The following is a 58,680-nucleotide window of genomic DNA, read 5'->3' as shown; positions in this document are numbered from 1 at the left end:
CGCGTTATTTGTGTAGCCATATCCACGTTTTAGACGAAGCCTCTTACAGCACCAGCGAACACAAGCCTCGCAGACACATATACCATCATTCCCATGACGGCACAGCGCCCCTTAAGAAACTCCCATGGACGGTGGCGCCAGATTTCCCTCTAGGTGTTATAGCTAGAAACTCTATGGTAGATATAAATCCTAAGGATATACTGGCACGGACCCACTCTAAGGTATTGGCCAAAATAGGGGTATGTAAAGTACAAAGCAAGAGAACAAAATTTTATAATAGGTGAGTCAGAATCGAACTATAGAGATTGGAGAACCTGCATGATTTACCATAAAGATAGAACACTTACTGCTGTGGCTGGCAAGAGAATCGTCTTCATTTCACAATTTCATCACGTACCAGCTGCTTGTATAAGACCGTTATCGATAGTTCTACTTCATAAGTATTGCTAGCTAAACCGGTATGTATAGATAGTACTAAGCTTGAAAACAGTTTCAAGTGCAACTAGCTGGCAATGGAACGTACCCTGAAAACAGCATAAACAATGAGACTTGAGGGTATAAAAAAAAGCTCTGTTGTGCAATTATGTCCCAAATTCAGTTTTTCTCGCTGCTCTTATGAAAGATAATCTCAGTAAGTCTGTTTGCTACAAACCCTTATTATTTAGCTCAGAAAGCGTTAGTGGGAAGAAAAAGTGAAAGAAATGCACGACGCCTCATAATTACAGTATTATTTTTTTTCTCCAAACAAAATACGGTTACTTTTAAACTGCAATGTTCAAATTGTTAACTCCCTTGTTATTATTATTATGTTTTTATGCACCTAATTTAACCACCCGATTCATGGCCAATCCCCCACTGTGGGTATGTGCCACAGCCAGTCAGAACAACAACAACAACACGATAACTCCAGCGTGGCCAATCCCCCCTGTAGGCATGAACAATTTTTGTGTTGAGGAAACAACAACAATAACAATACCTTTATTTTGGCCACATAAACTGCACAATTCTTGGTCAATCTCCCAAACGTGGTATCGCTATTGTGGTTGGGACCTAGAATATAAACAATGATTGAGGAGCAGCTTTTGACTTTGAAGAGTCGACAGATGTCAATAATCCGGATTCTTCGATGAAAGAAACCTCACTTGACGAAAGACTCATTCCATGACGCCGGTTGGTAAGAAACAGACAACTTTATTAAACATTTCAGCAGAAAGCGCAACGTTCGTAACAGTTTACGGACACCTTTATACAAAAAACAGTCCACGCCACCACTGTACAGAAAGTTAGGAATGGGAAACAATAATTTTGCGTCAGCAAAGTTTTTCGGGGATATTTGCGTAGAAAACCAGGCGCAAAGAGCATAACCATTTTTCGGCGTGAGGTTGGGCTTGTATAGACGCTTCACTTCTCCTAAACATGCAACGAACAACGTGCTGTTTTTTAGTACCTTTAGGCATGTAGGTGACATGGCCCTAAGATGTTAACTCAGCGTACGTCATGTTTCTACGATGACAGGGCAGGGCACATGGGCAAACTATAAAAAAATGAAGGCACGTCCGATCTAACTCTATCTAAAAAAATGTCGTGCGAGAACCTACAGGTAGCATTGACAAAATATTTTTTCTTTAGATAGAATGCAACACGGACGACAATTATGGTTCCACATTCTGAATTTGAGCAGCAAGTTAACCAAGCTTTAAGTGTCACTGGCTTTAGCTCATACCATGAATTGGTGGCCATTTGAAACCGGCCACCACAAAATATTTTTTGGCATTCTTAATATACCTTTGTATTTCAGATTTAGAAATGTTGAGGCATAGTTTGCATGCAGGATGCATGACAACTTACTCATAGCCTCATGCAACTTTCCTACATGCATCTCTCTTTAAAACAAACTTGCGCTCACTATGTCGCCTTTCTTTAATGACGAGGTAATTTAAGAAAGGTAGGACACATTTTCAGGCACGTTCGTGGTATCCCGTGACAATCGCGAAATATGAGACAACGCAGTTAAACAAAAAAAGTGATTCGATGAAATATGACGTTAGTCTTCTTTCGTGAAGATCAATTGGGGTGAAAGACACGGGGAACACATGGTGGGTCTTGGAAGGTTCCGAGGTTCTGAAATAAGAAAAAAAATATATATTATTTCAGACGCACCAATAGTGCGTGCGATTTAAAAATACATTTGTATCGCGCCTGATGCTGTTTCAAGTGGGTCATATAAACTGAATAGAAACACATAGTTCAAGGCGCAACGGCGATGTCTCCGAAAGAGAAAGCTGGCATCCAACAGGCTCTTTCAAAAAAAGTTCCGGCAGAACCCATCTCAGGATGACTGTCGATGTTCATGAGATTGGTATTCAAGCAGCGTAACGGCAGACCACATTGCCGAAACGCGTCATGTATGCGCCGCGTACTGCAGCTGGGCCCCTCTATCGCGCTTCCCTCCGGACACGCTGCGCCATCTGGTGTCGCGCCCGCGAAGTCCCTCTCTTTTTGTGTCGCCTCCGAGATTGTATACGGTTATCGCGCCAGTGCTCACTAATGCTGAGAGTTATTCCCTCGCCACCCGCGGGCATTCGTGGCGCAGCGCTCAAACATCGGTCTGCTGTGCTTCAACACCATGTGAACAGGGGTTTGATTCCGCCACACGAGGGAGGAATTTTAAAAGATTTTTCTCCAAATTGAAGCGACAGTGTAAAACGGGTAGACAGACGGGCAAAAAGTTTTTAAAGTTGAGGTAAGAATTCTAATCGTACTTAAAGAAGTTTCCACCTTGCGAAATTTCCGCGGGATTTGAATTGTTTGTGAATAATTTTATTTCACCTATGACGAAAGTCACAGGCGATGACACAAGCCAGATGCCACAGAAGCTATTGCGGCTTCTTTATGTCGCCCATGATGAAGTCGGGATGAGTTGGAAACATTGTGTTTACTAACATGGTTGGTGCTCATCTAAGTGCCTTAACTTCAAGAGCTTCCCAACGTGACTGAGCTCACTCGAATTACCTTCGACAGTCAAGAAAGTGCACAGCATATCCCCGCACGACAGACAGCCTTGTCTTGTACGGCAGGCATTTATCAACGACAGCCTTAACACAAGTTGTGTGAACATTAACAATATTACTTGTTTGCTATCACTTGTTTAATGTCGCACTAACTAGCCCAAATGAACGTGTTAACCACTGCTGGTATTGCATAGTGTCGAGTCGAGATTAGTTTGTCAGAGATTCCGCAATATGAACACTTCTTGGCGAAATTAGTGTGCTATAACGGAGCCAGAGCCCTCCTGAGACGTATTGGCCTTAATTTTCAAATATTTCTAGCTCCTGAATCGACCGTCAATGGGTCATCAATGCTGTGAGATCTCAGTTCTTCTGCAGTTGCGCTTGCAATCGCTGTTGAGCTAGTTCGAAGGATCTTGCACGAATACGTACTACGCGTTTTAGACAGCAGTATCGTGTTTTGATTCCTAATTCGTTCGCATGGGCGGTCACTGGCAAGTGCCAGTCATGAAAAAGAAAGTGGGAGATTCTCGTTTGTTTCGCTTCTTATTTTTGGATCGTGTCGCAAGGAATTCCTGCTTAAGAGGCTTCCTATCGTTTTTAGGAACCATGCGAATAAAGCACCAAGTAAGGGATAGAAAAAAAGAGGAAAGTCTGGAGGTATACACAACATTTCTAAGGCACCTGTGAGAGCCAGCAAACGCAACTAAGACATAGGTTAAAGCACACGACAATCAAAAATTAGCGCTGTAACGTTGCTGTGTCAACAAGCCCGAGGGTGAATTCCTTTTCTACATTTTCTTGAGGTAGCACAATGCCAATGCGCGGGAAGTCGGCCTGGACCAGTCTATTAATTCATTTCAAACATCAGAGTTGCGTTATAAGATTTGAGCGGAGTTAAATTCTCATTTAGACATTATGAGGTTGAATCGTGGCTAAATGTTTTTTTATATAATCCAGAAATTTCACAAAGCAATATGCGTTCCTTCTTTAAGTCAGGTTAGGACACTGGGTTATAAAACAAATTCCTCCTGGTAGCTCGTGCAATCAAATAATGTACCAGCTTTATTCATTCCTTCAGCTTGTGCTTTAATTCCTCCTTCCGCGTTACTTTGTAGCATAACCATTTAGAAAAAGAAACCCCCTCTCTAACCACCTGTAAGCTGAATGCTCTTATTTTTTCAACCACGTACTTCCACGCTCATTTCCGAGTGAGACGTCACAGGCATTTATTTGTAACTTACTAACAAAACAAAGTTGCAGGGTTCAGTTGTAAACAACGGGGTGCTTATTCTTGCGTTTCTTTTTTTATGTTTTCTAGCTCGAATACCGACATACGGGTAACACGTCATCTCACTAAGAGAAGTTGCATTATGAATTGTGTAGTGGAATATGCGATCGGGAACTTCAAGAAAACATGCATAAGCATCTAGAAGATGAGAGGCTCAAAAGAACGTTCACGCACCAATACTAATGTGGGACAGCCCAGTTGTAGTAGATATGCGGAGAGGGAAGCACTCAGCCCACCTGTTAAGCGTTCAAGGCGTAGATGGCGAGATGGTGGCTCCCATGCGCCTGAGGGCCAGAAATGCGTTCACCATTTTCTGGAAGAGAAAGAGATAAACAAAGAGTTTGTAGCTTAACGGGAAGTGGCCACTTTACACTTGGCCACATTGCACTTTAGGAGGCGGAAGTTGGAAGGAAAGCTAAAGAGGGTGAGATAGGACACAGTTCAGGCGTGCTGGAAACGTGCACAAACCGAACTGATCAGTACAGCTCCACACACAGTCAATCAGTCTAATCGAGTTCAGGAACGGCGGCATCGCTCTTCTGGCTTTCGACTTCTGTGAAGCGTGAGACTCGTATGGTCTGAAAATACTGCTCTTAGAGAAAGTCCTTCCATCGAGTTGACTGAGGGCGTTGCGAAGGAGGAAGCTTTCATATTCAGAGGAAGGCGCAAGAAATTTAGGCAACCCGGCTTGACGAGACGAACTACTCAGCGTTTAGCCCATTCACTGTATATCATGAGAAGATAAGGTAATGGGATATGACATCAGTCTTAGTTGATGTATTCGTGCTCAAATGGGCGCTGTTGTAGTTACGCTAAAATATGACTAAGGTGGGGCCTCACTGCAGCTACTTTCTGTTAGAAAAGCGCCCCACCTATCCCTGCTTTAATCCACAATTTCGCTCTTGGCATTAACTGTTTTCTGTGGCAGAGGTAAATAAAAAAAAAATCGAACGACATGCATTCATTTACAGTACACTTATACGTTACTTTAAGCACGGGTGTATCGCCACGAGAGTGAAGATCGGACCATTTCCTCGGTCGGTAGCAAGGAAGGGTAGGTTAAAGTTATTTCCGCGCCATATAGACTATTGTTATACATGTGCCTATTGTTCGCTCTTGTAAATAGATGTAAATACACATGTTTGTGCATAGTACGATCTCCTAAATCACACATTAGCACCTGCTGTAAATTAGAGCATGCATGGGTCTCCATTGTCATGCGTGCCTTCCGAAGCTATTTTCATCTTTTTTGTTTCTTTATTAATATGAAACGAAAGGACTTGATGGCACCATTGTTGGCGCCGGCTTCTGCATTTCACAGGCTAGCAAAACAAAAGCGCAAGAAAGCGATATGCACTTATAACCGTGAAATAGCACTAACATATGCGAAGTTTTACCCACAGAAGAAAGTTAAAGAGCGCCAAGGGAGATACACGGTTCCATAAAAGAGTGAAAGTGCACAGAAGAGCATGAAAACACGCGCATACGGTAATACGGTTATAGCTACACAAACAGATACATAAAAGCATATAACAACGTCAGACGTGAGCTACACACATACAACATACTATACAACCTCTGGTATTAAAAGAAGATGTAATAGGGGGGGCGAACCTCGACAGATTTAGTAAGAACCTAATATAATTTTTTTGTTTGTTTTTTGAAGCAGTTTTAAAAATCCGCAAGTGTATTTTTTTCCTGTAGCTCTATCGTTGGCCACGGTCCAAGTATTCCTTTTTTCGGGGTTAGTTGTCTGCGGTCTAACAACATTAAATCGCCTGGCAGTCGTCGCCTGGCGGTATCGTGTCGTGGGCACTCGAAAAGTGTCGTATGTCTTCGTCAGCGTTACCACGATGGCGCTGCGGGCTAGAAACGCGCTGAATCCTGTATAAACTGTGATGCGTAAGTGCTGTGCCAAGCTGCAGACAGTTCAATAAAGTCAGAAAATTTCTACTGTCGCTCAACTTTGGTGAGATGGACCATTGATTGTTAGGATCTGTAAAGGATAACTCGGAGCACTCTGACTTCTGATCAAACCAGGTGCTTGTGTTCAGTCGATAGAATATCCTCCTCAGCAACAGGAGGATTTCACTATGGGCAAAAAGGGGATCTGTGGTATTTTCATTTTCGTGCGCCTGTTTTGCAGCAGTGTGTCCACTAGAGTGTTTCCAGGAATATCAGCGTCCTGGAATACATTGACACGCTGTAATGTAATTTCCTGCACTAGCTTTTGTGTGTTCCTTGATGGTTTCCCATACAAAATGTATACTCAGCGCATTTTGGTCTGTGCTATGTATTGACGTGATGGCGGCTTGGGAAATCCTTGCGAATAACCCAGTTCTGTGCGACCTCTACTGACGCCACGACGCGGAAGGCAGGAATGATTGCAACTAGTTTGGTCACTGCAGAACATGTCACTCAAGATAATCTAAACTTCTATTCGAGCTTAAGAGGAAGCTTTAGCTCGGTTCTTCCTATCTAAATGCATGTAAAAGGAGAATTGGTTTTTCTCGGCAACCACTGCACAAAATTTGACGAGATTTGTTTAATTTAAAAGGAAAACTTAAAATCTAGTGACTGTTAGTTTCGAACTTTTGATTTAGGTCGTCAGTTTTTATTAAAAATTAGCAAAAAACGCACATTTTCAGAAAACGAAACTATCAAGTTTACAACTCCGTAACTCATCAATGAAAAATTATATCGCAATTCTGCGAATTGCATCTAAATAGTACATCTAAGGCGGACAAAACTGGTATGTTACACATGAATTCGAAAAAAAAATAGTAATATCGAAATACAGCTTTTGCATAACCATTTTACACAACGTAACAAATTCACGTAAGATGTAAATTGACATATCCAATTTGTCCGGTTCGAATGATCTAATAGACTCCGTTTACAGAACAGCGATATCTGTTATTGATGCAGAGCTATTAATTTGTAAACTTCGTGCTTCTATATTTTTCCTAACTTTAATATTTCTGAAACTTTTTAACAAAATTCAGGCACTATATTGAAATTCCGCTTCCAACAGCTACTAGAATTTAACTTTCTCTCTCGTATGCAACAAATTTCATTAAAATTGGTTCATGGGTTATCTCAGAAAAGCGTTTCTGCGTTTTACATGTATTTGAATATGCCGTGTCGGAGCTGGGCCCGAGCTAAAGCTTCCTCATAAGGTCCGGTATGATGAATGCAGATGCAGACAAATTATTTTGGCACGATCCTTCCGTATACACGTTAATATCCTTTGGATATAAGGAGTAAATTCAGAATAGTGCAAGTTGTTGCGCAGCTATCTTGAATATTCGCTCTTATGATACCTTCAGGTGATAACTCTATCGTGTGCGTTGACAGCATCCAAGGGGCATAACCGGGATTCGTTCTGGATATTTCAAAACTCCGTAATAAGGATTTATGATCCTGAAGAAACTTATGCATTTCACTTTTGATTCTTTCCTGAAGAAACTTTAGTGGATGCCCTTCAAGTTGTGTTAGGAGACAGTACACGTGGCTACAAGTTTCAACTGTTCGCATAACTGGAAAAGGCGGACGACGAGCGTCAGCGATAAGAAGAGGACTCAAGGTTGCGCGTGCCATGACAAGACACGCTCTAAGTCCTCTTGATAATTAACGCTGACGTCTCTCCTCCGAAGTTCGCGATAGACGATGGAGAATGGGCGTCCAATTAGCTATTTTTCAGCTTTACTAGTGCATTGTGAACTTGTAGTAGTGATGGAGCTGATCCCCCCATGTTGTTCCATCTAGACGGCAAAGCAAGTTTGTAATAGAATTTACTTGCTTTCCAAGCGTACCGACGTGCGAGACCCATGACAATTGGCCATCGAGATTAATATCAATGAGGTTGTGCTGCGTCACAGATATCAGAGTGTTCTTTATCTTTAACTAGGCTAAAAAATTCTTCAGCTGCCGCATCGTAAAAGGCAGTACAGCTGTCCCATAGTAAGAAAGTCGTACGCCCCTTCCTTTTAATAAGTTATCAATTACATTGATGCGTTCCTGTAACGTCGATTGTAGCGTACCTATACATGAACCAGAAAAACTCCTCTTAAGGTTAAGCTAACATTCATCCCTCTTATCAGCTAAGAGATCGGTACGCCGTTAAAATTTCTAAATATTATGATGGTATATTCGTACTTTACCATGTATCTTGCTTTTACGCTAGGCTACTAACTAAAAGGCTTGACGTAGTAGTTCTGCGGAAACCCGCAAGGTGGAGAGAAGTAATGAATAAAGGGAAAATCAGACATCCACCCGTTCGGTGGATGTCTGATTTTCCCTTTATTCATAACTAAAAGGCTATTATTAACGAAACAATGAATCATTACGATTGTGACGCGATCCGTAAAATTTTTCCCTGAGAGCAACAGTCGAGAGTGTGAGCAGCGCAACACTAAAAACCTGCGGATGAATATTTCAGCGGGGCACTGCGCACTGTAATGCACTGCCGTTGAGGACACCGGGGTATTAACCGGCGAATACGAATGTATGGTAAGAACAACTCTGAGGGTCTTGCTTCTGTTGCACAACTTCGGACTTCCAAAATTCTTCGTTACACAGGTCACTTCGTTTTAAAAATTGAGAATCGTTCCGCTCACCACAGAGCAAGCTGAACATGCTCAACAAGAAAAAACCTTTATTTACCAAGAAGCAATGAAAGACAGTGAAATAAATCGCTATTTTTCGAGCACATTTCGCCTGGCTGGAATGTGTGCTTGCAGGCCGACATTATTGCACCGAGCTTCACTGCATTCTCTGGGGCAAAACAAAGGAGCAACGTCACGTACATCAGCAGATCGTGGAATTCAGCTATCACCTTCCCTTGACTTCAAATGTTTTCTTTTGTTTGCAGGATCTTCATGACTGCTGCCTTCGTTGATATTCGCGTCCTTTCTGGCCCAGAAGGCTTTGAAGACGTATTCGGCAGTCAGCTACGATAAAATCGTCACGTCGTCATCAACTGCGACGTATTCGTCAGCCGCCGCACCCTCTGCTGTGTTACAAGCCGCCTATGAGTTGGATGATTCCTGAAGCAGTGCGACAGGACTGCAACACTCGTTAACGTCGGCCCTCTCGCCTAGCGCATCGCTAGTGCTACCTTTACCAGAGGGCGCAGCCGAGTGGCGTCTGCGGAGGGCAGAGTGGCACCGCTACATAAGTGGCGTTCGTTACAAAGCAACAAATCAGCCGCTGTGCCAAATTCCTTCGCTGTACAGACATATTCGTCGTGAAGGCGTTCATTCTAGAGGTGTTCGGCTGTATTCTTTATTTCAGACTCTGTTGTAACGACGCAGCATGCCCCACGGTGCTTCTAAGTCACTTGGGATGGTAATTTCAATATTGGGGAAGTGCCCCCCCCCCTCCGGCCTCCATTTTGCGTTTCTCTTCACGTTTGACAGCATACACGCACACGTATACACATACGCAAACAGATACCTCAAACGGTAGGTTATTCGGTCATTTTCAAGCTACGACATCAAAATGTCATGCTCGCAGCCACCTTAAATCAATGAAAACGTCGCGTTAGTATTGCAACAATGCGCGGATGTGAAAAATGAATCATTTATATATTCTGACATCGCTTAATATACAACTTCCACCGATATCTTGGACCACGCAAAAAAAATTAAACTAAATGTTTAAGTTAGTGTAGTTATTCACCACAAATACAACGTTATAACAGAGAGAAGCCTCCGTGCTAAATTTTACGTTTGAAACACGAGTGGAAGCGTCACGAAGATCTCGCAAGAATAGCCGTTCTTTACGCTGAAAAATTGAAAGAGAAAAGCCACCATTACCGCTCGCCGAAAGTGGTGCACGACATCACGCGCGCGGCTCCTAGGCATGGCCTCTGAGATTGGCCTCCGCTTGCGGAGCGTTGAAAAATCTCGGAGGCGACGTTCTGGCTCATATCCGCTTACCACCAAGTGCACGCGTCGTCTGCTTAGGTGGCGTTCAGAGGGCGATAATAAGAATATTATGCAATTACCAGCCATGCGACCTTGCAGACGTTGCATCAGTCATATACACTGCGAATTTATAATCAATTTAGCCAAAGCGAAATATCGTTACAGTTGGGCTCTAATGCGTAAACACACACCGTTTAATGAAAGATCACATGTAGTTATTTATGTACATCAAAGTACGATTTAGCAAGGCGCATACGCGTTAACGGAAGATCTGCTCTTTCAATTTGCAATCGAGGATGCTGAACTCGTACCTGCCACCTCCTCCTGATGACGAAACGTTTCAGCTTCTTCTTGTCCAGCTGTGTGTCATCTCTCTTCTTATCTTTCTGTTTGAATAAAAACAAGAAAGTGTGTATAAGAAAATTATATAAAGTGCACAACAAGATTAGGAAGAGCTTCAGTGACTGAGGACAACTTTTATACACTTTGCGTTACTGACACTTAAGGCAGCCTCACAAGTATCAATACATTAAAAAGAACTGTTTTTTTAGTTCCCTACTATATATAGGCATAGAACTTGCCTGTTCAGCTCTTTTTAATCGTATGCCGGCTCACCTCACCAAAGTTTCGATATAAAGTGCCGACTGCAAGCTCTTTCTGGACAAGGAAGGCGTAGTTCTTGCGTATCTTATACATTTCTTCGTAGCATCTACGTAGCCTAAGTTCTAGGTGTGCGAAAAAACAAGACTGAAGCCTGAAAGAGCTCAGCAAAGTTGCACATGTCATGCGGTTTCACGTCGTTTCAAACACGCTTCAGCTTGGTAAAGTGCTTATTGTTGTAACGATTAGATGCGTGAAAATCACTTTTTTTCATCCTAAGTAAAAAAAATGAAGAATGCATGATGCAGTGAATTATATTAAGATATTTCTCACTTAATATTTCCAAATTCGTTCAGTACACGTCAGCTTTTTACACCGCAACAAAGAACTGTACCTGATGCGTGCAGCATAACCCCGCTTTGTTCACAACGAGGCACTGGGCTACTGCCACAATATCGAGCCTTTCTTTGTAATACGTCTGTAACTGCGTCGTTGCATTGGCAGTAAGTTACGCTATAGAAATCAGGTCTCGAAATTCACCGGTACGTATTAAGATTACCTTTTCAAAATTGGTATCATTCTATTGACATCGTCAATACTGTGAGTTTCAGTGACAATTAGTGTGTTAAAACATGATGTCTCTCTAGATATGTTAATACGACCAAAGAAATCTTCGGTTGCAAGTAGGGGACCAGGCGGGCACATCTCATTCTCAGATGAATCGAATGAAGTCACTTCTCGAGGTATAGCTTTTGTTGCCCAAGAAACACGCCAGGAGCAAGAAAATATCTTACAAGCAGAGTTTGCAGGTTCTTTAACCGGATATTTCAGAAGAACAGTACATTAATCATATCATTAACAAGTGGCACACACACACACATATAAACACAGGAGAGATCAGAAATAGTAAATTACAAAGGGAATCGGTGACACAGGAATAATGGGCTCAATATATCTATTTTTTACACCACTTGCCGCGTTTGCAACGAACACAAAACATGAGCTTTTCAGCTTTTTCTTATACGTGCACGTGTTCTCTAGAAAGTACAAGTTTTACAGTCACCAGAACCTGTTCCAAACAGGCACTTCCATACTATTGCCCTTGAAAGTTACCCCAACAAACAATAAGCAAAGGGAGTACTCATTATTATATGCAGTGAGAGATAAAGCTTCGCATTCAGAATAACCATTCTTTCAATCATTCGTTCCAAACGCGGTTCGGGGAGGGATGCCTGGAAAATACGAGCTACACGGTCTGGGTGCAGGTTGACGGGCCGCAGGTCTCTGGATGGGGGGACCAACGACAACGGGCGCAGAATGAACCACGGGGTTTTTTGTGGCGGGGCATCATCGGTCAGGTGGTCGTGCATTTGGGGACGGCTGCCGCGGTGCCAAAGCACTGCGGCAAGTGACCAACCTGAAAGTCTGGCGCCTCAATTTCCTCTATAGGCAGAGGAGTTGTAACACCTACCCGAAGCCACGGATGGTTCAAGCCCTGGGAGGCTGTCATACGGTCTCTGCGAAAAGGAAAATGGGCAAAAGTCGTTGAGCAGGGAGCAAATCAGCGATATAATATGAATTAACAAATAGTTAAGCAAGAATAAACAAATAATAAATTAATTACTTATTGATTGATTGATTGATTGATTGATTGATTGATTGATTGATTGATTGATTGATTGATTGATTGATTGATTGATTGATTGATTGATTGATTGATTGATTGATTGATTTAACGTCCAAACTATTTCACTGGTTGTGAAATACGCCGCGGTGGAGGGCTCCGGAACGTTTTGACTGCCTGCAGTTTCTTAACGTGCACCTAAATCGTTGTGGCCACCATCGAAATGCGGCCACAACGGCCGAGACTCGATCCCACGACATCGTGCTCAGCAGCAGAACTCTAAAGCAACTCAGCCACCAAGGCGGGTGAAAGAAATTGAAGTCTCGTCGCAAGATCAAGTAAACATGGCGATCGATATGGCTAAAGTGGTGATGCGCATGTAGACATCAGGCAGAGATTCCGGGTGCGGCTATATATTACCCGCTTTTCATAAATACTAGTTGCCTTGTAACATTTCACTGACGATTCATTAACATATACGTGAACCATCCGATAAAGTACTGTCATTGCCTGCCATGGGTAAAAGCTCAGACAGATCATCATTCTTTGGCGGCGATATGCCACCGCCATCTGTAAGGTCTTTGTCTGCACAAGAAAATATATCATTTAAAGATACTCACTCTTTGTCTTTTAGGAGGAGCTTGGCTATGAAGTCTTTTGCTTCTTCGGAGATCTGGTCAAAGCTCTCATCGTCAAAATCATATTCCGCTCTCGTCACGTTCGCCATAGTCTCAAGTTCACTGTTTCCCATGAAAGGTGAAAGTCCTGAGAGCCTGTAGGAAGGTCAGTGAATATGTTAAATGAAAAAAAAAATGTGTTTTTTTTCATAAAATATGGGAGAAAGAATGTCCAGTAAGGAGAAATTTCCCTAATCTAGCGCCTACTCCAAGCTAACAAAACCATGAACAGCTTTTTCAGCACCATCGAAATGAGGGCGTTATTATTATTCTGCTTACTGGTATCCTCTTACAATTCGCCTTGCTATTGGAGTCAGGGCAACATACTCCGAAGCAACTGCGATGTGTGTGTCTAATCGTTGGGAGAGAGCGAGAGCGAGAAATAAGATTAGAAAGGCCAGGAGGTTTAATCATTGGAAAGTCCCCCACAAGGATTAAGGTGTCACGTCTAACATTGTTATTCAGTTGTTCCGCTCAGCCATCAAAGCTTTCGTTTGCGATAGCTCATCGTGAACCACTTAAAGGAGAAGTTCCAGGCAGCGGATAACCTTTTAGTGACACTAGAGTAATACGCACCGAGTTTGACGCAGTCTTTCTTTTTTTTTAGTTCCAGCACAGTTGTGAGATTGGTTATGCGCGCTAAATAATCTCTCAGCACTTCCAACAAAATGTACTGGCTGGGGGTAATAAAATTTGATAGACCAGACGCCCTTTCAGCGACACTTCGTTTCTCTGTTGCTTAAGCGGAAAACATCGCTGGCACCGACAAGTTCAGTTTGAGGGTTCTTAGCTGGGCGAAATGGTTTGCGTTCAACGAGGTGCACAACGTAGACCACGGGACAATTGAAACGAAGAGGACAGTTGCGCCCACCCCGTTTTACTCGTCGCGTCGCCTGTGCCATTCAACAAGTTAAAGTTCAGTGTTTAGTTGTAATTTGGCGTGTCATGCTCCCATGCGCAAGTTTAGCTTTGCTTTCGTGCGTAAATTCTTCCGCTTTGTAGCGTCGACTACCAGCGCACGCAGTGTCTGCAAATCCTGCTGCTAGCTGCGCAACGTGATAAAAAGGCGTATAGCTTTAAGTGAAAACGGGGAAAAACGGTAGATGCAAATTCAAGATGATGAGCAAAACCCCAACAAGGTAAAGGAGGGAGCTAACGTTTTCTACAAGTGGACTTGTCTTTTTCAAGGTGACGAATGCTTTCCTCGGCATAGCATATATGGGTAGAGTTCTTCTAAAGGGGACAGGGGGAACCCCTCGCTCGCTCGCTCACTGACATGAGTGAGCGAGCTAGCTAGCGAGCGAGATAGGTAAAAGAAAATAGGCCAGTTCGTCTGCACGCACGTGTGAGCCAAAGAGCGCCGGGCACTCACAGGACATAGCAGATGACGCCGACGCTCCACATGTCGGTCTGGTAGCCGACCTTGTCGAAGTTGACCACCTCGGGAGCCACAAACTCCGGCGTGCCAAACAGTACCTGCAGCTTCTTGCCCGGCTCGTAGAAGCGCGCCAGGCCGAAGTCGATCAGCTTGATGCGATTGCCCGTGCGCGTGGTGCACAGCACGTTCTCCGGCTGCGCACGTGGAGGGGCGAGAGAGGGGGCCAAGTGTCAGCTGCGCCCAACTGGGCGCGGGCCAATTTCACCCATCGTGAACAGTAATTAGGCGTCCGCCCTGTAAATTGCCACTGAGCTCAAGAAATGACTCCGCCAACTTTATCACTCGCGACAAGCAACGCAAAGAAAACATGTTTCATTCTGACACAGCCACCAGATTACTGCACTCGATTAAGAACCATGAACTTGATCACAGTGTTAAGTGGGCGTAAGCAGAAAATTACACTAAAGTAAATCATCTCTTTCCATGCTGCTGTTGAAGGCACCTGACGATGTCGACTGGAGAGATATTCTGTAAGTGTCCACCTAGTGGACATGACCGTTTTGTCGGCTGCTGACGTGCTGATTGACTGAGCGCGCCTGCCTCCTTCTGACGCGTTTCCCAACCCATCCAATCGGCACTTCAGCAGCAGACCAAATGGGCATGTCCGCTAGGTGGCACTTAATGAATACCCCCCTTGGGCCAAGCCGAGTGCGTGTGGTTGATGTCTTCCCAGTGCCTGTATATATATTACGTGATGATTGACGCAGCACGCTAGGTGCTCTCATGCCTTACATCACCTATAAACGCGAAGGTGAACACTCGCATGCCATTTGTGCTACAAACCAACAAATCGATGCGAAGTTCAGAACAAAAGATAACCGCAGTACAAAAACATTTTATCTATTTTAAAACATAATTTCATCACTAATCGCACAACTGCGCTCGCATTGGCTCAAAAAGGTTGCTCCGGAAGCTGGTGATTTGTCGTAAATTGCATTGAACGCAATAGTGCCTAAACAGTGTTGAAGTGTTCATACGCCATCATTTCGTCACCTGTAAAGTTTCACAAAGCTACATGCTTCGAATGAACGGCAGCACGAAGAAACATCTGCTTCCGTTGAAGCCCAGAAGCCACCTGGTTTAATTGGCGAAACACAGTTACTTAAACAGCAAGTGGCGGCTCCTACAAGTAGACATAGAAATCAAATAAAGACATTCATGCCACCTAAGCTACGTCACATAATAAAGATTAAATGATTAAAAAAGATAACAGAAAATAATAAAAACATCGTATTGCTTGACAGTTGAACTCTGCCCTTGAGTGTGGTGATCCTCTAAGCAGCACACAGTGGTCAACAACCCAACAAACCAGCGTGACAGATTCATGCACGAAGTCGTGCAACAGCAGCTTCTTCTGTACTGGTCAGTCCCGCATACTAGTGTACCCTGTCTGGACCGGGAATAACAGACAGGTCCGTTTCCAGATATTTGTCATTAGTATGTGTGTAAACTACTAAGATAAGTTATTTAGTAGTCATTTCAGCAAAATTCTTGTTCTTCCGTGTTTCTGGGCTTCATTGCAACATAAGTCGAGAATCCGACCTTGTTCAAATTATGCAACGCTGCACCTCAAAACTAATATCCTGATGGCAGGTCACGTCCCCTCTTCTCTGCTTTCCTTTCGCCATATCCTGTTTAGCTATGTCCTGTTTCGTATCGTCCTCTGTTGAGGTCAGAAGTAGACTACGTCGCGCAACCTATCAATTGGATGCTGTATCAGTGCCAAAGAAATTTTCAAATTTCACTCTTCACTGAACATTGTGCAGCGCCCAGAGGGACAGGAAAATAGAATGGATATCTGGATTGTGCCACAGCCTTCCGTCTCCGTCCTTTCGGGCTGAGATGCTGAGAAGGAGGTCGCGGTTCGATTCCTAGCCGAGGAGGCCGCATTCGGATTGGGGCAGAGGGTAGAAATGCCGCTCGTCCTCTTGGGTGGACGCTCAAAAATCCCAGGAGCTCGAATTGAATCACGAATCTTCAGCTACTCAGCATGTACCTCAGTCCTCAAGTGTTCCTTGGGGATCTTACATCTTGTAACTGTAAAAGCGCGCAAAGACGAGTACGACGAGGGGATCTTAAACACACCAATTATCGATCATTCCACCGCGCTGCATCTCCGCTTTTTAAACACGTGTGGTGCATCACCTCTCCGAGCCAATCTCTCAAACTCTCACAACGCCCTTACTCCGGCCGCAGATCGTGATACGCTTGCGCGTAATATAAACTTGTGATGCATTTTTATTATCACTGGCTCTATATATAACAATGATGAGGCTCAAGCATAAAAAAAAATCTCACTCTCTCTCTCACTCTCTCTCTCTCTCTCGCTCGCTCTTTCTCTCGTAATGCAAGCAACACTAGAGATATCGCTGCGCCTGAAAAGTTCTGCAACGTGAATCGAGCCCCAAAAATGGCTCTGAAGAGTGGTCTCGCAGTCGAAATGCCGCGACCATTGACTACGTCCTTCCTCTCCTCTCTCTCTCTCTGTCTATATTTTTTTCCTTTCTGCTCCATCTTTAGCGCCTGTTTCCCCCAAGGCCTCACCCCGTCCTACTCTGGCTTCTATTTAAGCGCGAATACGCTCCGGCGCAGAGAGTGTACGTATACGTACGAGTGCGGTGACTCACCAACAATCCGCTTCCATCTTTTTCAGAGCCCGGTGGGCACCGCCTGCACTGCACAGGTGCCGCCCACGCGTCTTCGTAGCATCGCAGTGAAAACCGCGCATCATCTTTGCTTTCCATTAGTTCGTTCGTTTATTATTTTTATTTATCTTAATTTCTTCATCTCTCGACTCTCGTCGTCTTATTTTTGGAAGCTCGCCGCGCGCGTGGTCGCGATGCGGTGAGGCAGCCGTGCACGGCGCCTGCCAAGACGCGAGATTGTCAGTGGCCAGTGAAAGTGATTGATGACCTCTCGAGCTTTCTTTCGCGGATGCTGCGCGCTGATACTGCTTCTCGATGCACCGTGGGCACGAGATACAAATGGCAGCGATTAAGCGGTCCGCGCCATTAGTCACCCAGCCCCGGTATATGTGCGCTACGTGTTACGCGGGAGTCTTGCCATGGCGATAGGTTCACATACAGGCACGCGGATGGAAACGAAGAAAACGAGAAAGCTGTTTCTTTTTTGCGAGTCCTTAAACATTCAGTGCATTTGGTCAATGCCTATGTTAAGAAATGAAAAACTACGACCATGAAACCAGTGAGGAAGCACATAGCCGCGCAACTGACAACGGGAGAGAAAATGATAGGTGCAGGTATAGCGGGTAGCAAGCGCACCTGCCCTCTTCTTAGCTAATGTCGCACGAGCGCCACATCCTCGTGCATCACAAAAGAAAAACGGTGTCGATCCAGTCAATGCACTTGTTGAAATGTACGGTAGGAAAAGCGGTCAAAATAAGTGATGCACAATCAATTGCGATGCGCATAGAATTGGCCATGAATTGGCACATGCCCAGTGGTATGCATACTCAATGGTATACACCCAAAAAGCCTAAAATTGCACATTAAATATAAAAATGTAAGGAAGTGATATAGTCCGTTGAATATCATGCGCTATTCCATCACGAGATCAGTGTGCTTAGCCTGTGAGCGAAATCATATGTGCAAGTTTTACGTTGCGATTTGTTTTATTAGACCGAACAGAAACGCGCGAGCTCTGCCCCCTCTTCGTCGGTCAAAATCGTGTACTGTATAAACAACGGATCACGTAGCAACGTACCTCTTCACATTTGTTTCTCTCTCCCAACGGGATGCAAAAACCAAACGTTGAAACGCACTTTCCCTTGTTGACGCCGGCAGACTCCTCGACGACGCTACTCGGGCGCGCATGCGCAAAAGCTCACGCGTATCACAGCTGTCGTGTCCTATAGGCTGTTCCATTCAATGCGTCACCCGTGCCCCGGCGCAAGGCGCTGATGCACCTTCTGGTCGCAGCCGCTTAATTGTACGCATATTAAATAGAATCAGGCGACTGTACGTATTACCGACAAAACAGCGTACTGACCTTTTTGTCAGCATTGAAATAAAGTCGATCTGGGTAGGTCATGTAATAGGTATGAGAGATTAGTGGCGGTCAGGGAATGCAACATAATTTATTTAACTGGGCGAACAAACGATCACAGAAAGAGAGCAGACGAGGACAGGCGCTCAGACTAATCACTCAGACAAGTACTGCGCCTGTTCTTGTCTGCTCTCTCTGTGATCGTTTGTTCGCGCAGTTAAAAAATGTTTGCTAATAAGCGCCAAATTGCCCAACAAAAAGTTCTTCTAAATAATGATTTCGACGAGAGGGAAAATCCGTAGAATGTTCTGTAATTATACCTAGAAGAAAATTTAGTGCCAACTTCGGCGCCAGCTGTTTAAAGAATCATGTGTATTTTTTATAACGCCGGGATATTGAAGTTACAGCTTGTCTTGAACATGACTTGGCATAAAATTATGGTCGTGGCTGCCCAAACAAAGCCTTCTTGGATTCAACTCCTTGTAACAACTCCTGGCTTTCCTGTATTTCATCGTGTTCTAAAGTTTTCTCACATTATAGAAAAGAAACAAATAAATCAAGAACGCACAATGAGCCAGAGAATCTCTTCCTTCCAGGTGTACCGACTTGCAAATGGTGTTGCTGAGACTTGATATAACTAGCGCGACTGTTTACATTTTAATATCTCCTATATAGGAGAAGCAGAAGTATAATCTTACACGCTACTTTAGTGGGGAACGCACTAAACTGAAGGACGCAATAACTGGTTGCCAGATATGAATTCAAGGTAAACCGGCTCTTTCAGCATGGTGACATCCTGGCATTTGCAACAGCTTATCTCTCTATAGGTGATAGTAGGAAATTGGCAACTGCAGTCGAGGGCGGCAGAAGGATCGACCGGATGATCAGATTATTAAATTTGCAGAGATAAGATGGTGTAGGCCAATGCTAGCTTATTTTATTATGTAATTTACGTATATCTATTAGACAATCAAATGTTGTGGGAAAGCCGGTGACTAAAGTTGCAGTTTCCAATATTATCAAATCAAGCCCATCGATCAATTAATGCTGTCCATGGGTAAGTATAGATCCATGAGAGACTCCTACATCGTGCCGTGGATTTGAACTAGAATGGCAATAACGATAGTGAAATTTATGAAAAGATTTCCTGAGAAGTACTGGGCATTGAGTGTTTCATGGCGTTCACTGAACAGTGAACGTGTTCATACGAAACCGAATTTTTCTTTTCACGGGAAAATTGCATTTGTAATATTTTCCCGTCCCTGTCATGACTGACTGCCGGCGGAAGTGCGGACGTTGCCTCGTATGGTGGACAAGCGCTATTGATCAGGACGCCCCACAGCAATGACAGCGTTGCCACTATCGCTGATACAGGCAAAAGTTAGAATAAGAATATCAATTTAAGCCAAGCTCCACTCATGTCAGTTTTCTCTAAAGACAAAATTGCCACTAAGGAGCGTGCTCTCAAAACTTACTTGCTGAAATCTTTAAAGCAGTCAATGAAAAAGGCCTACGAGTTAGAATGTCTTGCACATTTCTTTTTTCGCTTGCACAATGTGTAGCCACCTTATCTCGCTATAGATATATGCAGACTCTTTGTCATCGGCTTTATCAAAGCGTCTGTGCTGGTTATAGAAAATACAAAGTGGTTTCTTGAAGATCAAAAACAGCGAAATGTGTCCTGTTTCTTCAGGTACAAGCAATGCTTGAAAATCCACTTCTAAACGCGGATTAAATATAACGCTTTCGTTGCATTTAACCTTTACTGAAGAATGAGTTCGAACGGGACGGTAAGGTAAAGGTCGACGACACGGGAAAACGTTCTTTCTTTTTAAGTTTGTGTTCTGTTCTTTCAATTTTTTGCTGTAAAACTTTATACCCACTCGATCAGCAGTTGACGGTCCTTCTGCCTTAACCTTTACATTCTCTTCTACCAAATGATTCTGCATGCTCGAAAGTTTTTGCTGTTCGAAGCTGAGAATAACGCCTGTCCGAAAGCAACGTTAGCATAGCCTACTGCTCTTTCCTTCATCTTACATAACATCTCTCTCTATCTCTATCTATGTCTCTGTATCTGCTTGTGTGTGTGTGTGTGTGTGAAGGAGGGAGGAGGGGGGGGGAATGTTTTTTTCCGGCTGCGGCTGTGGGTCACGCCATAGACGTTCGCGGGTAAACACCGGTACAAACGTAACTATTTTCTTCTTGAATTGTTTCCATGTTTTCAAGGGCACGTGTTGCACGTCTGTTATGCGTCATCAAAGAGGGTTGGCGGGATAGTAAAGAATCCCACGCCAGAAACGTGATGGTAGGAGGTTTGTCTCACCTTCATGTCCAGGTGGAGGATGTTTTTGGAGTGCATGTAGTCAACACCTTCGCATATTTGCCTCACGAAGATAGCGCAGGCTTTCTCCGTGAGCACGAAGTCGTCATCAATCACCCTCTCAAAAAGCTCACCGCCTTCGATCCTGCAAGGACAAGGGGACGAAAAAGTTAGCGGTAGAGAAAAGATCATAATAATAGGTAAAGTGAAAAGCGTCGCCCTCCTCAAAGCCGCTAAACATAGACGTGTATGTTGTTCACTTTGCAAGCACCTCGCCGATGTCATCATTGGGCTGTGTCAAAGCAAACGACTTTAGCCAAGCTGTTAGCTGGCGCGTTCCTCGCAAGGTCACTCTAAATAGAGGGTCACACTAAATTAAAGCCTCGCCTTCCAGACTTCCTGGTTGGCTACAGACACGCTATGCGAGAGGATAAAGACGCGCGGTCGTCAATTTGCTACCGCTGACGTCGTCTTGAAGGTGGGGCAATGGGCTGCTTTCGAAGCAGCCGCCAACACAACACGTTTCCGCTTCTCGAGTTCGCCGCAAGAGTGCTCTCATAACAGCATTTTTCTTTGCTGTGTGTTAATCCAGGCCATCCGTCAGCGCAGCATCACTGGCGCGAATCATTCAACGCTAGTCTAGGTGATGTTTTATGTTTGGAAAACCACCAATATCTTTGTAGAATGCACGGCACGTAGCCAGGTGATCCAGGGTCTGAGCACTGGGACGGAAGCTAAAACTAAGGCCACTTTTTAGCTTCCTCGGAATGTGGCGTTAAATCGAATGTTTCGATAAGTGATTTATTGTTCTAGCTGTGCGGTGTGGCTGTCTAACCCAGGGGGCCTGATCGCGCAAGCGGCAACAAACTTCAGATCTTTATAAATGTCCAGAGATAAGCGGGCTTTCGTACCTGGCGAAATATTTGCCGTGTTGTGTCATTCGTGTTGCGTTATAATTATTGCGTTGTTCCTTTTCTTTTCGTACGCCCAATTGTGAAGCAACTGCCAACTTAAACTGCAACGGAGGTCGGCCTATCCTTGTTATCGAGAAAAGGGGGGAACGAGCAGGAGAGCTATCGAAAATGGTGCCAGGGGATCTCCAAGCCGCACAGAAGGATTGAGAAACTGTGCCTCTCGACGCAATGTACAACCTGAGAAGTCAACGCCCAAACTATCCTGTTCTGCTTCCCTCGTTTCAGTACCAGCACATTTTTTGTTCAAGAATAACAACCTGCGTCGATTAGTACGAGTTCGCCACGTGACATTCTAATTCCGATGGCTAGAAAGCTGCAGAAACCGCTGGTTAACCGCCTATATAGCTTGAAAAGGGAATCGGATTCCTCAGACCTCATGTGACAGTTTACTGTATTTCTCCATGCTAATACCCTTACCACATGAAATACCTGGTCGCCTACATTTCGCAGTTCCTTGTTCTGTGTGCAAAAGTGCGCTGTATTCTGAAATGCTTTATGTATTGTTACAGGCTTCGACCGCAAGCTGTGACCACAAAGTTGCCAAAACAATGATTGCTGACCGCCGCTGCTCAGAGCCTCGCATTCAGAGTCAGAGAGCAGAGGGGCGATTGGCCAAGCAACCTTAATTGGAGACGACTACTCTGGGCGCAATAACGTAGGCCCACGCCGGTATCTCTTTGACGTCAGGCAACACCTCCCCCTGGACTGTGGGCCAAAATATTTCGACCCTTCCTTGGAAAATATCTCAGCGCTCTTTATTTGCTTTCGACTCCTACGCGAAGCGAAAGTAGCCTGCCGACAGAGCAGGGGACTATATTTTCCTCTGACTTGAGAAAGCGACCACCTCGCCCATCCGCCCACGACTCAGCCGCCCACAAAGCACCAGATGCCCTGGTTGGCACAGGCTCTTCAAATGCGAAGAGAAAAAAAATAGCAACATAAACGAGAGCCCTTGCCGCGTGCGCTGAGGCAGTCAACAAGAGACGATCCTTCAACAAACAAAACGGTTACGTAAATGTCTCGACAGAAAGGCGTAGCGGACGGCCTCAAACCCGATCCGCAGCGAACGAGTATACAGAAGAAGCCTTCCCCAAACAGTGGCATGCGCACTGCTTTGCCCCGATCCTCTCTCCGGTGCAAATTATAGCATGCGCAGCTGCGCTCTGTTTCAAACCTCTCAACCGCCGCTTGTCACACGGAACGGCAGCAAAGAAAACACGGCCCGGTTGGCTTCGGTGGCAGCGGTCGCTGGGGGCCATGCACGTCGAGAGTATTGTAAAGAATGCGGCTTCAAGAAAAAAAATCGCTGGCTCCACCGTAATCTAGAGTAGATGTAAGCATCAAATGGCAACCGGCAAAGCAGATTGGTTGGAACTTGGGAGATTATACTATCCACAATCTTAAAATGGGTGTAGTCCATATTTGCAACGGCACACCCCACCACACCAAACCGCACCACGCCATACTGTGTACTGGTGCATATGGACGCTACCCAGCTAGAAGACGAAAACCGGCTGAAGGCAGTATGACAGGTAGGGAAAGACGCCACGGAGACAGAGCGCGCTGCCCAGCTTGAAGAATTTAAAGCGCCTGAAGGAGGTGCACGTAGCGTGGCGCCATCTCTCGAGTCGACGCAAAACGCGCGCCGCAGAACTCACGGAGCGCTGGCGTTCAAAAGAGCGCCAAATAATAACAATGAAGTGCACGGTGCCCTGTATTTGCCTTTTGAATGTCGCTATTGGAAATGACAAATAAAACTTCAGCGTACTAGAAGCTACAGCTTGAGTGTTACTTCGAACAAGCATTAGGAAGAACTTGGAAGCAATATTTTTGTAACTTGTTTGGGCAGCAACTAACGTATGTGATGCGGTCCTGTGCAAAGGGTTCGGGGCCAGAGACCACATTTTCTTAAGTTTTGACTAGCTGCCCGGATGTTTTCGTTTGAGTGCCCGGATAACGGCTCTGGCTTTTGGTTCAAGGTCACTTGAAGGTTGCCCATAACGCAAAGCGAAAAGCATTTCATGCTCAACATTCGCGCGCGGCATGTCGTGGCTGGCCATCCCTCGAGCGACGGATGCAGATGCCCGACATTTTATAAGTACCTGACTGTGCCGATCGTTTGCTTCCCTCGAGTTCTCGTTTAGTTCTTGCAGCCGGCCTGCTCTTGCAGAATGCTAACACTAACGCCTACGTGATGCGCAGAACGTAGGCTCTGTGGTGTCGACGTCACGACGGCGCAAGAGTCCGCAGTGCCAAGAAAAGCATAAACAACGGTAGTCCCGTTAAGCATGGTAGGGTTGACTGCCAGGTTAGCGCGTAAAGCGTTGTCGCAGCGGCAGAGCAAACATGACACCGGCCATAAAAGCCCCGTGTCACTCTCCTCTTTTTGACACGTGTCATTCTTGCTTACATTTCCCTGAGAGCCGACTGGCCTTCGCCATCTTAGTGCATTCGGTAAATGTGTAGGGTCTCCTAGTTGTGTTCACCAAAGGGCTCCCTGCATTTATTTAACTATTTCTATGGCATAATGTTACATTTGTTTCTCAAGTTCATCGTTGGTGCTGGTTGGCGTTGGTGCCGGCGGTCGTTGTGACAATGATAATGCTGTCAGGCGGCGGTTGCCTTGTTCGCTTTACAGCAAGCGCAATTATCCTCTACCCCAACCACCGTCTATGGCACGACCCACACAAGGACTGCGGCCTTGGTGACGGGGCAGTCACCGATGAAACTATGACGAGCCAACTTTGGCGGCAAGCATGCCAGTGGCATACGTTCCGTGCTACTTCGGTTTTTCATTTAGCCAGTTCAGTTCCCACAGTGCCAGGCAAAAAATTGCGGCCGCCCATAAGGGCTGCAAATTATGGTCCACGGATGTAATGCGAACACGCACGTAAAGCGCAACTGCTCTGCTACTTCGGGACGGCACGACACAGGCCGTGCGAGCACGCAGCGTTCGCGTAGCAGGCGGCCGGCAGGACCGAGTGAATGAAGCCAGCAAGCAGCAGGCTAGCTGGCTCCGATGCGCGCCGGTCAACAGAACCGCGAGCATGCGAAGCCGGCGCGCAGGCCTCGTTCCTCCTCTCTGCTAGGAGCTGCTGTCACCGGCGCGAGCGACGGGGCTCCCCTCCTGGTAGCTGTCAGGGGCCGCGCCGCGGCGGCCGCTATTCCTAGCCCCTCCTTGGCAGCGCTCCCGGGCACTGGGTCGCGCCGAACAAAAGGCCGGCGGGCCTCGCTTCGCATCCGCTCCGGCCCTTGAAGGTTAGAGCATCGCTTTAAATACACACCGCGCGGAGTGCGCGTGCCGAGCGCACATGCTTCGCGGGTCTTCAAGTATTCTAGAACACTATACTTCGAGCGTCCCGTGGTGGCGGTAGTGGCGGTGGTGCTGTTGTGCAGATCTGGCGAAAGGCGGCAACAATATCGACAGCTGCAGAAGTAGCAGTGGCGGTGGCAGACAGGGAGGAAGAAGCTGCGTCGTCCTCACCCCGAGAACGTGCAAGGCCGCCTTGTAGTCTCGCGGAGCCTGCCTGCACGCCTGTAGCTCCCATGCCGATGGTCTCTCTTTCTCTTTCTCTCCCTCCCACTCTCATGCTCTTCGTCCTCTAAACCTGCTTTTTACGCGCTCACAAAGCGCGCGTTCTTCTGCTGCTCTTGTCTTCCGTTGAATGACGAGCTCTCGGGTTCTGCTCCTCGCCAGAAGTCTCTTGCCAACAGCATTGCAAGGATATGTCAAGCCCGCGTATCCCGCGTACGCGAGCGGTCATCTGTCCAGGCGCAGCGTATACAAACTGAAAGGGACGTTAGACCACCACTGGCTCTGATTCTTTCGATGTTCTCCTGCTCAACCTTTTCAAAGCACAACGAAGCCGTTGGCTTCTGCGCACGTCCGCTATTTGTGCCACTGGGGAAGCGTGGCAAACGACAGTAATTGGCGGCGAGGACCAAGCAGGGTTTGTTGATCGGACCTGAGGTTTCAACATCTGACTCAGCTGTTGCATAACAACGCGTGCGGTGTGGAAAGCTTGGCGAAGTAACACTTGCTGGACTGCGACGCTGGGGTGCGGACAGTGTATGTCAGAAATTCTCGTATTTTTAGAACCTCGTTAACGATCGGCACGGGGAAAGAAGTAAGAAGTACCGAACACAGTCTCTCAAAGTGAGGGAAAGAAAGGTGCTTTGAATAAATATAAATGTGGGCTGGTGGCGTTCTTGACTTACTTTGCCCTCATTTTAGTGTAGCCCCTTGCTCCTTCACGCAAATTTTTTATGACATGCGGCGCTTGTTCTGCTAACGGATTTTTCTCCTTCGCCCAGAGAACCATCTAATGACACTGGGTATTGTTTCTCAGTTGCGTTTCCTTTCTGCTTTTCCCTCAAGTGTAATGAAAGAGATTCTTTGTTAGCTTGTACGCTTGATTTATTTCTTTAATTTTGATTCCGCGCTCACAACAACCTGCAGTTATTGTGTCATTTCGTTCTCCCTCGCATAGCAATTACTTTCTAAGAGAATAAAGCTTCCCTTAGGAATTTGCTGTAGTTACTCGTACAGAATGCAACGTTGACTGCGGATTTCTTTAGCACTGGCTTTGTTTGAATCTATTCAACTTTCAGCGTTACTGAGCAATGTGATGGGCTGTTTTAAATACTTCAGAGACACGGCAATTGAACTTTCTTTTTCTGTACGTTTAGGGGCTACAAGCCTAAACAGCTTTCACGGCACCAGAGCCATAGGTACGACTGTCCACTGCACTGGTTCGTATTCAGCTAAGGTTCGTATTCAGTAAGTACCGCCGCCTTCAGGTTAACTCAAGCACGGGAGTTAGAATTCATCATAACTGAGATTTCTTTTCTTGCCAGTTTTCTTCTCTTGCCAGGCAGACCTAGCATGCGTTTCCAAGGCACTGAAACAAACAAGCAAGCATTCGCATAAAACATGATCCCGTTAGGCCTCACGACGACTGTGTCTAGCATGGGCCCGTTCAAAGCGATTCTTTCTCCTTCTGCGAGGAAGAGCAGATAGAAACCTGACAACGAAACAACGTGACAACGCCTGCGAGCAAGAAAGAAACGCCACAAGCAGTTCAACTCCACAGGCAGACTCCATTACTGACGACTCACAACTCCAGAATGAGGATCATCTGCTTCTTGGAGTCGTCGAAGGCATCGTACAGCTGGAGCAGGCGTGGGTGCTGGAGCGAGCGCATGATCTCCACCTCGCGCTCCACGTCGGCGCGGTCCTCTGCCCGCTGAGTCAGGATGAACTTGGCCGCCAGGATCCGGCCCGTCTTTTTCTCCTCGCAGCGGTAGACCGTGCCGAATTTGCCCCTGCACAGCCAAGAGTGCTTGTTAGATTTAGGCGATGGACTGTCGGTAAGCCACGCATCTACTAGGCGTCGACATTCTCGATTTTCCCCATTGTTCAGCTCCCGAGACCATTACGGCCACATACTGCGTGCGAGAGTCATTATTTAACGGATGCTATAGAGATGTCTGCCTGGCTGTAAGCCTTGCATACTACTCCAGATGACAAAGGTGACACATGAAAGTACCCACTCACGCATAGTACGCAAAGTAACATGCAAATAGGCTGTCTGGTCTAAGGCAGTGTTCCGGGGGAAGATAAATGATTACATAGAATGATGCGTAAGCATTTCGTAGTAACGACGTGGTGCTGAGTGGTCGTACGCTGGTGTGTTTGGTATAATTGCGAGAACGACTATGAAAGAATTGTGGAACGGAAAAGCGCGGTTGCAACACCTAACCGTTAAGTTCGGCTGATACCGTTTCGATCCGTAGCCACGGCTGCTCCACAGTTCTGGCTTACTAAAGGTGGCCCTACAGCGTGCCCAATTGCACACGTCACGTGGTCACAGAGACCCGCTCGTGCCACTTGTCTTGTCTTGTGTCCCAGACAGTGCCGCTTACCCACTATGTGGGATTGGCCAAGAAGCAGGCGGTTTTTCGTATGCTTAGAAGTAAAGCCCAACTAGATTTAAATTGTGGAGCGTGAAACTAGAACTGTAATTTCTCGCGCGTTCGTCGTCGTCTTCCTCAGCTGGCTGGCTCTATCTTGAAAGCGATCGTCGTACGCGAAGTAGTGACGGACGGACACTTTTCTCGTTGGGTAACCATAGAAGTGCTCACGCATTTAAAAGAGCGTACGCGTTGTCACAAACTGCAAGGCTTCGCTTCTTTCTCTACATTGCACTATGAGCTCCGCACAGCGAATTTGCCAGCACTGACCTTAATCACCGTTATGGAAACTTCCCATTATCGATTCAGCGCACACAAATACACGAACGCGTCCAGCTGGGTCTCTTTTCTTTTCAAGATCGTTGACTTCTCCGAACTCCGTCGCGATCATGACACCGCGGTTTCCTTGCTAACGACAAACTGTGAAGAGCTCCCTGATCAGTGTGCTGTTCGCCCTCTCAACTTTGTCTACATTCCGCCCTTAATCCTCCTGTGTGCAGCGCTATATTATTCACAACCGTAAGCAACCTGTCTGAAAAATCGACGACAGTTCACATGTCTGCTAGTAGACAACTCGCAATTGGCTTTCTTTGTACGCCATTTGCCTACAATGCGTCCGCACAGACGGCAGTGCAAATGGACCCGCCGTCATTTTATCCGACAATCTATAAGGGCCCTTCCTCTCATGATTGTACAGTAAAATAGTTTACACCCTTAAAAATGAGTAAAGATGTAAAGCGGTCCATAAATCACACCCTCTTCAGTTTAAGGTTGTGAGTCATCGATAATTCTACACCTTTATCCAACTTTAAGGATGCAAATTATTTTACAGTGTAGAAAGGGCGGGGCCAAAGCGTGGTATCAACAACAGCTCGCTGATCTCAGGCTGGGCAACTACGCACTACAGCCCTCCTCTTTCAGTGAGCAAGGCTTCGGTGGGACGTAAGTTCAGTGACTGTTTAAAGCTACAATACTACAAGAGCATTAAGGTACGGCTGTGACACTTTTTATGCCTTGTAACGCGTTCCTCCTTTTTGTCAGCTTTCTTCATCGACTCATTCATTCGTCACACTGGCGTTCCGCCAAGCTTAGGTAATTACCACGAAATAACAATTTCATTATTTGCATAATCAGAAACGCAGGGTTGGGTAATTGAAAACTTTCCAGACTTTCCATAACGCTGAAGTTTATCCTTCACAAAAATTTATCGACCCGCCACTAGCGAATGTAAAACACGCTTATCGAGGGAGAGCTGAAAGCTGCAGCTCGCCCTCTTCAAAAACTGCAAACGCCCGTACTCGACTCGAACAGTGATACCGATATTTAACCACAATATAATTCGGTGATTCTCCTAGCACCGCCTTTTCAATTTTTTTTTCATACTGCGCTGCATAACAAAGTCTGCGAAAAACGAGTATGACATAAACCAAGAATTTTCGTGTTTACGTTGCGCTACAGAAAAAGCTACCAATTTGTATGAAGCTTTTCAAACATGAAGAGACAAAAAGTAATACTTTGGTTGGTGGTCACTAAATACCTGCATAGGTGGTTGTCACTTCACAAGCAGTGATAATCGCACGCCGCAAATTGCAGTCACCTGTGCTATTACTTGCTCTGCCTCAATCACAACCACCTTCTAAGTTTGATAATTGGTTCTGAATTCTTCCATTCGCAGTTAACTTGTCCACTGCAATGCCACGGAGTTTTGGAGCTTGCAGAGCGTAACTTCCAAAAAATGAAGCAGTCCAGAAAGAAACTAAGCGACCACGAAGGACGGGTCAATCGAGATTTTTGGTTGCCTGCCGTGCCCGAGGGGGCAGGTTTTGAAGAGTACATTCCAATCCACCTTGCAATGGTTTATCTATTCTGTCTGGAGTTTCTTGAAGCTTCAGGAAAATTCTCGACTGTGACGCAGAAGAGGTCACCACAAGAGAATATGCAGCGTGGCAAATTTTCGACATGGTTCGCATTCACTTACCTTCCCAATTCATCCCTGAGCTTGTATTCAGTATTGACATCCTGGTTCTTCTTTAACTTTATTTGCCTAGGCTCGAAGGGAGGCTCGGGCTCTGTAAATGAAATGATAGCAGCAACATTTCTATGTCCTCAGAATAAGCACGTAGATGACTACCAAGCCTACTTTGTTCCCTCTATGCGTATACTTGAGTTGAGCCGCGCAGCAAAATGCGGCAGAAGCTTAACGGACACTTAGACACCTATGAGCATTCGCTTACATGTAACACTACCGCTTGTATTTTTTTTAGAATAATGGCATTATAAAGCGAACACGTTCGCCAAGACCATTCCCATAACATGCAAAAACATTTATGACAGCTGACGATCAGCGCCGCGGTAAAGTTAGCGGTACGAAATAAAACGAAGTGTTGTGATAGTTTTGATTATTATATTGTATTGAATTATTTCTTTACACTTCTTTCAAGTTCGTCTAAACAAAAACTCAAGGTCTATATGCACGGTCTATATGCAAATACATTGCAGAACAAACCAAATTTTAACCTTCTGCAAATCCCGCTTAATATAAAACACCTTTTACTACATATGTAATGGTACTAACTGTGACTATGATACAACATGCATTGCGAATATATTTCATTCATTTATTCGCCAAGTGAATTAAAAGAAAGCAAATCATGCAAACTGAAGCAACAGCTTACCATGTCAAATCCTTCGCACGAAGAGAAAGAAAGATTTGATAGACAATTGCCATTATTTTTATTAAGTTAATAGCAAGCATTCAGTGCAAAAGCAAGAACTGAACCTGAGTGAACGTGAGATTTAACTCATTTGATAAAATTAGTCAGTTCACACTGTTACACACGATAACCAGTTTCTAGCATTTGTAAATAAAATACGAAATGGCTCGGAGCTAAACGTTGAATATATAGAAAAGATTTAATAAAGTGATTAATAACATTGCATGGACATTCAGCTGACAAATTCCTTCCCTATTTATCGCAGAAGAACGTAGTACCTGAATTATGCATGGTTACATCCATTTAATTTCATAGCATGGATACTTAGTAAAACGAAAAGCACGAGAAACCTACAGTCCGGTTATCTTCTTACCTGGCGAGAGATGTTAGTCATTACCAGCTAAAATTCAGGCACATTTAATGTATTCTCCAGGGATATCATTCTATATATAAAATCAGGGACCATTAAGGTGATTGTCAAACATCATTCTGCGTTTCCAAATAACACAGTGGATTTATGCAGACGGCCAATCTTTTCTATTCATTTCTGCAACAAGAGCCATTGAAACACTTCATCTTGCGTGTTGCCTAAGCATCCGGCTCATGAAAACTGAGTACTATAGAGCAAAACAGATTACTAAAGCACCAGCAAAACATGTATTCCAATTACGTACTAGCTCAGAACCTCAAATTTCAAATTTTAATTCATTTTCTTGAAATGAAAAGTCGAAACAACAAACTGTCAAAACAGCTTGACACGTGTCCCGGCGCCTTATGGCATAACAGCATGATGCCCCCTCCTCCACTTCCCCAAGAGAGAAGAACAACAGGTTGCAAATTCATATTCAAGAAAAGAGCGTAGTTACAACTTACCGCTCACGGCACCAGACGTTATCCAACTGCGTTAGTGACCCATCGTATCCACGTGCACCGGTTAAACACCACGGTATATCCGCCGTTTGATTTTCTACAGGTGACCACGCATTACTAACAATTAAATCATGGATAGTTGAAAGTTCACTAAGGGTCTCTGTTACAACTTCGTCCAATTTTCGCTGAATATTACCAGTTGACAGTGAACTCGTCTTCGTCAATGGTACCAGAAGTCCCCATAACGATACTACAACAATTACCAAGCAATAAGGAAAGATGGACTGGTTGTAAATACCATTAAAATGTGATTTGCTTCTGTGCCAGTTTGTCTCTAAAAGCAGATGAAGAGGGCCCAAGTGATCGTTTTTGGTGCATCTTTGAAGCTGCTGTATCGTGCTCTAAAATACGATGCAACAGTACAGCCAATATTTACACACCTATTAAAGATTGTGTTAACTCTGCGCGATATCATCAGTTGGACAAATCATTTAGACTTCATCATGGAAACGCTGCTCAGAGAAGATGTACACAGAACTCTCTTGTACATCCCTAGGCTCTGCGCATTGTGTCTATATTTTGCTGCGCTTCCACAATTTTCACTCTAAATACTTAACCAGTAATACACAAGTGATTGTATATTAGGCTCATCCAAATAGAACATCACGCCATGTCTAAACTCTAATCAAGCAGTGATAGCGGCGCACGGACTCAGTCGATTGACGTGCTAAATGACTTCATTAAATGACGTCCACTTACCTTCATCTGGATCTGTCTCATCGACATATATCATAGTAGGCTTGACACTGGAACGAAAGTAAAACGATATCAGTGTCGTGTCGAAGGTGTCATAAGACTGAAGCAATATGTAAATCTCATACGTAGGCTTCATGCAGGCAACTCGAGGCTGCAGAACTTCCCATAATTTTCTACCCTCACGCGTGATCTCTCGAGTTTTCAGCCTCGTGTTTCACTACACGGAGCAACCATACAGGCTCCAAATTCCCCGGTAGATTGTTACTTATGGCAACAATTAGGATGATAACAATGATGATAATGATTGTGTTAATCATGGTTCTCAACTGTGGCACGTGCCCATCACGGTAACTAGTCAAGAATCAAGTGCCCAGGAGGAGACATAAGACAAACAAGAATACACAACATCCATGGCCGAATTTCACGCCCACAGTTGCCCCCGTATTCCTCTATTCGTTGTGATGACGGTGGAATGGACTGGAACATACCCCTGCAACGGGCATTCAATGCGCACCGATTGAGTTCATTGCCTCAATTTGTTTTCCCATTTCACTTATATATTTCACGTATAACATCGTAGTTCTCCTTGCTGCGATGCTAACGTCAGCATCGTCACAGCTGATCAAAGGGTCCTGCTGGGCCGCTGAAATGCTGATAAGATGCAGCCTGCCTGCCAATTCACCCCCATGAAGTGGAACGCTCACTTTAATGTTAATATATTGAGACCCTTAGAAAACGCTTAAGAATAGTGCGTTTAAGATTTTGATCACGAGCTTTTTCTTGGTACAAAACCGTAAATATAGACAAGGTGCAGAACAGTCTGACAAGAAATGCTATCAATGCCGAAGAATCCTAGTTACTAAAATACCTGCCTTTTTTATCTGCTGAGAACAGTATTAAAGCGTCAATAACTCAACGTCGCTTGAGCCCACGGAAACATTAGCATGAAATATACGTAGGAAGCGACGTGTGAAATGCACTAAGAAAAATTAGCACCCTTTGAATCTTATCTTGTCAACAATCAATAATATTTATCTATCTTTCGTGCATTTCTTTTCTTTAACGCCTCGATCCCGGTACTTCCAGATCACTCAAATAGGCCATCTGAACGCCGTCTGGATCCGCCAGTGGAGTGCTTTCGCGATATTTCCTTATAGGCAATTAGGACGACTGGGCGTGATGTTTCGACTGCCTCTTAGGTGAGTAACGAGCCGCGAGCCTCTAGTAAATTTTACTCGGCAAACTGTTAAGAGCATTTCTCGCAATATTTGTACTCAAACTTTATAGAACGGGTGAGAAGTCGGGGCAGGAGAGCTTTCTCAAAATTTCAAGCGGCCTTCATGACCGACAACTTCTGCAGGCTCTAATTCCCTCTGTGAAAACATAATGCATAAAATTCTTGCAGTACATTATCGTTCCGCTGCTAGCACATTGCACTGTTCGTTGTATCTATACCGTTTTTGGGTGTAAGAGTGTGAGTTAGACACTGATTTACAACCTTATTCCCATCTAAGGGTGTAAATTATTTTACGGCACACGCTTCAATACACCTCGAATTTTCAGTTAGATTCCTCCAAAATAGGTGAAATCCGCCTATAATGCGATAAGGAAATGCGTGAGCGATTGCGGGATCGAACCACTGTCTTCCAGCTCTAGCAGAGCAGCCCAGTGCTCTCACCATTACTCCACGATCACACGGATGCTTCTGCCGTGTCAAAGCCGCCCTTTGAAACGTCTGGCGCATAGGCCACGCGCCAGTTTCTCGCATTCTTCCCTAGTGGAAGCTAGCGGTTTCAGACGCTGCATCCAACTGCGATAGACTGCGATAGACTGCGATAGACTGCGATAGACTGGATAGACTGGATAGACTGGATAGACTGGATAGACTGGATAGACTGCGACACACTGCAATAGACCGGATTGACAGTATATACTGGATAGACTGAATAAACTGGATAGACTGCAATAGACTGCAATAGACTGGATCGGCCAACACTTTTTCTGGCTCCACTGTCTTCGAGATTGACCTTTAGGCCTGACGATGATACATCTAAAATGGGCGGTAGTCTACCTATAATGTTATCGCATTAAAGTTTTGTACTCGGACTATTTTTTATTAACATTTGATACCGAGCGCACCTGTGTGCGCCGGCCTTTACTGTCGAGTGAAAACGGCTGTGGAACTCCCCTTAACATCTTCGCTGCAAAAAAAAAAAGAGAAACAAATGAAAGCACTACGGAGAGAAGACACTAAACACTGAACTTTAAAATCCTTACAGTATCGTGTAGTTCCGCTGCTAACCATTGACCCTGTTCTTTGTCTCTACATGTCTATATAGGGTTTGCAGAAATATAAAAAAAATTAATGAGACCACAGTTAAAGTTGCGAAACAAGGCTTGCTATGTCTGTCCGTCCATTATTTCCGTTCCGCTGTTGTCATGGCCCCGTCCTCATTAGGCCACCTCGCCATATAAGGAAGAACTGGCCACCATGCTCCGCTCTACTGGGTGTATAACGGGGATGTCTCACGGTATACCTTTGCGATCGCGATCGAGCCCGATCGGGCTCGATCGCGAAGAGGCACGAAGAGGCGTGAAGAGGCACGATCGCGAAGAGAAGAGGCACGCCAGGACTTTTCCGCCGTGCGCCGTGGCCATAATCTATGAGATACCTCTGAGCTGTGGCAGAGTGTATACAGGCAAAACAGAACGCTGCACTAATGGCGATTCAAGGGAACACAGTTTATCGAGTAGGAATGAAACAGCGTCACACGTACCCTTGCACTGTGCTTCGTGCGGCTACGTCCCGCACTTTCATAACACGCGGCTGCTAGGAAAGAGCCGGGATTCGTTGGCTCGTAAATTGCTAGAATCTTTTCAGACAAAAAAATGCGGATTTCAGTATTAGCGTTCCGTCGGTTTCACTTCACAAAAGTAAATTTCAATTTTTACATTCCGTTTGTTGATAGTTTCTCTGGCTTGTGATAGCTTGCCTTGCGATTTAAGACTATCTTGACAGCATTCCTGCATGTGCCGCGATTGTAATAGTTTTGCGCATGTACGTTCTTTGTCTATATTGTGCGTCCCAGCTAACGTTAGCCAAGCTGTTCAGAAAAAAAAAAGGATTTAAAAAAACATGGTCAAAGATACAACTATAAAACCTGCGTTGTTCGGTCATCAGCGTTCTGACAACTGAACACCGTATGTTGTAGAATTATATCTTGCACCGTGCTTCTTAATATATTTTTTTCGTTGAACAGCTTGGCTAACATTAGCTCGGACGCGCTTTATATTGTCACGTGGTGGTGACGTTAAGAACACAGCAGCAATACTGTGAAAGGCAAAACTAGATTTTATTGGGCGAACCTGTGCCCACAAAACAGGCTACACTTATAGCACAACGAAAGCGGCGAACAGAGTCGGCGATCGTCGGAAATCTGATCTGCGGGTCAAGCGCGTCGGCTTTTAAAGAGCAGTTGTCGAATGTTCCAGACTAATCGTTCGGACCCGCGTGCCTTCCACAAAGTTCTACACCATTCGCGTCAGGTGATGAAATCAGATAACATAAGTCTCGGCGACGACAGACAGCGGATAGAAGCATCGATAACTTTCCAGAACCTTCGGATACATGCAGGCGCGTCCCATGCTGTGCGATTACATTTGTTAGGCGGCGAAACGTGGTTGCCCGATAAAGATAAGTACGTGTCAATACCCCCCTCTTAAAAAGCATCGTCCCGATGTTACAAATATAAGAGAGCGAAACACAAAAGGATACTTATTAAACATAAGTAACAACAAAAAGAAACAAAGTCCAAAGGTGAGTTACGCGAAGCCCGAAAGTTCATTAACGCTGGTAGTAGGGCTTTAGTCGCACAACGTGGACTATTTCAGGTCGTGAGCGGCGCCGCTGTGATAGCGAAATACCGTCTGGCACGACCTCATAGTCCAGTGCGCCAATACGTCGGATGATCTTGTACGGTCCGAAATAGCGACGCAAAAGCTTCTCGCTCAGTCCTCGTCGGCGTATAGGGGTCCAAACCCAAACACGGTCACCGGGCTGGTACTCCACGAAGCGTCGTCGGAGGTTGTAGTGTCGGCTGTCGGTCCTCTGCTGGTTCTTGATCCGCAGGCGGGCGAGCTGTCGGGCTTCTTCGGCGCGCTGGAGGTAGGTACGGACGTCAAGGTTCTCCTCGTCAGTGACGTGCGGCAGCATGGCGTCGAGCGTCGTCGTCGGGTTCCTGCCGTAGACCAGCTTGAACGGCGTGATCTGTGTTTCTTGTACCGCCGTGTTATAAGCGAATGTTACGTACGGCAGGACGGCATCCCAGGTCTTGTGTTCGACGTCGACGTACATCGCTAGCATGTCGGCGAGGGTCTTATTCAGCCGCTCCGTAAGACCATTCGTCTGCGGGTGGTAGGCCGTGGTCCTCCTGTGCCTTGTCTGACTGTATTTCAGAATGGCTTGGGTGAGCTCCGCTGTAAAGGCCGTTCCTCGGTCGGTGATGAGGACTTCTGGGGCGCCATGTCGCAGCAGGATGTTTTCGACAAAGAATTTCGCCACTTCGGCTGCGCTACCTTTCGGCAGTGCTTTTGTTTCAGCGAAGCGGGTGAGGTAGTCCGTCGCCACGACGATCCACTTATTTCCGGTTATTGACGTCGGAAAGGGTCCCAGCAAGTCCATCCCGATCTGCTGGAATGGTCGGCAAGGAGGCTCGATTGGCTGTAGTAATCCGGCTGGCCTTGTCGGCGGTGTCTTGCGTCGCTGACAGTCTCGGCATGTTCTGACATAACGGGCGACGTCGGTGGTCAGGCGCGGCCAGTAATACTTTTCTTGTATCCTCGATAGTGTCCGGGAAAATCCGAGGTGTCCCGCGGTCGGATCGTCATGCAGGGCGTGCAATACTTCTGGACGAAGTCCTGACGGGACAACAAGAAGGTAATTGGCGCGTACTGGTGAGAAGTTCTTCTTCACGAGTAGACTGTCTTGAAGCGTGAAGGAAGATAATCCGCGCTTAAATGCCCTGGGGACAACGTCAGTGTGCCCTTCCAAATAATCGACGAGGCCTGCAAGCTCCGGGTCCGCTCGTTGTTGTTCGGCGAAGTCTTCCGCGCTTATTATTCCAAGGAAGGCGTCGTCGTCCTCGTCATCTTGCGGCGGCGGGTCAATGGGGGCGCGTGATAGGCAATCGGCGTCTGAGTGTTTTCGTCCGGACTTGTATGTTACAGTGATGTCGTATTCTTGTAGTCTGAGGCTCCACCGTGCCAGCCGTCCTGAGGGATCCTTTAAATTCGCTAGCCAACACAAGGCGTGATGGTCGCTGACGACTTTGAATGGCCTGCCATATAGGTGAGGGCGAAATTTCGCTGTAGCCCAAACGATGGCGAGGCATTCCTTTTCGGTTGTAGAATAATTGCCTTCCGCTTTTGACAACGACCGGCTAGCGTAAGCTATCACGTGTTCATGTCCATCTTTTCTCTGGACTAGGACGGCACCGAGGCCTAGGCTGCTGGCGTCAGTGTGGATTTCGGTATCGGCGTGCTCGTCGAAGTGCGCAAGTACGGGCGGCGACTGCATGCGTCGTTTGAGTTCTTGAAAGGCGTCGGCCTGCGGCGTTTCCCACTTGAACTCGACGTCACATTTAGTTAGCTGCGTCAGCGGCTCAGCGATGCGTGAAAAGTTCTTGACAAATCGCCTGTAGTAGGCACACATGCCAAGAAATCTACGCACTGCCTTCTTGTCGATGGGCTGTGGGAACTTTGCTATGGCAGTTGTCTTCTGCGGGTCGGGGCGGACTCCAGATTTGCTGATGACGTGGCCTAAAAATAGAAGCTCCTCGTAAGCGAAGCGGCACTTTTCCGGCTTCAGAGTAAGTCCTGATGACCTGATGGCCTCTAGTACTGTTGCAAGCCGCCTAAGGTGAACGTCGAAATTTTCGGCGAAGACGACGACGTCATCCAAGTATACGAGACAGGTCTGCCACTTCAATCCTGCTAAAACCGTGTCCATCACGCGCCGGAACGTTGCAGGCGCCGAGCACAGTCCGAATGGCATAACCTTGAACTCGTAGAGGCCGTCTGGGGTGATGAAGGCGGTCTTTTCGCGATCTCTTTCGTCGACTTCTATTTGCCAATAGCCAGACTTGAGGTCCATGGACGAGAAGTATTTAGCGTTGCAGAGCCGATCCAATGCGTCGTCTATCCGTGGGAGGGGGTATACGTCCTTCTTCGTGATCTTGTTCAGGCGACGATAATCGACGCAGAAACGTAGGGTTCCGTCCTTTTTCTTCACCAAGACAACAGGGGATGCCCACGGACTTTTCGACGGCTGGATGATGTCGTCGCGCAGCATTTCGTCGACTTGTTCTCTTATAGCTTCACGTTCTCGCGCCGAAACTCGGTAAGGGCTCTGACGGAGTGGTCGAGAGCATTCCTCGGTGATTATGCGATGCTTGGCGACTGGTGTTTGTCGAATCCTCGATGACGTCGAAAAGCAGCCTTTGTATCGTTGGAGCAGACTTCTGAGCTGCTGTTGCTTAATCATAGGGAGATTTGGATTAATGTCGTAGTCTGGTTCGGGAACCATGGTCTTCGGGGTAGATGCGGCGGAATCCGAGAGGACAAACGCATTACTTGTTTCCAGAATTTCCTCGATGTACGCGATCGTCGTGCCCTTGTTGATGTGCTTGAACTCCTGGCTGAAGTTTGTCAGCAACACTTCAGTTTTCCCTCCATGCAGTCGAGCGATCCCTCTTGCGACGCAAATTTCACGGTCTAGCAGTAGACGTTGGTCGCCTTCGATGACGCCTTCTACGTCAGCGGGTGTTTCGGTGCTGACCGAAATAACAATGCTGCAGCGAGGCGGGATGCTCACTTGATCTTCGAGCACACTCAAGGCGTGGTGAATACGAGGGCTCTCCGGCGGCATTGATTTATCTTCCGACAGCGTTATTGACTTCGACTTCAGGTTGATGATTGCGCCGTGTTGGTCCAGAAAGTCCATACCGAGAATGACGTCTCGTGAACACTGTTGGAGGATAACGAAGGTGGCAGGGTAAGTCCGGTCATGAATGGTTATTCTTGCCGTGCAGATCCCAGTCGGCGTGATGAGGTGTCCTCCAGCGGTGCGAATCTGAGGGCCTGCCCATGCGGTCTTAACTTTCTTCAACTGGGCGGCGATGTGTCCACTCATTACGGAGTAATCGGCCCCTGTGTCGACTAAGGCAGTGACTGCGTGGCCGTCGAGAAGCACGTCGAGGTCGGTTGTTCTTTGTCTGGCATTGCAGTTAGGTCTTGGCGTTGGATCACGGCTGCGTCGTGTTGAACTGATGTTGGAACGTCGCGTCGTCAAGTCGTCTTTCGTCGGTGTAGTCTTGGCTTCCTGACTTCGTCGGGACGGCGGCGTGTCGTTATGTCGTCGAGATGGTCTCTTCGTCGTCTTCGTCGGCGGCGGAGGATCTTCGTCAGTTCGACGAACAGCAACCGCATCTCCATCGGTTGCTGCTTTTAGTTTTCCGGATATGGGCTCGCAGAGCGGCCCCGGGCTGGGCCGGTGTATGGTCGGCGCTGCGGCGACAGGTAGCGGCCTGGTGACGGCGAACGGGACGGTCGTCGAGGGTTCCACTGTGTGGCGGCGAGGTAGTCGGCGATATCGCGAAGTCGTTCGCCAATCTGTGGTCGCGGCGCGTTAACGGCGAACCCTCGGAGTCCCATCTCCCGGTATGGGCATCGGCGGTAGATGTGCCCGGCTTCTCCGCAGTGATAGCAAAGTGGGCGGTGGTCGGGGGTGCGCCAAACGTCAGTCTTCCTCGCGTAGGTGCGCTGGGCGACGGGTGGGCGTGCTGGCGGCGGTGGCGGTGGACGACGGAATTGCGGCGTTACAGGGCCCTGGCGTTGTCGCGGAGGGGGACCTTGACGGCGGGCGACGGCGGCGTATGTCATCGCTTGCGGCTGAGGCTTCGGCGATTCAGGGGCTACTCCGAGTTGTTGTTGGAGCTCTTCACGTACGACGTCGGCAATCGAAGCCACTTGAGGCTGTGATGACGGGAACAGCTTCTGTAGCTCCTCCCGCACGACCGCTCGGATAGTCTCGCGCAGGTCGTCGGTGGCCAGTGACTGAACTCTGGCGTAGCTTGTTGAATTCGTGCGGCGGTTGAATTGCCGGTTCCGCATTTCCAGTGTCTTCTCGATGTTCGTCGCCTCACGAAGAAACTCTTCGATGGTCTTCGGTGGGCTTCTTACCATCCCGGCGAAAAGTTCCTCCTTTACACCACGCATCAGTAAGCGGACTTTCTTCTCCTCGGCCATATCCAGGTCGGCGTGGCGGAACAAACGGCTCATTTCTTCCGTAAAGATGGCGACGTTCTCGTTTGGCAGCTGCACTCGGGCATCTAGCATAGCTTCAGCCCTTTCCTTGCGCACGACGCTTGTAAAGGTGCGTAGGAAGCCGGTACGGAACAGGTCCCACGTTGTCAAGGTCGATTCCCTGTTCTGAAACCAAGTTCTGGCGGTGTCTTCTAAGGCGAAGTAGACATGCTGCAGCTTCTCGTCGGAGTCCCAGTTGTTGAATGTTGCGATTCGTTCGTAGGTCTCCAGCCATGATTCCGGGTCTTCAGTCGCTGCTCCATGGAAGGTTGGTGGGTCCCGAGGTTGTTGTAGGATAACGGGGGACGCTGGGGCAGCCATTGGGGTTGTCTTGACCACGATCTTCTTTGTCGTCTCAGGTACAAGTCCGTGCTCTGGGGGCAGTCCTTGCAGTCTGCGGCTAGCACGCTGGTCTTGGGCGATGTTGGTTCTGTCCTCGGGCTTCGGGCTTGGATCGCGGCTTTGCGGGGGCGTTCGGTACATGAACGCACAAGCACCTCCACCAGATGTCACGTGGTGGTGACGTTAAGAACACAGCAGCAATACTGTGAAAGGCAAAACTAGATTTTATTGGGCGAACCTGTGCCCACAAAACAGGCTACACTTATAGCACAACGAAAGAGGCGAACAGAGTCGGCGATCGTCGGAAATCTGATCTGCGGGTCAAGCGCGTCGGCTTTTAAAGAGCAGTTGTCGAATGTTCCAGACTAATCGTTCGGACCCGCGTGCCTTCCACAAAGTTCTACACCATTCGCGTCAGGTGATGAAATCAGATAACATAAGTCTCGGCGACGACAGACAGCGGATAGAAGCATCGATAACTTTCCAGAACCTTCGGATACATGCAGGCGCGTCCCATGCTGTGCGATTACATTTGTTAGGCGGCGAAACGTGGTTGCCCGATAAAGATAAGTACGTGTCAATATGGGTGCCTTCTGGAATGAAATTAACATCGCTGCAAAATTGGCGCTCTTTCTGTCTCCTCTTGTTCCTTCTGTTGGTTTTTAACCTTGCGCCCCACATTATTCCTGAGGCAAGAAGCCAATCGCGACCGAGAACTTTGATCCCAATCGGGCTCGATCAAGATCGAAAGAGCGCCGTGTGATACCCGTATAATTCGTGCCCTTGCGGCAAAACGCCCTCGAGAGTCGAGCGCGCTGACCACTTAGCTACCACGAGACATTCGCACATGATAATTTATGAGTGGTTTTGCGCGTCCTGCAAAATCTTGATAATGGCAGCGTCTGTGCATGTACTTAGGAGGCAACAGCGGGCAATATTGCAGATGACGATGACGATGTCGTGCGCATCGCGAATGAGTTGTTCTTGATAAGATGATGGTGTTAGCTGTGAGAACCTGCAGGCGCACCGCCAGTCAGTTACGCGAACGCTAGCAGCGCGGAGAGTTTCGGGCATCCGTCCCCCCGGAAACACGGACTTGGAACCGCGTTCCTGCGACTTTCCGGGAGAGGAAAGGGAAAGTAGATGGAAAGGGGAAGGGGGCAAGGCGCGACAGCGGACCTGTTGTTTTCTGGAGCCGGCAGAAAATAAGGGGACAAAGTGTGCGCTCGCGCTGCAAAACACTGCTGATAGATGAGGAGCCGCAGGTCTTGGACGCGTTCCCAAGCCACGAGTTGTTGATGAGCTCCCTCTCTGTTTCGTTCTTCTTTTGTTATTACTCTCAAGCCTTCCCCCACTCTTCGCTTTCGCTTCACCTCCGTCTGACTGCGCCTCCTCCTCCCCATGGAATCGGCCTGCATTGTGCAAGCTCGTAAAAAGCTACAGCTTGAGGGAGAACTCTGCATTGTTTTGGACGGCTTGAAACACGAGTCTCGCTACCGGCTGGCGGCAAGGAGATGCGGACATCCTGCCTTTTTCAACCACCGGAGCGACTTTCTCCGCAGGGGTAACGAAACTCAGAGGGTATTATTCTGGACGATGTGCAATTCTGGCGTGTTGTCGAGTTGGCCATCTTCACAGCTCTGACTAGATCAACGGAGTGATTGCGCCCTCTCTCATTAGCTAGAAGTGCCAACCTTGTGGAATTCCACAAGGTGGTAGAATGTGAGCGTCCTCAATAACACTGTCGCAGTTAGGAGAGAAGCATGCCGTAAAAACAAATTATAAAATTCTTTAGTGTAACTGTGGGTGCATAAACCTGTATGGTAGCTCATCGTACCTTGTATTCATTATGTTGGCTAAAAAGGTTGTCCAAGGGCCTGCGTCGATCAAGAAGTTATTTGACAGTGCTGTATTTCCAACTTGACAAAAATATTGACGATATATTTTGACTCAACTCAAAGAAGCTGCTTGAGGTTAAAGCTAGTGTTGTTGAGTGTAGTGCGAGAAGCAGGTCATATATTGTAAATCTCAATGGCGTGTTATTAATTCATATTAAAGTTCGCATTTTTGTAATGTAGCTGGAGCAAAGATAAGTTATGGCTCAGCTGAATCACAAAAATAACGGTCGCCTATAAAAAGAAGGCTGCACGTCAGAGGGCCTCAACTCCAGGTAGACCGAATGAATCAGGACGCCAAACTGCTAATGTATTTCCAATAGCATTCCTGCCCCCCTCTCCCTCTTATCCGGCTTCAGGACGGACGTTACTCCTCATTAACAAATCAGAGTTAAAGAGCGCCTCTGGCCTCTCCACGAAACATCTTATATTTCAAATCCAAGATGTTTCTAAGGCAATTTTTAGACACTGATGGCTTGCGAAATTGTTCATGACGCAGGATTCTAAAATACAAAACATCAAAACGCATGGCTTCTGACAGATTGTGATATCATAGGTGGCCCGTTTTACTATGTGCGCTCATATACGATTACCAGTAAAATTCAGCAAGAATACGGCTGATCTAGACAGATTAATGCGCCAAACAGGCGTGGCAGCGGAAGAAGGGGTTCGCGGAGAAGTACGTGAAACGTCGAAACGTTAGGTACGCTCACCGACATCGAGCACGCGTAGTATGCACTACGGGTATATTAATAACGCCGTGGAAGCTTTCATGTATTTTATTGTGATTATGCTGCATGAATGTGACGTAATAGATCCCCTCTCTGCAGTCTTAATACCGTCAGCTACAGCTTTAACGAGAACACGAAGTGGCACACATACTTTTTTTTAATGAAACAATAAGGCTGCTTTGGAATTTCTATCCTTTAAACTTCAAATAAATTCCATAGGAAAGACCTGTGCACGCAGCAGTTTTCAAGCATGCAAATAAGTGACATCAAAACTTCCGCACGAGGCCCTTATAGTGGGAAACACCACATGGCCACGATATGAAGACGTTCAATATTCTTCGTAGATAAATGTCAGTCTGAGCAACGGATACATCAAAGCCAGTGAAGCTGTACCAGCGAGTTCCCACATGCACACTTCAGGAGCAATAGGGGTCTATTTGCTCGCTGCTCATAATAACGGCGCCCACGCAAGCCTGCGCTGCCGCAGAACGCCGGCAGCCTTCCCCGCCACTGGCGTACAAACGACGTGGACCCGGCGGTAAAACCCGACCTGCGTAACAAATAAGGTGGATTGCTGGCTGAGAACACCGCGCAAATTAGCTGCTGTCTATTGCAATCATTGATAATTACGTTGAAAAGCAAGAAACTAGTCAGCACTTACCACCGCTAACTCTGTACAGTGTGATGATTGTGACGTAATAACACGGGCGAGCCTGCACACTCTCATTTATAAGAGAGACGTTTCTATATGTATATATGACCACGTACCCCTTGGAAACATGCGAGTTCGTGCACATTGTGACGCGCTCTCCGGGCGCTTCAACACACCTCAAAGTTTCTGTTAGATGCCTTCAGAATAGGTGAAGTCCATTTATAACGCTATAGGGAAATGCGTGACTGATGGTGGTAACAAACCCATGTCTTCCGACAAAGCCGCTCTAATCATCAGGCCACGACCGTACGCAAGCTTCTCTCGTGTAAAAGTCGCTCTTTAAATCGACTGCAGCGCGTGCGTGACGTGCCATTTCCTTGCATTTTTTTTCCTCGCGACAGATATCGATTTAAGACGCTGTGTTAAAAGGCAATGTCTTCACGATCGGCCCACATTTTTCCGACTACACTGTCTTCTCTATCTGCCCACGTCTTTAGGCCAGTGGGTGAAGTGTGCCTCTAATCCTATAGCATTAAAATTTGCGATTCTTGCAGTGTGTTAACATTCGATACCGAGCACGTATCTGGGAGCCGGCCTCCACCGCTGCACGAAAACGGTGGCGAAATTCCCCTTAATATACTCTCTGCAAAAAACACAAACAAAGAAAGAAGCACAAGCGGAGAGAATAGAGATGTATTAATGTCACTCAGAGGCGGTCCGTGCCTCCTGTCAGTTTTCGTTTGCGTCCTCATTAAAATTATCTTTTTTTCTCTGTCGTTATTTATTTTTTGTGCCACTCTGTGTCTTCGGCAATCAACGACCAACTAACTCACAACAAGAGTCTACTTGCTGAAACGGTTTTGACACGGTTCGCTGCTACCTGCGCACTTGCTAGAAGCAAAAGCAGAAAAGGTTGTCAGGGACACAAGCCAACAGATATGCACAGCGCCGCGTAATACAGCGCGGGTAGCAAAACTGCAGCGTTGTAATGGGCGTGACGATACTTGGCACGCTTGCAAACATCGGACAGGGTTGATGTGCGCTTCCCCGAGCAGTTAGAAGCCTTACAACCCTTATAGTTAGCACTATAGCAATGTTACTGTCACGTGCATAATGGATAATCCTAACGAAGTGCCATTTGAAACCCCTCATTTTTGCTTTGAATGAATCCTAAATGGCACATCATGACTCGTAAATGATACGCAGGACATCACACGTACAAGCGTGTCTGTAATTCTGTTCATAAAAAACAAAGTGCTCAGGTTTCTTATATATCACAGTGGCCGCACGTTTTTGGCTCACCGGTTAACGAAGCTCTTTCTTCACGAGGCAAAAGAATAGGAGTACGTCTAGTGAAGTCGCAAAATATACATGACAATTTTGAGCCAAATTATTTGTTTCCGGCTGCGCAAACACCTGAAGCTCATAAAAAATAAAAATATTATATGTGCTTCCGTAAAAGCGTCTTCTAAAAGCCCTGTATTTCCTTTTTAACAATCTCCCAGAATATATCAAAATCGGAACAATCAACCCACTGAAGTCAAAGATTGTTCATGCCAGCAAAATGAACAAGGGCAGTTCATCTAAGAACTCGCCGTTTCACACGCATTTACAAGAAATGTGGAGATACGGACAATAGACTGTGTTCCGCAAGAACACCTCATTCCTTTGAAGCTCTAGGAGGGCCTCGCCATTTTGCCCGTCAATCCTGTTCTGCTGAAAAGGTTCCTTCTTCAAAGTGGTGTGCCTTCTGTCTGGCGCCAATCTGAGCTCCGGAAGTTGACTAAGCTCTCCTTTGCGAGTATCAAACAATGTCCGATCATTTAGAGGGCGTTTGCTGCAGGGGGTATTTGGCGCAAGGAAAAATAAGCAACAACCACATCAATGTACACTAATGTTCAGAAAGTGGGTCGCCCGCTCCACCACCGGACACAGCTCGCTTTCGCGATGCCCTACTCTTCGATGCAAGATAATGTGAAGAAATTTTAACAGGAACCTCGTTTGAGGACAGTTCTTGGTTGGTAACGTGCAGAGCAATACATATTATGCGGGGTGCACTAATAGGTAAGCCTTGGAAGTCATCTAGAACAGTGACTGCTGGTGATACCACAACGGCTATAACAACAATGGGTGTGGTCCAATTCTATCCAGCAATATAGATATATATAGTTTGAAGGAAATGACGACGGCTTCGAGCTCGATTATTGGAATGCATTCGGAACGCGTCTCTGCGACTTGACGTCACATCGCGTCGACAAAAAATTTGTAAAGAACCAAGTATTGTTACATTTTAACTCTTGCATGCTCTAACCCAGACAAAGCCACAATGGGGCTCACTGTAAGTGAGAGCATAAATACACTTTCTTGTACGCAGCCGAAGTTTCCGCCGAGCTTCCAGGCAGTATTATCAGCCGCCACTTTGTTTGGACAACAAAAGTAATCTTCATCGTTCTTAACTTCGATTCTGTCTTCGCGAAGCTGTCTTTTGTGTCGACGGAATTGGAACGATACTTAATATGGACGCTGTCTGCGCAGCTTTGTATTTAGCCGCCTATGGAGCTCCGGCGGATCCGCAGGATCCGTAGGATTAGGGCTACAACAAACTGAATCCGCCAGTTTTTTGTAGCCCTAAGGTAATTCATTTGAACCAGACGAGCTATTATCAGACGAGTGACTTCATTACTGGAACCAACGTTAACGTTTTGTTAGAAAGCTGAACTCTGAATGCTTGCCCACCGTCACAATCTTCCACAGTCAGCGGCATGTTTACCAGTCATCATCTTTTGCACGCATAGATACAACAATATACTGTATATTCCAGCAGATTTCGTTTTCTCTTCTTCACAAGGAATGACTTTTCTAGCAATATTTCCAATATACGGGTGGATGTCTGATTTTCCCTTTATCAATATTTCCTGCGTACGTAATCCTTGTAAGGCTCAGCGCCTTGTGTTAGTTATAAGTGAAGCCGTTTGATTACCTTGTATTTTGGAAGTGCTCATGGTATTGTCGGCGCGCAAAAACAAGAGTGAAGGAGTAGTAATTCTTGGACTTGTTAGTGAAACAGAGCTATCAGAAGAGAGGCATGAATAAACAGACATCCACAGAGAAAGACAGACAAGGCGAGCATTACTACACACTGTTTACTAGGCCTTCAAATGTCACCTATGTTGAGCCCAATACTTGAAAGTCGTTCATATTGCCTGTAATATATAGGCGTCTTTTGAAGGTCTAACAGAGATAAGTTATTTGAAGGCAGAGAAGTCGGCCTGAGCTAGCGTGCTCTGACCTGCTACATTGCACGGGGGACGAGGGAACGAGGACGTAAAGGCTGGATGAGCGATGATGATGTCATAAAAGAGCGGTGCACAACGACGAAGGCAAGTTCAGAATTCTGATAGTTAAGCAACGAAGTCCAAAAAAATCATTCAGAAATACGATCCCCCTTCCAGAGCTTGGCTGGCGTCACTAATCCAATCAAAACTGCATAAAAAACGTGCAACGAAGAACCTTGCGTGTGGGCTTCTCCTGCGTGAGCAGCACAAGTGCCAAGAAAGGTTTTGACAGTATTCAAAGAGCTGCGATGAGCGGTTCCACTAGGACAAGGACCTGCGCGGCGCTTTTAGCGGTCGGAGTCTGCAGGACGCTCATTTGGTAGCGGCGCTCATCTTGCCTGTCCATTATGTATGCGTCTCATTTCCGAGCCTCTTTCTATAGAAGCGAGTGCGCCTAGTTAAGCACTGCTCCAATAGTAACAAAGCTAGTAAGAGTTCCAGTAAGAGAAGGTGTCTCAAGTAAGGGGTCTGCTTTTCTCAATGCTGTTGCGCACCCATATCTTTTCCGTACAGCACACGTGGGTCGCGGAGGCGACCATGCAGCAGGTCATATCTGTTTCCCTTATCTCGTCATGAATGTCGCGATGCCGGAGGCAACGTGCGGTCCTGCGTCAACAAGCAATAATATATTCAGATAAAATAGCCGGCAATCGACCATACGGCTCACTTGCCCGTTGCAATCCTATCGCGCCAATAAATTTCCTTCGCTTGCTTGAATCTTAGGAAGCAATACACAAATATTCTTAATGTAGGAAACAAATGACAGCAACCACGTATTCGACCCGATTACAAAGCGCGCGAAGTCGTCACGGCAGAGCAAACGTTTTCTATCCCACTTTCGATATCAATCTTTGTCTATGGTATACGTACAGGCAATTCGGTGCTTTCTTTTTACCTATTTACCTAGTTTACTTATATTTAATTATTTGCCTACGATAAATGCAAATATTGCAAAAGAAGCCTTTTTTTTTTTGACGGCGTAGCAATCTTTGCCGGAAAGGCGCTCAAAGTTTCGCTGCGTTATAGCGGGCCCCGATGTCTGCGTCAACAGAGCAAATAAATAGGCTGCGTGCACTGGGTGCGCCGACAAGATACGACACGAGACATTCCAAAGCTGTGCTTTCTTTTTTTCTAACTTTATGTTCGTGTCTGTGTTGGCACGAACACTCGTGACCGGTATGTAGGCTAAGGTCACTGAGGCTTCCCCTCTTCTCTGGAGTCGCGCCCACGTGCCCCATTCACATTACTTCAAAAGAAACACGACGTATGCGTGCGCTGGAAAGGAGCCTCTCTTCTAAACGTATCTCGGCTTTGCTTGCACTCAGTGCGCAGTCATGAAGTGTCACACGAAAGAGAGAAAGAGAGGGGGGGGGGCGTATATAAGGAAGGCAGGGATGTTAACCGGTCAAGAGTCCGTTTGGCTACCCTACGCTGGGGAAGGGAGAAGGGGAAGAGAAAGAAGAGAGTGGATGGAGGGGGGTGGGGGCTATAGAGACGTGCACGGACGGTAGTACAGAGTCAAAGGCGCTTGTACATACCAGACATTCTCAGAAAACACAAAACTACCGTCACTGCTTTCTGAGCTAATGATCGATGGGGACGGCGTTCTAATATTCTCTGTTCATTCAGAGAACGATCATCTAGTTTTCTGAATGCGTTGGACATAAGTTGTTGCTGTGCTTCAAGTTGATGGCAGTGGCACATTAAGTGGCCATTGTTCTCCTCGCATCCGCCGGTATCACATGCAGGACTGTCAGCCATTCCAATTAGTGCTGCATAAGCTTTCGTGAAGGCAACTGCAGTGTCACACGAACGCCTGAAAAACATTCTCGTATTGTCTGTTAAGAAGCCACAAAGTGTGCTGTTGCACCATGCCTTGTCGATATTTTCGCAGTGATGTCATAGAATTATCCTGTACGGGAATTCATTAAAGCACTGTGCAATTTAATAGCATTGTTGATTTGATTGTGGGTATCACTTAAAAAGATCCGGTTATTGCAGCAAGTGTTCTTTCGCCAGTGTCTTCCTTATGCATCTTAGGACTCTTTTTTCCTGATAATTTAGCGCCATACATATAATCGATAAGTTCGTAAATCGCTTCAACGTCAATGACTGCATTGTTTGGCAACGGCCCATTAACGCGACATGTTCGAGCGTTCTATTTAAGCAGTTAATTGTCCTTAACCGAATACTTATGTGTCATATGTTTGCGCGCTCGCTATAGGTGCTCTGTTTGGTGAATGTCATCTTCATTTACATGGACAGCTATATAAAGCTTCTTGGTACCGATATCAGTGGCGGTGAAATTGAAGGTATTGATGATATGACGTTGTTGTTTGCGACGTGGCCGGTTTCAAAGTGCGTAAGAAAACCCGACTTATAGATTTAGCACTTTTTGAAACTTCGTTCTGGTCTAACGGACAGAGTAAATGAAACTACGGCCGACAAGCTCTGTAAACCAAACAATCTAATAGTCAACAAAGTGATCATATTGCTTCAGGTTGCAAGAAGTACACCGACCTTTACAAACTTGCGAAAAAGTCGGAAAGAAGCGAGCACTTGAATATTTATTTTTTTTAAACCTCCGCTTTGAGCACTGATGATCTGTCTAGCTGGACCAACAGAGCAACTAAGTCAATTGAATAAGACGATTCGAAACATCTGTCACCATAGTGCACTAAGGGAACTAAGGGCACTAAGGGAACTGTTTGTTCCCAAAGGCACCTTGTTACTCAGCTACGGATTTACGAAGTCAGTTCACGTTCAGCTAAATGCATGGTAAGTGAAACAGGTGTAGTTATGTCGTTCAATTCCACAGACAAAATGGATGCAGAGAGAAAAAAAACGTTAAAGAAGCGCGAGCGATGTGGCATTCGAGACACACGTTAAGTGCGATTTCGCGCGGCGATGAAACACCTCCCGCGAAAAGCACATCTCGTGCTCGACGTTCCCACTTAGGGCAAGGTATGATGCGACAAAGTGATGAAGTCAACAAGGGCGAGAAACCACGTTACGACGACGCACGTAAGAGGCAAGTTGTGCGGTTCTTCCTTAAGAAACACATTTTCGCTCCTATGGCGTCGCGCTGCTAAGCACAAGGTCGTGGGATCAAATGCCGGCCGGGGCGGTCACATTTCGACGGGGGCGAAAAGCAAGGACGCCCGTGTCCCGTTAAAGATCACCTGGTGGTCAAAATTAATCTGGAGTCCCCCACTACGGCGCGCTTCATGATCAAACCGTGGTTTTGGCACGCAAAACCCCAGAATTCAATGTAACAGTTTTGATGCTTCCAATCGTACAGTGACCACAAAATTTGTTGGTTCACTGAACTCGTCAAAGCGCCAATATTTATCATATCTTCGCCAGCGAGCCTGGATATAAGGGGAGTCATGTGATGATCGGAGAGAAAAATGCATACTATACGTTTTACTTTTACAAAAAAAAATATACCACAATGACATCTGAACTACCCATGGTGACTCAGTGGCTATGACGTTCCACTGCTAAGCATGAAATCAAGGGTTCGATGTCCAGACACGGGGGCCGCATTCCGAAGGGGGCGGAATGTGTGAACGCTGGTGTACTTAGTTTAGGCGCATCGCAAGGAGCCCAGGGCGGTCAAAATCTATCCTGACCTCACTACTACAGCGTCTTCTAAAGCCACAGTGCTTAACTGGAACGTTAAACACGAGAAACTTATATTCAAAAAATACATTTTTTTTTTACTTTTACGTGTCATAATCACGACATTATTATGAGGCATGCCATTATGGGAGAATCCGGATTAATATTAACCACTTGGGATTCTTTACCGTACGCCCAACGTACGGTACACGAGCGTTCTCGCATTACGCCCCCACCGGTATTCAACCGCGCGCCACGGCCGGAATTGAACCCGCTACCTCGAGCTCAGAAGTGCAACGCTTTAGCCGCCAGGCTACCACGGTCGGGTAAATATCTATCTATCTATCTATCTATCTATCTATCTATCTATCTATCTATCTATCTATCTATCTATCTATCTATCACAATTAAATTTTGTCTCTTCACGGTTCTAGTTCTCCGAGAGCTTTGCTAATCGTGCTTACATGTCCCCCTCTGACACCACTTGTTAAACACGTTATCCTCGTCATGAGCGTAATACCAATCAAAGTTCAGTAGCACATGTTTCACTGCACCAACGCGACGCGAATAAACCGCTGCCGTCGAAGAGAAACGAGCGAGGCTCACGTTGAACGCAGACACAAGCGACGGCAGCAACTACGACGTTGAGCAGATGCGACGGTGGCAACGACAATCCCGGCGGGGCTCTGTGGCCAGCGCGGCACGTATCCAGTGCGGCAGCAGCGATCACACCTCGGAGGCGCACAGAAGGAGACGACACCGACGGCGGACACCGGGCTACGAATCCTAGGCACCCGCGTCCACCACACACTCTTCGGGGCCTCCCCCTCTCCCGCGCCTTCGGCGAACACCGCCAAGCTTCTTTTTATCGCCGCTCGAGGGCACCACACCCAAACTTCTAAAGCGGAGTGCTGCGTTTCGTTGGGCTGGCAGGCCGTAGTTTTCCACGCGTGGAATGTTTCCTTCTTGAACGCCAGGTGACGAAGAGGCTGGTGGAGTCGTAAAAAACAGAATCCGAAGCGCAGACATTTTCCAGGAGCGCTACTCCATCACTCCCGCAGTTGCTCTTCGCCGCAAACACCACTAGTGGCCGCTTGTTTCTCTAACCCAAACAATCCGGAAGCTTCCTCAGTGCCGCCTTAGGACCACAATAACTGATGGCTTTGACGCGACCTAAAGCTGCACCCGCCTGTGTGAAACATCGTTGCGAAGAGTTCGGAAATAAATTCACTTACTAGGTTAACGTGCACGCACGCTTTGCTGGTTAGTTGGAACAACAATCAGAAGAAAAAGAACGGCTCTGTTTCTAATTCGATCACCTATGCGGTCCGATCCAACCTCTGGGGAAAAAAAAACATTTTCTTTGGACCCGCTCTGAAATACTAATGTGAGACGAAGATATGTATAAATCAAAAGGGGTAGGATGTCGTAAACTTAAGCATTTGATGGTAGTTACCTCTGACAAGCAAATATGCGGGGTCTTGTTAGGTGATAAGAAGCAACGCTTTCAAGAAGGCAGATACAGCAGGCAACAACCCACACGGCTCCTGTTGACAGAGCTGTCAATGTGTGCCCTTTTACTTACGTCGGTTAACTTGATACCGCAAACATAAAGCTAAAATTATCGATTCTCGGACGAAATTTCATTAGAACTCACGAAAAGTTTTCTTACATTCGGCTTTGCCGGGTAAAGGTGAGCAATGTAATAACGTTAAGACCTCATAAAGTCGACCTCAGCATCGATTTGACCTCAACCTCAAAACGCGGGGCGATGTTCAGGTGAGGTAGGCGACCGCCTATGATTGCGAGTGAGGTCAAGGGTTCCGACCTCATACTCGCAGTGTAAGAAGCAACTTGCAAGAGGCGAAAATGTAAGAAGCAGCTAAAGATTCGGGTTGAGTGAAGTCGAATGGTTGGTGAAGTTGAGCATTGAGCTCAACGTGTTAAATGAACTTTTGAGGTGCGATATGATCCTCCTGAACTAACCAGTTCACGTCAAGTGGAAAAGTACTAGTAAAGTATTCAGTAGATTTTCTTAAAAATTCTTGCATCCTTAATAGTATGTATACATTTGGGAATAGTTTACCTAAGCCCTTTGGCATCTTCACACGTTTCGCAGTGTTTCCCGTAGCCCACACAAGTCGTCCATTTCTTTCCGCGGTCACAGGCCAACTGTCACTCTTCGCCGTTCGCCAGTGCCTTGGCAAGCTTCAAAATGGTGCTGTCACAACATTCTCCGACAGCATGCTTGATATAGTCTCATTGACGAATCTGAAGCAAGATAGGAACGTTTACAATGACGACTAGAAAAGAAATTGGGGTGCATCTGGCTCACTCTTCTGCGGCGTTGAACATAGAACTTTAGCGGCAGCGCTTTTGAGAGAGCTACGTTCTGTGAGATTCCTCGCTAGCGTACCAATCCTATCGTATAGGCAGAAAGTAGAGGACGGCGCACAAAAGTATAAGCTACCTCTGTCACCGTTTCGTTTTTACGGAGGAAGTACGATATTTTTATTATTTTTTTCTTTTGCAGCAACACGTATTAGTAGTACTTCGGCTAACACTCGCAATCATTGCGGTGTTTATGTTTCTTTTTTTTTTTTGCAAGACTCGTTGTGAAGAAAACCAAACTTATTTGAACCCAAGCAATCGCCGCCATTGTGTCGCGTTTGTCGTCAGTCTACCGTAGTGGGTCTTAACGAACGTCGTGTCGGGCTGCATGGGGAAAGGTGACCCGGTCCGAAACGTTTGCAAAGCGCATATAAACGTGTATACAGGTCGGGCCGGCAGTTCGCAACCAGTAGAACTTAACTGCTTACTATGTTGTCTTGCCAAAGACTGTCGCAGTGCCCTCGGCCTGACAGCTGCAAATTCCTTCAGGAGAATGCTAAACTGGGTTATAGCTGGTACTGGTTCATAATTAAGAACAGCACGAACAACATGCTCACGGATAGTCAGCACCGTATTCCTGTCGTTGATCCGTCGTCCTCTGTCTTTGAGCTGTTGCTAATTATGATGCAAGTACGTGCAAACGCTGTCACGTCGATCTGTCTGAGCCCGACTCCTGGTCTGACCCCCTCGCGCCAGGTTCACGCAAACAAAAGTTAGAAATTTCCTTCTTTCTTTTTTTTATATTTCAAGCGCAATGAATTTGGTGTTTTTGACAGCCGGCTCTGGCGTAGCTTGCTCTCCCACGCTTCTGCATCTAAATAAAATAAGAAAATGTACATAGTGTTTACATGCGCATGACAGATAGATCTCAGCCGACAAGCCGATGCGGCCCACTTTTGTCGGGTACATGTAAACGCCTTGATTGCCGCCGTGGTCTTGCCGTGGTCGTCGCTGTCATCGCCGTTGTCGTCGGCGAACCGCTATTCGCTGTTTTCTGTGGCACTTGCTTAAGGCGTTCCTTGAAGTGGCCCTTTAACATTGTGTTTTGCGCGTGCAAATAGGAACAGATTCTTGCTGGATTCAGGTATAAACATTAGGCATATTAGAAGCCTGACTAGTCAACGACCTTTCGTGCTTATGCGAGCAACGAGACGAGTCGCGAAGGCACCGATCCAGCACTTCCTCCGACTCGTTCATGCCTGTGTGCTCCAGCAGTCGCACAGCCACTCCGAGGACTCTTCGCGGGCAACGCGCGTAGAAGCCACGGAGGAAGGAAAGACGGAGAAGGTGCGCCACAGAAGCACTGGACTGGCAACCGCAGCGTCGTTCGGCCTTCTCTCCCGCGGTGCGAAGGAACAAGTCGCTCACGTTCCGCCGTCGTCCCGCTTTTCGCGGGGCTCCCGCTGGCTTAGGGTGTCGCCGATGCCGTTGCGCGCGCGCCTTTCCCTTTATGACGCGACGCTGCCGGCGGCGGCCAAGGCGAAGAACCCACTTGGCAGCGGTTCAGGAGACCGCACCAAGTGGGTCGGCCCCGGGGCTAAGGCACGCCGCGGCGTGTGGTTCGACCCTGCCTCGCGCGTCTCGCTCTGGCGCCGCAGTTCGAGGTCGCCGGGGTGCGTGCCCCTCTTTTTTTTCTTTTTATATGCGTTAGCATTAGGAATGTCAAATTTTATAAAAGTGCATGTAGATGTGTGAAATGTGGGTAGCCGGTCACGTGGTAGAGTTATATAGGGTGTGTGTCGAACTCCTGAACAACACTTTTCAATGTCGTGAATGCGGTCCAAATCATGGATCCGGGACCTCAAAGAGGCACAACGTAATGTTAACGCATTTCTCTCGCATTTACCGCTTAATCCCTACTGATTTCTTATTATTTTTTTTGCTTTCTTGAGGCGTCGGTTACGCCATCCCGTGAGGTATGCCGCCTTCTTCTGGATGTACAGAGCAATCAGTGTCGAAACAATGGATTTACAGCACGAGAGACGATCTTCCCAAATTAAAAAATTAGGGACGGCGCTGACGTGGGCACAGTTGCTTAGCCATCATTTCACATTATTTGCTCAAGCGAGTGTATCATTCATCACTTTCCCCTCAATCGCTGTGTATACCTAAGTCTGTTCATTACTCTCAACCGCTTCTGTTGCGTCAAGATTATTCCAGTTGTGTAAATTTTGTAGAAATTCCACCATTAGCAATCTTCTACGTAGGGCAAGATTAAATCGCGCTCATTGCACATTGCGAAGCGCATTGTGGAAAGGGGGAAGAGGAATAAAGGGGAGGTAGTGAAGTTGACCAGAAAAATAATCCATATAGTTTGCTGCCATGGACAGGAGAAAATGGTTGCGCAGTTCCGTCTCCACGTGACTATGCATAAAACTGCATGGCATTGCGAACGCACCTCACGATCACTGTCGCGCTCACGTAGTCACCGCATCTGCGTTGGGGCCGTGAATGAGCCCTAACGGCCTGCGCGCACAGGGTCCCGACAGGTCAAGGCGGCTGGCCGCACAAGCGTTTCGTAGAGAGGTTTCTTGGCACCAGTGCTTGTAGTCCATCATCACCGCCGGTGATCCCCTCGTACGATAGCGGCTTCGGGTCTTGTGCCACTCCTTATATTTTTTTACCACGCCCTACTCACTCGATTTCTTGGCGCCGTTAGCGTATTTCTTTCTACGTGATTCTTTTACCCGCAAAACGACCTTTTATGTTACGTATTTCAGTCATATTTGGTTTCTTCGAGGTCCTACTCGCTCTATCCGTCGCTGAATACAGTATCATATTGCTCTTCGCAACCCAAATAATATGGTTGTAGCTTAAATTGCTACATGTACAAGATAATCAAGCAATGCACGTGAAGTTAACTAGTTGGCGTACAAGCTGGTGGTTTGCCAACGCACTCCGCGTAACAATAGCTTCACAGAGAACTCCCCAGGCACCTCACCTTTGGTGCACATCTTCACTGCAGGTGACTCCTTGGAATGACGCGAAGCTCGGTTCTACTTTCTCTTTTTCCGCTTTTTTGTTTAAATTGCTGCCCGACTTGGATTTCTAGCCACGCGCTCTTTAGCCTTACCATATACATGGTGATCGTTTCTAAGGTTTATGGAATTTTTGAAAATCGCTTGTGGCAAATTGCATAATTCTTGTCTTCGAGCTAGATTATGCGAAGAGGCGGACGTTACTACCACGACAAATCAAAACACGTGTTCATCTAATTAACAGAAATTAACCAAATAACTTCTTAATTATTACTTATTAATTACTTTAAGGCACATATTGATATTTACGAGTTGTAGCCGGTGAACTTGCAAGAAGTACCACTTGAAATGAATTTCCAGGATGACACCAATTTCGAGATATTATTTCCCAAAACGGTGGAACGAAATACATGGGCGTTCCAGTTACCTTTGTGCTTCAATGCATAAGAGAGCGTTTTGTTAAAGAAGCAAGTGGAACAAGAGTGCATTTTTACTGCAAGTTTGATGCCGTATATCTCCAAGCTGGCGTCATTCTGGAAGTTCATTTCACGTGGATACGCCTCGCAATCTAAGCGGCTACGCTTCGTAAATTGCAATATGTGCCGCAAAGTAATTAATACAAAAGATAATTAGTGATCTTTTTCATTCATTCAATAATTGCTCCAATTTCTCGCATAAGTAATGTCCGCTTCTACGAATAATACAGCTCAAGGAGTAGCATTGTGTTATCTGCAAAAGGCTATATTTTAAAAATTCCATAAAACATAAAAATAATTATCTGCACTTCAATACGGCATGTTCTTGACGCAGGTAATGCATGACGGAATTTCTCTCTTTTCTTCTATCTCACTTTGATTCCCTCTGGTTTCACAATCACAATGCCCTTCACAACCTACTTTGTGACGCTTTTGGGATGCAATAGTGAAGTGCTCAAAACGGTCAAGTAAACCAATTACTCCACAAAATGCAGGCACTTTATACTTTATATATGAGTATAGGAGAAAAGGTAGGCTTTAAACGAAGCAAAGGAGGTGTGGTCGGTGCGACCTTTGTGCGTGCAGCTTGTTACTCCGTGCTCGGCGAAAACTAATTGGAAAGAACAGGTTAGAGATGTGGGAGAGTGAAGGACCAGGAGGGTAATGAAACAACAGTGCACAATCCGTGGTCTCGAGGGCAATCTGTGCCCACTGTTTCCTCGACTCCGCGACGGACGTCACGTGATCAGTCCTCATATATCTCCACTTTCACAATACCATATGTGCATTTAGCTAGGCCCTGCTGACGCGGCTTTCAGAAGCCAGAAGGCCCATCCCTACTAAGCAAGCTGTCATTAAAATATATTTTGAGTAAAGATAGTGATATAAGTGAACGAAGCAAAATACCTTATTATTACGAGTGGTTAACTTCTCCCCCTCCCCCGGTTCGAGGGTGGCACGGATGGAAAAATAAAAAGTGATCACAAGCTCGCCCGAAGGGCGAAGACATGATGGCGATAGCAAAGGTAGAAAAGAAAGTGATCCAATGGATTTGTTGGAACCTGCGGTACACAAGGCTTCGTTCAAACGTATCAGTTAAATTATTTTCGAAGAGATACACAATGCGCGCAACTTCATTTTATTTCCAATTAAGCGAAAGCGACTGCTCACGTTTTCCTTGCATCGCAGTTTTAAAGCGAATAGTTTTATTGGCTCTTTCGCCTATTTTCTTGGTTTAGCGGTGGTCGCACTCAGCAAGAAAAACGTTGACTCGCTCGATAGCAAGCTAGCTGGCTAGCAAAACAGTTGTTTCGATTATCATTTCAAATAAGCATGTGTAATGCGCCTATGCCCACTTAAAATATTGCCTATAAGCATACCGCGATGCGCGCAGGCATCCTGGTAATGCCCATCGCCGAACGCCTATCACCCGCAAGATCCGCACTACAAGTCCCCGATCCTACTCAGGCCCGCAATGCGGCAACGTATCGCCCATCGCTTTACGCTGAACTGTTGTAACCGGTGAGCGATACGCTGCGCTGAGGCGCGACATGGGCGTCCGGCGGCGAGTTGACGTGTTTGCGCGGTGAGGAAACGTGAACGGGCATCGCTGTTGAGGATCGGCTCACTGGACACGTACGCTAGGAAAGAGTATACTCTTATGTCCCTTTGCACAGACGCCTCCACTCCCTTTAGTTTCGCTCTAAATGGCCCTT

General features: G+C 46.5%; 1 protein-coding gene across 3 annotated transcripts; it reads right to left on the bottom strand.

The window, feature by feature from the left end:
- Positions 1-1,171: 1,171 nt before the first annotated feature.
- LOC142578894 (myosin light chain kinase, smooth muscle-like) lies at positions 1,172-52,020 on the bottom strand. 3 transcript variants are annotated; one of them, XM_075688564.1, is made up of 11 exons: positions 51,727-52,020; positions 32,184-32,230; positions 29,819-29,909; positions 26,986-27,192; positions 20,897-21,038; positions 14,503-14,702; positions 13,074-13,226; positions 12,247-12,346; positions 10,541-10,615; positions 4,474-4,612; positions 1,172-2,121 (listed from the first exon to the last, which is right to left on the bottom strand). In XM_075688564.1, the coding sequence occupies exons 2-10, from the start codon at positions 32,215-32,217 to the stop codon at positions 4,547-4,549; spliced, it is 1,068 nt and encodes a 355-aa protein (XP_075544679.1). In that variant the 5' UTR covers positions 32,218-32,230; positions 51,727-52,020; the 3' UTR covers positions 1,172-2,121; positions 4,474-4,546. The 3 variants fall into 3 exon arrangements, with proteins under 3 accessions (XP_075544679.1, XP_075544680.1, XP_075544681.1); XM_075688565.1 differs by having other exon boundaries at positions 4,536-4,612; XM_075688566.1 differs by having other exon boundaries at positions 12,301-12,346; positions 51,727-51,930.
- Positions 52,021-58,680: the final 6,660 nt, after the last annotated feature.

The sequence above is a fragment of the Dermacentor variabilis genome, chromosome 4, assembly GCF_050947875.1.
Source record: "Dermacentor variabilis isolate Ectoservices chromosome 4, ASM5094787v1, whole genome shotgun sequence".
NCBI lineage: Eukaryota > Metazoa > Arthropoda > Arachnida > Ixodida > Ixodidae > Dermacentor > Dermacentor variabilis.
The sequence above is the reverse complement of the archived record's forward strand: the minus strand, read 5'-3'. Positions and strand labels throughout refer to the sequence as shown.

Bases quoted from the DNA above. Each gene is read 5' to 3' on its own strand.
- LOC142578894 (XM_075688564.1), bottom strand. From the start codon at position 32,217: ATGATATATGTCGATGAGACAGATCCAGATGAAG. The intron at 21,039-26,985 runs GTGAGTCGTCAG...TTGTCCTTGCAG, and splicing joins ATGATCCTCATTCTGGAGTT to GATCGAAGGCGGTGAGCTTT. The intron at 12,347-13,073 runs GTGAGTATCTTT...TCCTTTTCGCAG, and splicing joins CTCCTCCTAAAAGACAAAGA to AGACCGTATGACAGCCTCCC.